This window comes from Vulpes lagopus, chromosome 8, assembly GCF_018345385.1.
Source record: "Vulpes lagopus strain Blue_001 chromosome 8, ASM1834538v1, whole genome shotgun sequence".
Taxonomy (NCBI): Eukaryota; Metazoa; Chordata; class Mammalia; order Carnivora; family Canidae; genus Vulpes; species Vulpes lagopus.
Genome location: NC_054831.1, coordinates 31594920 through 31667008, shown reverse-complemented (window position 1 = coordinate 31667008; position 72089 = coordinate 31594920). Strand labels below are relative to the sequence as shown.

The 72089-nt window shown below is 38.1% G+C and overlaps 2 protein-coding genes across 2 annotated transcripts; one reads left to right on the top strand and one right to left on the bottom strand.

Annotated features, from left to right (window-relative positions):
- Positions 1–40116: 40116 nt before the first annotated feature.
- Positions 40117–59817, bottom strand: CBR4 (carbonyl reductase 4). Its single transcript, XM_041766128.1, has 5 exons — positions 59491–59817; positions 57536–57656; positions 56458–56594; positions 54312–54446; positions 40117–40404 (listed from the first exon to the last, which is right to left on the bottom strand). The coding sequence occupies exons 1-5, from the start codon at positions 59630–59632 to the stop codon at positions 40226–40228; spliced, it is 714 nt and encodes a 237-aa protein (XP_041622062.1). The 5' UTR covers positions 59633–59817; the 3' UTR covers positions 40117–40225.
- On the top strand, positions 41394–41935 carry LOC121497079 (cytochrome c oxidase subunit 7C, mitochondrial-like). Its single transcript, XM_041766129.1, has one exon. It carries the CDS (start codon positions 41609–41611, stop codon positions 41798–41800), a length of 192 nt encoding a protein of 63 aa, XP_041622063.1. The 5' UTR covers positions 41394–41608; the 3' UTR covers positions 41801–41935.
- Positions 59818–72089: the final 12272 nt, after the last annotated feature.

The window sequence follows — 72089 nt, the reverse complement described above, 5'->3', positions numbered from 1 at the left end:
GAGCTCTAAGGCTTTAAGCCTGGGGAAGGGCTTGTTGTTAGGAATATAAAGGCTAAGGGTTGTCCTAGGTGATAGGAAGCGCAACTACCCATTCTCTGAGCCACTTAAAAGAACTTTAATTTCTCAATCTCTCCACCTCAACCAAAAGTAGGACAATTATTTGTACAAGGAGGTGTAACTATGGCCAAAGATTTTGAGATCTTCAGAAAAAAAGTTTATGTGGGCTAATACTTCAATTACTGAATATGGCAAAGTGAACCACTAAAGTTAATATGTAAGTGAAATTATGAAAACAGAACTCCACATAGGTTGTCTATAAAAACAGAATTTATGGGGAAAGGGGAATCAAAACACTCAAAGGAATCACACAAATAAATTATAAGTCAGAACAAACTCTCCTCCTTGATTGAAATGGATATAAGTTGTTGACTCTGTGGCTGACTGCCCATTCTTCCCTTTGATGTGCAAAATAAAAAAACATTTCAGGAGGAATATGTTCTATGGATGCCATAAAACCTCTCCTCCCATGAAATTCTTACTATACCCAGAAAACACCTGTTATCCCTTCCTAAACCATAAGGATTTTAGCTTTTGTAAGAAAGATGTTAAATCACTCGTGTAAAGGTAATTAGAAAAGATCATTTTAAAGTAAAAGCCCGAAGAAAAATAGAGAATTTGGTAATGCAGCCTTGCAGGGGGCGGGGGGGGGGGGGGGGAATAGAAGGAGTATAAAACCTTGGAGATACAGGAGGGAAGAAATTGGAAAACAGTTGCCACCAGGTGTCAGTACTCTGCTCTTGAGGACTCTTACATCAGGTATCATTCTAGGAGAGCTAGCTAAGGCCATTTATAATTCTGCACACGAGAAGGGGGCTTGAGAAAACCCAGCTTGGCCTTTGGTAAAGGGCCCAATGGAGGCTGGCCATACACGCTACACAGAACAAAGTTTTAAAAGGTCACTTATAACCTTTTTTTATCGTAAGTATCACGGAATGCTTGGAGTCAACAACTTCAAGTCATAACACCAGAGGGAAGGTGAACATGCAAATGGCAGACTTAAACCATGCCTCTGAGAATGCAACACTATTAAAATTTTGATACTCTCTTTTGAAAAGCAGTCTTCATTTTTTTAGTAAATATAAAAGTATTTATAGAACCTTCATGGGTTTGTTCACTTTTAGTTTTGGTCTCTCAACCTTATTTTTTCCATATTTTAAGTTCCTCAACCGTAAGAGATAGTTTAATTATGAATATGGAATATATGTACCTTTTTCACAAATTGTTGATTATTCAAAAGAAAATGGACATTGAAGAATTTAATAGGAAAAAATGTTAGAGATCATTCTTTTGGTACTTATAAAGAATTGGACAAGGTGTTATTTAACGCCACTGTGCTTCTAAAGTGCAATGGAATTTGTATGTATTCATTTACATTCCTATGTGGTGTAGCTCTCAAATGTTTGCTTACTGATTCTCATTAAGTAGAGCCTGTCAAGCATATAAAACCAGAAATATCCATTATAAATACGTGTGCTTTTCAGAGCATGCAACACGTCAGACTTTACCTATAGCATGTGATACTGTTTATTCATACTGATCTGTTCTCTATATTAAAATTTTATCTAAGATCCCTGGGTGGCTCAGTGGTTTGGCGCCTGCCTTCGGCCCAGGGAGTGGTCCTGGAGTCCCAGGATCGAGTCCCACACTGGGCTCCCTGTATGAAGCCTGCTTCTCCCTCTGCCTGTGTCTCTCCTAATTCTCTCCCAGCTCACTAGATTCTAAGAGCTGCTATTTGTTGTATTCTCAAAGAATTTCTGTAAAGCTAATATTTTTCTTCAGAAAAGACAGTGGTATTTGCATGTGGTTGTTTATTGTACTTGATGAGAACAGACTAATAAGGTATATGTTCTCTACCAATGAAACTATCTTTAAGAGGCTCAGGAACTTTGTCTTAGTTTGCTGAGGTGTAGTAGTTACTGCTTCAGTTGAGGCAGACTTATATTAACTGTTCAGGCTATCCAGGATGCTAGATAGCAAGCACCAGAATCCTTCATCATCCTTTCCCATGCAGAAGATTATCCGATGAAGGAGGTAAACTCTCCCCACAAATGTCCATTCACCTCATGAAAATAATGTACTATCACAAAATGTGGTTAAGTTATAGAGAAACATTCATTTAAGTGGAACTGCTGGGACTTTCAATTCCAGATGGTACCTTAAACACACATTTTTACCTCCTCTGTGTCGTTAACAAAAACAAAACCCTTCAAGCGTTTGTTTGTTCAGGCATAAATCCAAAGGGACAAAGAGACAGGAGAGGAGAATAATGCAAGAACATTGTGACAGCAGAAAACAGATGGATCTTGGGCACTAACTTAGAGCAAACTCAAAACTAATTTCTGGCCAGAATGAGAAAACTGAACAACCCAATTTCCATGACAGATGCCCAAAAAGACCCTAGAATTAGGAGTATATGGTACTTTTGGAAGTCAAGATGATGGCACAGCTTAAAACAGCAAGACTGTTGAAAATATGTTTTAGAAGCAACTGGACTCTCTGATCCTCTCCTATACTTTGTACAGAAGACCAGATGGTAAAACACAAGTTTTCTAGACTGATCTGAGAGACAATCAATCAGGGACCCATAGGAATAGAATACTAATAACTGAGGAATCAAGTGAAGGCTTACAGCTTTCTTCCCCTCTTTCAGTTCCAGAATGCTGACAGCCAGTAGTCCAGACTGTAGACTCTTCCTGGAGAAATCTACCAGCTCAAGAGAAAACCAGCTAAATTACCGTGTGGAGAGAGAGAGAGAGAAAGAGAGAGAAAGGCAGAGACACAGGCAGAGGGAGAAGCAGGCTCCATGCAGGGAGCCTGATGTGGGACTCGATTCCAGGTCTCCAGGATCAGGCCCTGGGCTGAAGTTGGTGGTAAACCACTGAGCCACCTGGGCTGGCCTCAATATGATTTTAATTAGGATTTCCCTACTCAGCAACTTTTCAGGTACCTTTTTTTATTATTATTACTTTTTATTGGAGTTCAATTTGCCAACATGTAACACCCAGTGCTCATCCCATCAAGTGCTCTCCTCAGTGCCTGTCACCCAGTCACCCCATCTCCCTGCCCACCTCCCCTTCCATTACCCCTTTGTTCGTTTTTCCTAGAGTTATGAGTTTTCATTTCTGTCACCCTCTCTGATATTTCTCACTCATTTTCCGTCCTTTCCCCTTTAATCCCTTTCACTACTTTTTATATTCCCTGAATGAATGAAACCGTATAATGTTTGTCCTTCTCTGATTGACTTACTTCACTCAGCATAATACCCTCCAGTTCTATCCACGTTGAAGCAAATGGTGGGTATTCGTCGTTTCTAATGGCTGAGTAATATTCCATTGTATACACATACCACATCTTCTTTATCCATTCATCTTTCAATGGACACCGAGGCTCCTTCCACAGTTTGGCTATTGTGGACATTGCTGCTATAAACATTGGGGTGCAGGTGTCCCAGTGCTTTACTACATCTGTATCTTTGGGGTAAATCCCCAGCTGTGCAATTGCTGGGTCATAGGTAACTCTATTTTTAACTCTTTGAGGAACCTCCACACAGTTTTCCAGAGTGGCTGTACCAGTTCACATTCCCACCAACAGTGCAAGAGGGTTCCCCTTTCTCCACATCCTCTCCAACATTTGTTGTTTCCTGTCTTGTTAATTTTCCCCATTCTCACTGGTGTGAGGTGGTATCTCACTGTGGTTTTGATTTGTATTTCCCTGATGGCAAGTGATGCGGAGCATTTTCTCATGTACATGTTGGCCATGTCTATGACTTGTCTGGTGAGATTTCTGTTCATGTCTTTTGCCCATTTCATGATTGGATTGTTTGTTTCTTTTCTGTTGAGTTTAAGAAGTTCTTTATAGATCTTGGGTACTAGCCCTTTATTTGATAGGTCATTTGCAAGTATCTTCTCCCATTCTGTAGGTTGTCTTTTAGTTTTGTTGACTGTTTCTTTTGCTGTGCAGTTTTATCTTGATTAAGGCCCAATAGTTCATCTTTGCTTTTGTTTCCCTTGCCTTCATACAGGGATCTTGCAAGAAGTTGCTGTGGCCAAGTTCAAAAAGGATGTTGTCCATGTTGTCCTCTAGGATTTTGATGGATTCTTGTCTCACATTTAGATCTTTCACCCATTTTCAGTTTATCTTTGTGTATGGTGTAAGAGAATGGTCTAGTTTCATTCTTCTGCATGTGGCTGTACAATTTTCCCAGCACCATTTATTGAAGAGACTGTCCTTTTTCCAGTGGATAGTCTTTCCTGCTTTGTTGAATATTAGTTGACCATAGAGTTGAGGGCGCATTTCTGGGTTCTCTATTCTGTTCCACTGATCTATGTGTCTGTTTTTGTGCCAGTACCACACTGTCTTGATGACCACAGCTTTGTAGTACAACTTCAAATCCGGCATTGTGATGTCCGCACTCTGGTTTTCTTTTTCAATATTCCCCTGGCTATTCAGGGTCTTTTCTGATTTCACACAAATCTTAAGATTATTTGTTCCAACTTTTCAAGTACTTATGATCACTCATATATCTTCTTTTGTGAAGTATCTAATCAAATCTTTTGGCCATTTTCTACTTGGTTGACTTTTTGGTTTTAACAGCTTATTATGTATTCCAAATACAAGTCTTTTTTCATACATGTGTATTGCAAATAGTTTCTCCTAGTCTGTGACTTGCCTTTTATTTTCCTAGTATTGTCTTCCAAAGAGCAAATATTCTTTATTTTGATAAAAACCAATTTACCATTTTTTCCATATGATTTTTGCCTTTTGTGTCCTCAGTAATCTCTGCCTACCTCAAGGTCACAGGTTTTATTTCTGTATTTTCTTCTAGAAGTTTTGTAATTTTTGTTTTTATATATACATCTTATGATTACAAATTAACTTTTATGTATGGTGTGAAGTCAGGGTCAAGGTTCATTTTTCTATATGACTGACTATACAGTTGTTACACTACGATTTGCTTAAAGACTTTCTTCATTCAATAGTCTAGGCACCTTTATCAAAAACCAACTGACCATTATTGAGTGGATTCACTCCTGGGTTCTCTTCAGTTCCACTGATCTATATTATATATCCATCCTTTCAACAATACTGCACTTATTACTGTTGCATCATAATTTGTCTTGAAATCAGGTAGTAATTTCTCCAAGTTTGTTCATCTAATATAAAACAGTAACCTTTTAATCCTGGTGAGGGAAGACAATAAAAGAAATTTAAAAACCCCATTTTACTTTTCTTTTGTAGGTTGCTCTACAAGAGATGTTTATAAGTGAGTCGATGATTTCTCAGGAAGCTATTGAAAGGTTTAAGCAAAAGAGTACATGAGCTGGCTCTTGTACTAATGAAGGAGAGAATTTACGGTGGTTTCTTAACTATAAATGATTTCACTTTGTTTCAGTATTAGAGAAATTTATATGCTCCTTTCTGATTCAGGTCAGTGGGTTACCAACCCCAGATCTAAGCTGGCAACTAGTTGGAAAACCTAAACGCCCCGACAATGCTCACAAGATGCTCGTGCGTGAGAATGGGGTGCACTCTCTGATCATAGAGCCGGTCACATCACGAGACACCGGCATCTACACATGTATAGCCACCAACCGAGCAGGACAAAACTCATTCAGCCTGGAGCTTGTGGTTGCTGGTAAGCAAGTCTGGAATTTTTTTCTTTCAGAATAAACATCAGATTCAAAAATGTAAATTAACCCTGCATTATTAACCAATATGGAAAAGAAGTCAAAGTACTGAAAAAGTAGATTGTTTCATCAAAACAGTCCATTAGGACAGAAGGCTTAGCAAATCAGAAACATTAATTTTTTTCAGTGTAGCCATAATTATTTCTCTTTCCTTTCTCCCATTAGCCTGGCCAAGACAGAAGAGGAGGTTAGCAGCTGATCGGGGTTGTTCTACTTCTTGTGTGTGCTGGCCTCAGTGTTACATAGAGAAAGAGCAGTGGTGTCATGGATTATAGAACCAAATTTGATATATAAGAATTTGCTCATGGGGGATCCCTGGGTGGCACAGCGGTTTGGTGCCTGCCTTTGGCCCAGGGCGCGATCCTGGAGACCTGGGATCGAATCCCACATCGGGCTCCCGGTGCATGGAGCCTGCTTCTCCCTCTGCCTATGTCTCTGCCTCTCTCTCTCTCTCTCTCTCTGTGTGACTATCATAAATAAATAAAAATATTTAAAAAAAATAAGAATTTGCTCATGAATAAAGTTCTCTGCCCACTTTTTAAAATTTTAAACATTATCATCTACCCCCAGTGTCATAGTCAAATTCAGATTTGCTTTTTAATGTATTATACTGTTAGGTAAATTTCATACAAGTACATGTTATACAAAGTCTTACCCTTACCCTTTATAATATCCTTAGGAGTTGAGCATAAGTAAGAGTCTGTTATCTGTTCTCTTTTTAAAAAGAATGTTTATTTCTCATACCTCTATTTGCGAAGTGCTTCATATACATTATCTCAGCTGGTCCTCACAAAAGCCCTAAAAGATAACTGGAGCAAATTTTCTTCACTTTACAGATGTGGAAGTTCGAGAGAGTAAGTGACTTTCCCAGGGTCCTGTTTGGTAAACTGAGGGCCAGATCACATAGTCTGTTCACCTCTAGTGGTCTTCCCCAAACTATGAGCCACTGAGCTCTTCCAAGAGATACAGTAGCCATGAGAATAAAGCCCAGGAGGTCCTGGCTAAAACCCTGGATAATGATTCTAATAAAAGCACCGGGAACCTTTTTCACACAAAAATGTCCTAAATACCTGGGCTGTCATGTTGTATGTTACATCAAGTATTCAATATTTGACTCATCTAGGCTGTGTACATTTCCATATAAATTCTAAAATCAGCTTATCAATATGTTTTTAAAAAAAACCTGTTGGAATTTTTACTGAGATTATTCTAACTCCATCTATAGGTCAATTTAAGAAGACTAACATCTTACCTATACTAAGTCTTTTAATCTAAGAGCACAGTAAAATTCTCCATTTAGATCTTTATTTTCTCTCAGTAATCAATATTCTGGAGTCTTCAATTTAGAGATCTATACTTTTGTTAATTTTTTTAAAAAATATTTGAATACTTTGATACTACTATAAATGGAATTTTTCCCCCCTATTTTCCTATTGTTTGCTGCAATACCATGACTTTTCCTTTCTCTTTTGTATTTGGTCAGAAAAGGGAATTTCTACAATGGAAACATTATTTTGTTAACACATTATATTCATATAATAACATATATTATATGAAAGTTAAATCACTTTGCTTTTAATGCAGTAATTGCCTCTCCAATGTCTACTATTCTGCCAAGTACATAAACAAGAACATGCTTGATCAAACTGCCTGATCAAACAAGCATGGATATTTTTGTGACAATGACATCAGAGCGATCACAGCACAATACTCTGACCAAAAATGCCATGGAATTCATTCCACTTGCTTTGGTTCCATGATTAGCCAACTGTAGCATTAGAATTTAGGCTACATGGTTAAACAAGCATCTGAGAATATTTAAGCATACATATGTTCTCTCAAACACTTTCCTTTAACCTCAACTTCATTGTGGCCCTTTTCAACAGTTTTTTAATTGTTTTCCTTCATGGTTTTTAAAGCAGGTGATTTGGAAATTTTATCTCTCTCTCAAAAAAGCCCTCATTGTTATTAATAGTTATGAAGTGTTTGTTAATGTATGATCACCTTTTCTTCCAAGAAATCAGTAACCTTTAATATTGAAGATTCCATATCTAATCTGATCATCACCCATATAATTCAATTTTGTCAAAATCAATCTGTCATCATGCCAGACACAGGACAAAACAAATAATGAGAAAAAATAAAGAAGACCCTCAATCTAAACATACAACCCAATGGAGACAAGTAAAAAGACTAAATTAATACAATAACAAGGTATTTTTCTCCCTACAAACAAGAAGGCCTTCTCTTTTTTGTCACCTTTTTGTTGTAAGCCGTGCTAAAAATGTCACAGAACAGTACTTAAAACTTAAAACTCTTCATATCAAAGCAATCCAGCCATTATGGAAACCACATAGAGACCACTTACCAGCTGTAACTCTTCAACTTGGGTATAGATATCAATATAAGAAATAATCCTAATGGGGGAAGAGTGGGGACAAGGAAAACTTCTTGCAGGATATAGAGAGTAGCCTTGAAGAATATGATTTTTAATAAGCAGGAAAAACTCTGTGAAGAGATGACAAGAAGCCTTCAAGGGGCTCCACAGCTGATGCAACATATTGATTTAATAAGTCAATATTTACTATGGATCTGGGTTGATCACTGTGTTAAACACCAGAGTTACAGTGAACCAGACATGTTTATATCTCATTGGTTAGAATTTTGTCACATGGCCACACTTAGCTGCAAGGTAGTTTGGGAAGTGTGGTTTTTTTTTTTTTTTAATAGAAGGCCGTGTGTCAAACTATAAATAAAAAGTTCTATTACTATGAAAGAAGGGGACAATGGATTTTGGAGAACAATCAATAAATGCTGCTAGAATAATAGATCTTCCAAGACAGAAATAAGCGAAAAGATATTTTCCAGAATAGTAGTAGGGTAAGGGAAAGTCTTAGTTTGAAAACTGCAGCACACTAAAAAGCATTCAGTCCAGATTGTAGCAGGTGGGTAGGAACAAGGCAGGGAAGCACTAGGAAAGTACCTAAACAAACAACTAATAGATCATGCTATAGAGAGGAGTTTTAGAGTTCTGTTAAAAAGTGTAGGAGAGGGGTGCCTGGGTGGCTCAGTCAGTTAAGCATCTTCCTTGGGCTCAAGTCATGATCCCAGGGTCCTGGGATCAAGCTTAGTCAGCAAGGAGCCTGCTTCTCCCTCTGCCTCTGACACTACCCCTGCTTGTGTTCTCTGTTTCTCTGTCAAATAAATATATAAAATCTTTAAATTTTTTTTAAGTTTAGAGAATAGAATCTTGATGTGGTATATCTCAAACTAAACAAATATAAAACAAAGCAATTTTTATTTTATTTTTTTAAAAGATTTTATTTATTCATGAAAGACACACAGAGAGAGAGAGAGAGAGAGAGAGAGAGAGAGAGAAGCAGAGACACAGGCAGAGGGAGAAGCAGGCTCCATGCAGGGAGCCTAACGTGGGACTCGATCCCACGTCTCCAGGATCACGTCCTGGGCTGAAGGCAGCGCTAAGCCACTGAGCCACCTGCGCTGCCCAAAACAAAGCGATTTTTAAAAAGGTTTTACTTATTTATTCATGAGAGACACAGAGAGAGAGGCAGAGATATAGGCAGAGGGAGAAGCAGGCTCCTTGTAGGGAGCCTGATGTGGGACTTGATCCCATGATCATGTCCTGAGCCAAAGGCAGAGGCTCAACCACTGAGTCACCCAGGTGTCCCAAAACAAAGCAATTACTAACTCCAGAAAATCTCCAAAAATGAGAATGGGAAAAGACATAATTATAGAATACTCAATACCTCAACTTTGTAGCAGATAATCTTCAAACATGGCCCTCAACACTATCTGGCAATTATACTACCTTCCTATAGACACCTCACTTTCTCACTTTCCATGACAAATTCAAACCTCTTCTACTTTTCTCAAACCCCCATGCCCCTCTTGAAGTTGACTCTAGAGAGTGTCTCACCTTCTCTACAGAGAAAATAAAATCATCATCTGAGGGTGATAATCATGAATTTCGCATAAAGCCAATTTTCCTTTTACATGACTTCCTAACACAGCCTTTAGTTCTTCTGCTGTAAGCAGAGAAAGCCAAGAGCTGTTCATGTAAATTTATGATTTTCCAGACAGATGTAATAAAAATACAAAGGGGCAAGGGAATGTAGGGCATTGTCCAAGAGTATTATTAACTAACATGATGTCATTAATACAGTGAATCATGATGTTTTGCTGAATTTCCAGATAATCCACGTCCCTTTGGACTACACTGTAACAGAGGGAAGTGGAGTCGATACGGCCCTAGGGCAGTACCATAAATGTATATTTTGTCCATTCTAAGTATGTGTGGATTGCTTCTGATCCCCTTCCCGATAGTTAAAGGTGGCATTCATTCTCCATTATCAATAGCTGCATATGAAATGCCACCAGCTGTGTTGCTCTACTCTAGTAAAGACATCTGATACAGCAACTGTGGGCAGGAAATCACTTGGTTAAATGTGCAAGAGTTCACCATCACCTACCATCAGTCCTATGCAGGGAAAATCTTACTAATTAAATGGAAGTATGACAGGAATCACCATCGTCAACCATTAAGTCTTTGAGACTAACATTAGTCTCTACCATTTAGCCAGGATATGTTATTGCTTCTGATTTGCTTTTTTGTGCAGAAGTCCTAGTAGTTCTCACCTGTCCTTTCCTACCACAAGGGCTCTTACTCCATAGGTTTAATATGATATAGTGCTGCCAATTACTAAATATATCCATGCTGATTACACATTCAGGAACAGGGAAAATGGCCACACAGTGAGACTAAACATATAGTGAGCCCAGCTGTGAGACAGACTCGAGCCAGGACTCCATTTATCACCTGGCCTCCATATGCCCCCATATTCACATGAGAATCATTATGGGGTCTCAGATACCCTGGTAGTAATATTAGCTTGACCCAGTTCCCAATAATTCTTTAAAGACCTGGATAGATCCCTTTCTCCAGTGGACTGTTAAAATGTCACTGCTACCCAAAGCAATCTACAAATTCAATGCAATCCCTATTAAAATTTCAATGGCATTTTCCCCAGAAACAGAACAATCCTAAACTTAGTATAGAATCAAAAAGACCCCAAATAGCCAAAGAAATCTTGAAAAAGAACAAACCTAGAAACATCATACTTCCTGACTCCAAAGGTATAGTAATCAAAATACTATGGTATCAGTGCAAAAAAAAAGACACAATGTTCAATGGAACGTAATCAAGAATCCAGAAATAAAAACACACAAATATAGTCAATTAATTTATGATAAAGGAGCCAATTAATACAATGGAGAAAGGACAGTATCTTTAATAAATGGTGTTAAGAAAATCAGACAGCCACATGCAAAAAACATGAAACTGGATGACTATCTTACGCCATACTCAAAAATTAACTCAGGATTAGAGACCTGAATGTAAGATCTAAAACCATAAAACTGCTAGAAAAAAAACAAAGGTGGTATATAAGCTCCTTGACATTTGTCTTCTATGGTTTTTTTTATTTGACATCAAAATCAAAGGCAATAAAAGCAAAACTAAACAAGTAGGACTACATCAAACTAAAAAGCTTCCTCATGGGCGAAGGAAACCATCAACATAATGATAAGCCAATGTACCAAATAGGAGGAAATATTTGCAAATCATATATCTGATAATGGGTTAATATGAAAAACTTCTATTAAAGAAACCCATGCAACCTAATTGTTAGCAAAACCAAACAATCTGATTAAAAAATGGGCAGAGGATCTGAACAGAGACATCTTTCCAAAGAAGATATACAGATGTCCAACATATAATGAAAAGGTGCTCAATATGACTAATCATCAGGGAAATGCAAACCAAAACTAAAGGGGATACCATCTCACACCTGTCCAAATGGCTATTATAAAAAAAAGAAAAGAAATAGCAAGTGTTGGCAAAGATACAGAGGGAAAAAAACCTTGTGCACTGTTGATGGGAATATAAATTTGTATAGCCACTATAGTAAACAGGAAGAGGTTCCTCAAAAAAATTTAAAATAGCACTACAACATGATCCACCAATTCCACCTCTGGGTATTTATCTGAACAAAATGGAAACACTAATCTCCCTAGTGGACATAAACTAGGGAACATAAATTCCCAGGCTCTTATAGCTTTCTGAGCTTGCAGGCAAAGAATTTTCTGGCAGTATTAAGAGAGCCTGTCAACAAAGAGAAAAAGGTGGTGGCTACTGGGGATGAAGGCATACCAGGACCAATATGCACAAATATGGTAAAGAATTCCAAAATGATATGCATGGAGATCTGATAGCTTCTGCTACATATATGTCTCCTGGTGTACCTGTGCAAGCATTCCTCTTGGATAAACAACAGGGTTACAGGACTGTGTGTGCTCAACTTTGCTAGTAATGTCTACCTATTTTCCAAACTGTGTACCAATTACCACTCATTTCAGCAATGTTCTATTTAAGAGAGCCTAGCCATCACTTAGAACTTTGTGAGAAAGCCAGTATATCGCAGGCCCCACTCCAGATCTGCTAAATCGGAACATATTTTTCAAAGATCTTTAAGTGATTCAAATTAAAGTTTGAAAAGTCCTACTCTCTATCACTTAGTATTATCCAACTCGTTAATTTTTGCCATTCAAATGTCAAATGAAGTCTCACTGTGATCATGATTTGTATATCCTTAGTTTGAACATATTTCAACATAGGTTGACATATGTCTTTCCTCTTCCATAAAATACCTGTTTTGTACCTTTTGCGCCTTTTCCTACTGAGTTATTTTTATTGACTTATTATTCATTTCAAATTCTGTTCTGGAATTGATCTCTGTATTTAGCATGAAGTAAAGATCCAATTTCAATATCGTTCCCTCCTTGCTTTTGGATTCCGTGCCCATCAATTCACAAAAATAATTCTAAATAACGAATCATTTCCATATTACTAATCCATCTTTTTGCCCTTTACTTAACACCTTCAGCAGCACTGATATTCAGGACTCCCTCCTTTACGAAAATTTTCTTTCAGTGGCTTTCTACAGTCCTCTCCTCATTTCCTACCACTCTGACTAGTCCTTCTCAATACCCTCTTGCAGGCTCCTCTATCTTTAACTGGTGAATAAATGCCAATGTTCTTCAAGTCTCCACCCTATGTTCACACTTCGAACAGTGCCTGGCACATATTAAATAATAGCCAAGCATTTGGAAATATCATCATCATATTCTCACACTAAACTCTCTACAGGCGCAATCTCTTCCATTCCTTAATGCTCAAGGCTTTAATTATCATGTATACAAAGATGATTTTACAGTATATCTATTGTCTAGACTTCCCCTTGGAGTTCCTGATCTATGCGTATTTGATGTCTTCTCTTAGATATCTCCAAGACACCTCAATTCAGCATGTTTAAAATTAAACTCATGATCTTCCTTCCCTACCTCCACAAAACTTGGTCTTATTCAGTATTTTCTGCAGACACCACCAGCACTCATCCAGGCTTGTAAATCAGAAATGTATCTGTTTCCTATATTCAATCCATTGCCACATACCACTTTTATTTTCTAAATTTCAACTCTGACCGTTTACCTTCATTTCTATTCCCACTACCCTTAGATTCAACCTTCTATTATTTCTCACATGGACTACCTCAAATGTAGGTCATCCTGCACTATTTTCTTTTTCAACCTTTTCTCCACACTAAAGCCAGCATGATCTTTTCAAAATGCATCACATTTCCCTCCTATTTAAAATCTTTCAATGGCTCTTAGGATAAAGTGCAAAACATTTAACATGGGCTACAAAGTTCTGTACAGACCAGACCTATGGCCTCTTCCCATACCATCCGCTCCTCTTCATTCTGCATTCGAGGTGTCATGACCTTTCAATCCCTGATCCACCATGCTCCCTCTCACCAAAAAGATTTTTACACATGGCGTTCCTTCTGGATGGAAGGATAGTTTTAGTTCAACTATCCCTGCCTCAGAGAAGCCATTCCTAAACTTCCAGAATAGGTCAAATTCCCCAGCAAGATGATTCACCAGTAACCAGGGATTTTTACTCTTATAGTGCTCACCTCAGTTGCAGTTTTAACTTTGTGTGACTGTTCAAAGGTGTGCTTGCCACCCCCCACCCCCGCCAACCCGACTAGTTTATGAGCTCCAGGAAACCAGGATTCATTTCTTTGTGTTTTACTCACCACTGTACCTTCTATGACTAGCAGGATCTGGCACATGGTAGGAATGAATAAATACTTATGAAGTAACGAACACTCTGAATCACTGAAAAGTTTTCTTTCTGAAGTATCTCCACATTTTCTTCACTCTATTGTACACATAACATCATTTCCAGAAACAGGGTTCCTGACATATATTTAAAATTTGAGGGGGGGAAAAAAAGCTGGGCCAAGATGGCAATGTAGGAAGACCCTGAACTCACCTCCTGCACAGGCACAACAAACCCATGTTTATATACTGAGTGATTCCTCCTAAAGAATTGCGGGCTGACCAAACAACTTCTGCATAGCAAAAGATAGAAATCACACAAAGAATGGCAAGAGGAGGCACAGTAGTAAAGTAATAAATAAATTAATAACCCCCTCTCCAACAATGCGAACTCCAGTTTAGTACTGAGGAACTGTGAACAGACTCATCTGTCCTGGGACACAGAAAAGAAAGCCACCATTTAAAAGGGCAACTAGAATATAAAGGAAGGAACTAGCCCTAGTACCCAGCCTAATGGCCAGGTTGCTGATGAAACTCTCTCCTGGTTGGAGGGGCTGGTAGGTGTCCCAGTTTACATTCTCCCTCCAGACTAGAGCAAGGTCCAGATGTCAGAGCTGGCCTGCTTCCTCAGTAAGCCCTAGGCACAAAGCCCATACCAGCCCAAGATAACCTGGGGCACAGAAAAAAAAAAGCTGTGGTTTAAAAGGGGAGCTAGAATATAAAAGAATGTCCCTGGAACCTTGCCAAATGGCAGGGGAACTCCTGCAACTCTCTCCAGGTCAGAAGGCCTGGCAAGCACTACAGTTTATATTCCCCTTCCACCTCGATAACATGGACGTGAATAGGAGTCCAAGCACCCGCCAGCCTCCAACCTCAGCAAGCCCTTGGCTCCTAGCCCCCACCAACTGAAGCCATCCCACTAAGGTGGTTTCAGCACTGTGTACATCAGGACACTACTGGCCAGCACACACCACAGCTCCAACCATCTCATCAAGAAGACACAGGCCAAAGTGCCTTGGAACAGTCTAGGCCCATACCACTTAGCTCCAGGCAACTTGCACAGGCAACCCTGGCACTCAGCAGTACCGGACATCCTGCCTCCAACTGTCCCAGGGGCATCTTGACCCAAGACCACTTCAGCTACAGTTGTCCTACCAGGGCACCCCTGCACAGAGCACCTCAGGACCTCTACCTGGCCATGCCCCTCCTCGCATCCAGGCATCTTGCCAAAGCGTCCCTATGCAGAGTCCCCCAGAACTCCCCAGCCCAATTCAGCTCCAGCTGCCCCACCGGGGTGCTGCATAAACAAAGTGGCCTGAGACCATACACCTTGCCTTGGCTCCAGGCACTCTGCCAGGTGCCCCTGCACTGAACCCCCAAGACAGCCACTTCAGCTTCAGCTATCCTATCATAGCACCATCTATGAAGTGAACCCCAGGACTCCCCCACTTCTATTAACTTCAGCTTCAGCTATCCTGCCAGGGCAACCTCTATATGGATAGTCCCAGAATCCCCTGGTTTGTACCCACTTCAACATAAGGTGTCCTGCTAGAGCATCCTCTTTACAGAGAGCCCTGGGACTACCCTGGTCCATGCCAACTTCAGCTCCAGCCACCTCATCAGAACAGACCTAGTCCGTGGCAGTCACAACTCCAGTCAATCAATTTAAGTCACCAGGCATACACAGTCTACAGGAAGGATGATAAACACAAGACCATTCCTTCCTGTTCTGCTCGATTAACAGAAACAAACACAGAGTCAAGCAATACAAGGAGGCAGAGGAATATGCTCCAGATGACAGATAAGACAAAATAAAAATAATAAAAAAAAAAAAAACAGAGTTAAGAAATACGCCTCGTAAGGGTTTACATTTTTCAAATTTAAATTCAATTTGTTAACATATAACATAACACCCAGGGCTCATACCATCAACTGCCTTTCTCAATGCCCATCCCTAGTTACCCCATCCCCCAACCCACTTCCCCTTCCATAACCCTTTGTTTGTTTCCCAGAGTTAGGAGTCTCTCATGGTTTGTCTTCCTAATTTTTCCCCACTCAGTTTCCCTTCTTTATAATCCCTTTCACTATTTCTTAATTCCACATAAGAGTGAAACCATATGATGATTGTCCTTCTCTGATTGACTTATTTCACTCAGCACAATACCCTCCAGTTCCATCCACGTCAAAGCAAATGGTGGTTATTTGTCTTTTCTGATGGCTGAGTAATATTCCATTGCATATATAGACCACATCTTCTTTATCCATTCATCTGTAGAAGGACCTCATGGCTCTTTCCACAGTTTGCCTATTGTGGACATTGCTGCTATAAACATTGGGGTGCAGGTGTCCCAGGACTTTATTACATCTGTATCTTTGGGGTAAATCCCCAGTAGTGCAATTGCTGGGTCATAGGGTATCTCTATTTTTAACTTCTTGAGGAACCTCCACACTGTTTTCCAGAGTGGCTGCACCAGTTTGCATTCCCACCAACAGTGGAAGAGGGTTCCCCTTTATCCACATCCTCTCCAACATTTGTTGTTTCCTATCTTAATCTCACCATTCTCACTGGGGTGAGGTGGTATCTCATTGCAGTTTTGATTTGTATTTCCCTGATGGCAAGTGATGAGGAGCATTTTCTCATGTGCTTGTTGGCCATGTCTATGTCTTCTTTGGACAAATGTCTGTTTATGTCTTCTGTGCATTTCAAGATTGGATTTTTTTTTCTTGGGTGTTGAGTTTAACAAGTTCTTTATAGATCTTGGATACTAGCCCTTTATCTGATATATCATTTGCAAATATCTTCTCCCATTCTGTACGCTGTCTTTTAGTTTTGTTGACTGCTTCTTTTGCTGTGTAGAAGCTTTTTATCTTGATCATGTCCCAATAGTTCATTTTTGGTTTTGTTTCCCTTGCCTTCATAACTGTATCTTGCAAAAAGTTGCTGTGGCTAATGTCAAAGAGGTTGCTGCCTGTGTTCTCCTCTAGGATTTTGATGGATTCTTGCCTCACATTTAGGTTTTAATCCATTTTTAGCCTATTTTTGTGTATTGTGTGAGGAAATGGTTGTTTCATTCTTCTACATGTTGGCTGTCCAATTTTCCCAACACAATTTGTTGAACAGACTGTCCTTCTTCCAGTGGGCATTTTTTTCTGCTTTGTCAAATATTAGTTGACCATAGTTAAGAGCTCATTTCTGGGTTCTCTATTCTGTTCCATTGACCTATGTTTCTGTTTTTGTGCCAGTACCATACGGTCTTGATGATCACAGCTTTGTAACACAGCTTGAAATTCGGCATTGTGATGCCCCTGGCATTGGTTTTCTTTTTCAATATTTCTCTGGCTATTTGGGGTCTTTTCTGATTCCATACAAATCTTAAGATTATTTGTTTCAACTCAGTGAAGAAAAGCCATGTTATTTTGATAGAGATTGCACTGACCATGTAAATTTGCCCTGGGTTCGATAGACATTTTCACAATATTTATTCTTCCAATTCATGAGAATGGAATGCTTTTCCATCTCTTTATGTCTTCCTCAATTTCTTTCAGAAGTATTCCATAGTTTTTATGGTATAGATCCTTTACCTCTTTGGCTAGGTTTATTCCTAGTTATCTTATGCTTTTGGGTGCAACTGTAAATGGGATTGATTCCTTAATCTCTTTCTTCAGTTACATTTTCAGGGTATACAAATGCCACTGAATTCTGTGCACTGATTTGTATCCAGCCACACTGCTGAATTGCTGTATGAGTTCTAGAAATCTTGGGGTGGAGTCTTTTGGATTTTCTATATATAGAAAAAATATAGTATCACATCATCTGTGAAGAGGGCAAGTTGGACTTCTTCTTTGCTAATTTGAATGCCTTTTATTTCTTTTTGTTGTCTGATTGTTGAGGCTAGGACTTCTAGTACTATGTTGAGTAACAGTGGTGAGAGTTGACACCCATGCCGTGTTCCTGATCTCAGGGGAAAGGCTCTGTTTTTTCCCATTGAGAATGATATTCACTGTGGGCTTTTCATAAATGGCTTTTAAGGTATTGAGGAATGTTCCCTCTATCCCTACACTTTGAAGAGTTTTAATCAGTAATGGATGTTGTATTTTGTCAAATGCTTTCTCTGCATCTATTGAGAGGCTCATATGGCTCTTGTTTTTCCTTTTAATGATGTGATCTATCACATCAACTGTTTGACAACTGTTGAATCACTCTTGCATCCCAGGGATAAATCCCACTTGGTCATGGTGAATAATCCTCTTAATGTACTGTTGGATTCTATTGGCTAGTATCTTGGTGAGAATTTTTGCATTCGTGTTCATCAGGGATATTGGTCTATAATTCTTTTTGGTGGGGTCTTCATCTGGTTTTGGAATCAAGGTAATGCTGGTCTCATAAAATGAGTTTGGAAGTATTCTCTACCTTTCTATCCTTCAAAACACCTTTAATAGAATAGGTATTATTTCTTCTTTAAATGTTTGGTAGAATTCCCCTGGGAAGCCATCTGGTCCTGGGTTTCCATGTCTTGGGAGGTTTTTGATGATGGCTTCAATATCCTTGCTGGTAACTGGCCTGTTCGGGTTTTCTATTTCTTCCTGTTTCAGTTTTGGTAATTTATGGTTTTCCAGAAATGCATCCATTTCTTCTAGATTGCCTAATTTGTTGGCATATAGTTGCTCATAATATATTTTTTAAATCATTTGTATTTCTTTGGTATTGGTTGTGATCTCTCCTCTTCTGTTCATGATTTTATTACTGAGTCTTTTTTCTTTTTAATAAGACTGGCTAGCAGTTTACCTATCTTATTAATTCTTTCAAAGAACAAGCTCCTGGTCTTGGTGATCTGTTCTACAGTTCTTCTGGCCTCTATTTCATTGAGTTCCACTCGAATCTTTATTATCTCTCTTCTTCTGCTTGGTTTAGGCTTTGTTTGCTGCTCTTTCTCCAGTTCCTTTAGGTATGAGATTAGCTTGTGTATTTGAGTTTTTTTCCAATTTTTTGAGAGGCTTGTATTGTGATATATTTCCCTCTGAGGACCACTTTTGCTGTATCCCAAATATTTTGAACAGTTTTATTTTCATTTTCATTAGTTTCCATGAATCTTTTTAATTTTTCTCTAATTTCCTCATGGATCCATTCATCTTTTAGTAGGATGCTCTTTAACCTCCCTGTGTTTGGGTTTCTTCCAAATTTTCTCTTGTGATTGAGTTCTAGTTTCAAAGCACTGTGGTCTAAAAATATGCAAGGGACAATCCCAATCTTTTGGTATTGTTTGAGACCTGATTTGTGACCCAGTATGTGGTCTATTCTGGAGAAACTTCCATGTACAATTGAGAAGAATGTGTATTCAGCTGCATTTGGATGGAATGTTCTGTATATATCTGTAAAATCTATTTGGTCCAGTGTATCTTTCAAGGTTCGTTTCTTGGGTGATATTCTGCTTAGAATATCTGTCATTGGCTGAGAGTGCCATGTTGAAGTCTGCTACTGTAAGTGTATCATTATTTAAGTATCTCTTTACTTTGGTTAATAATTGATTGATTGATTGATATACTTGGCGGATCCCATATTAGGGGCATAAATATTCATGATTGTTAGGTCTTCTTGTGGGATAGATCCTTTAAGTATAGTGTCCCTCCTCTTCATCTCTTACTATAGTCTTTTGTATAAACTGTAATTTATCTAATATGAAGATTGCTACACCAGCTTTCTTTTGAGGACCATTTGAATGGTAAATGGTTCTCCACCCCTTCATTTTCAGGCTGGAGGTGTCCTTAGGTCTAAAATGAGTCTCTTGTAGACAGCATATAGATGGGTTTTGCTTTTTTATTCATTGTGATACCCTGCGTCTTTTGATGGGATCATTTAGCCCATTGACATTCAGAGTAACTATTGAAAGATATGAATTTAGTGTCATCATATTACCTATACAGTCCCTGTTTTTGTGGATTGTTTCTTCAGGCTCCCTCTTTCTTTTACAGGGTCCCCCTTAATATTTCTTGCAAAGCCGGTTTGGTGGTCACATATTCTTTCAATTTCTGTCCATCCTGGAAGCTCTTTATCTCTCCTTCTATTCTGAATGACAGCCTTGCTGGATAAAGTATTCTTGACTGCATGTTCTTCTCATTTAGTACCCTGAATATATCATGCCAGCCCTTTCTGGCCTGCCAGATCTCTGTGGAGAAGTCTGCTATTAATCTGATATTTCTCCCCATGTAAGTTAAGAATCTCTTGCCTCAAGCTGCTTTAAGAATATTCTCTTTATCTTTGAAATTTGCAAGTTTCAGTATTAAATGTCGAGGTGTTGAATGGTTTTTGTTGATTTTTTGGGGGGAGGGTCCTCTCTATCTCTTGGATCTGAATGCCTATTTCCTTCCTCAGATTAGGGAAGTTCTCAGCTATGATTTGTTCAAATATACTTTTTTTTAAAAAATTAATTTTTATTGGTGTTCAATTTACCAACATACAGAAAAACACCCAGTGCTCATCCCGTCAAGAGTCCACCTCAGTGCCCGTCACCCATTCCCCTCCAACACCCGCCCTCCTCCCCTTCCACCACCCCTAGTTCGTTTCCCCGAGTTAGGAGTCTTTATGTTCTGTCTCCCTTCCTGATATTTCCCAACATTTCTTTTCCCTTCCTTTATATTCCCTTTCACTATTATTCATATTCCCCAAATGAATGAGAACATACACTGTTTGTCCTTCTCCGATTGACTTATTTCACTCAGCATAATACCCTCCAGTTCCATCCACGTTGAAGCAAATGGTGGGTATTTGTCGTTTCTAATTGCTGAGTAATATTCCATTGTATACATAAACCACATCTTCTTTATCCATTCATCTTTCGATGGACACCGAGGCTCCTTCCACAGTTTGGCTATTGTGGCCATTGCTGATAGAAACATCGGGGTGCAAGTGTCCCGATGTTTCATTGCATCTGAATCTTTGCGGTAAATCCCCAGCAGTGCAATTGCTGGGTCGTAGGGCAGGTCTATTTTTAACTCTTTGAGGAACCTCCACACAGTTTTCAGAGTGGCTGCACCAGTTCACATTCCCACCAACAGTGTAAGAGGGTTCCCTTTTCTCTGCATCCTCTCCAACATTTGTGGTTTCCTGCCTTGTTAATTTTCCCCATTCTCACTGGTGGGAGGTGGTATCTCATTGTGGTTTTGATTTGTATTTCCCTGATGGAAAGTGATGCAGAGCATTTTCTCATGTGCATGTTGGCCATGTCCATGTCTTCCTCTGTGAGATTTCTCTTCATGTCTTTTGCCCATTTCATGATTGGATTGTTTGTTTCTTTGGTGTTGAGTTTAATAAGTTCTTTATAGATTTTGGAAACTAGCCCTTTATCTGATATGTCATTTGCAAATATCTTCTCCCATTCTGTAGGTTGTCTTTTAGTTTTGTTGACTGTATCCTTTGCTGTGCAAAAGCTTCTTATCTTGATGAAGTCCCAATAGTTCATTTTTGCTTTTGTTTCTTTTGCCTTTGTGGATGTATCTTGCAAGAAGTTACTGTGGCCGAGTTCAAAGAGGGTGTTGCCTGTGTTCTCTTCTATGATTTTGATGGACTCTTGTCTCACATTTAGATCTCTCATCCATTTTGAGTTTATCTTTGTGTATGGTGAAAGAGAGTGGTCCAGTTTCATTCTTCTGCATGTGGATGTCCAATTTTCCCAGCACCATTTATTGAAGAGACTGTCTTTCTTCCAATGGATAGTCTTTCCTCCTTTATCGAATATTAGATGACCATACATTTCAGGATCCACTTCTGGGTTTTCTATTCTGTTCCATTGATCTATGTTTCTGTTTTTGTGCCAGTACGACAGTGTCTTGATGACCACAGCTTTGTAGTACAACCTGAAATCTGGCATTGTGATGCCCCCAGCTATGGTTTTCTTTTTTAAAATTCCCCTGGCTATTCGGGGTCTTTTCTGATTCCACACAAATCTTAAAATAATTTGTTCTAACTCTCTGAAGAAGTCCATGGTATTTTGATAGGGATTGCATTAAACGTGTAAATTGCCCTGGGTAACATTGACATTTTTACAATATTAATTCTGCGAATCCATGAGCATGGAATATTTTTCCATCTCTTTGTGTCTTCCTCAATTTCTTTCAGAAGTGTTCTATAGTTTTTAGGATATAGATCTTTTACCTCTTTGGTTAGGTTTATTCCTAGGTATCTTATGCTTTTGGGTGTAATTGTCAATGGGATTGACTCCTTAATTTCTCTTTCTTCAGTCTCATTGTTAGTGTATAGAAATGCCATTGATTTCTGGTCATTGATTTTGTATCCTGCCACACTACCAAATTGCTGTATGAGTTCTAGCAATCTTGGGGTGGAGGCTTTTGGGTTTTCTATGTAGAGTATCATGTCATCGGCGAAGAGGGAGAGTTTGACTTCTTCTTTGCCAATTTGAATGCCCTTAATGTCTTTTTGTTGTCTGATTGCTGAGGCGAGGACTTCCAGAACTATGTTGAACAGCAGTGGTGAGAGTGGACATCCCTGTCTTGTTCCTGATCTTAGGGGAAAGGCTCCCAGTGCTTCCCCATTGAGAATGATATTTGCTGTGGGCTTTTCGTAAATGGCCTTTAAGATGTCGAGGAAAGTTCCCTCTATCCCAACACTCTGAAGGGTTTTGATCAGGAATGGATGCTGTATTTTGTCAAATGCTTTCTCTGCATCTAATGAGAGTATCATATGGTTCTTGGTTTTTCTCTTGCTGATATGATGAATCACATTGATGGTTTTACGAGTGTTGAACCAGCCTTGTGTCCCAGGGATAAATCCTACTTGGTCATGGTGAATAATTTTCTTAATGTGTTGTTGGATCCTATTGGCTAGTATCTTGTTGAGAATTTTTGCATCCATGTTCATCAGGGATATTGGTCTGTAATTCTCTTTTTTGGTGGGGTCTTTGTCTGGTTTCGGAATTAAGGTGATGCTGGCCTCATAGAACGAATTTGGAAGTACTCCATCTCTTTCTATCTTTCCAAACAGCTTTAGTAGAATAGGTATGATTTCTTCTTTAAACGTTTGATAGAATTCCCCTGGGAAGCCATCTGGCCCTGGACTCTTGTGTCCTGGGAGGTTTTTGATGACTGCTTCAATTTCCTCCCTGGTTATTGGCCTGTTCAGGTTTTCTATTTCTTCCTGCTCCAGTTTTGGTAGTTTGTGGCTTTCCAGGAATGCGTCCATTTCTTCTAGATTTCCTAATTTATTGGCGTACAGCTGTTCATAATATGTTTTTAAAATTGTATTTCCTTGGTGTTGGTAGTGATCTCCTTTCTCATTCATGATTTTATTAATTTGAGTCTTCTCTCTCTTCTTTTTAATAAGGTTGGCTAATGGTTTATCTATCTTATTAATTCTTTCAAAGAACCAACTCCTGGTTCTGTTGATCTGTTCCACAGTTCTTTTGGTCTCGAAATCATTGAGTTCTGCTCGAATTTTGATTAACTGTCTTCTTCTGCTGGGGGTGGGGTCTATTTGTTGCTTTTTCTCTAGTTCCTTTATGTGTAAGGTGAGCTTTTGAATTTGAGATCTTTCCAGTTTTTGAATGGATGCTTGTATTGCGATGTATTTCCCCCTCAGAACTGCTTTTGCTGCATCCCAAAGATTTTGAACGGTTGTATCTTCATTCTCATTAGTTTCCACGAATCTTTTTAATTCTTCCTTAATTTCCTGGTTGACCTTTTCATCTTTTAGCAGGATGGTCCTTAACCTCCACGTGTTTGTGGTCCTTCCAAACTTCTTGTTGTGATTAAGTTCTAATTTCAAGGCATTATGGTCTGAGAACATACAGGGGACTATCCCGATCTTTTGGTATCGGTTCAGACCCGATTTGTGACCCAGTATGTGGTCTATTCTGGAGAAAGTTCCATGTGCACTTGAGAAGAATGTGTACTCAGTTGAGTTTGGATGTAAAGTTCTGTAGATATCTGTGAAATCCATCTGGTCCAGTGTATCATTTAAAGCTCTCATTTCTTTGGATATGTTGTGCTTAGAAGACCTATCGAGGGTAGAAAGAGCTAGATTGAAGTCACCAAGTATAAGTGTATTATTATCAAAGTATTTCTTCAGTTTGGTTATTAATTGGTTTAAATATTTGGCAGGTCCCACATTCGGGGCATATATATTGAGGATTGTTAAGTCCTCTTGTTGGATAGATCCTTTGAGCATGAGATAGTGTCCCTCTTCATCTCTCACTATAGTCTTCGGGGTAAATTTTAATTTATCTGATATAAGGATGGCAACCCCTGCTTTCTTTTGAGGACCATTTGAATGGTAAATGGTTCTCCAACCTTTTATTTTCAGGTTGTAGGTGTCCTTCTGTCTAAAATGAGTCTCTTGTAGACAGCAAATAGATGGGTCCTGCTTTTTTATCCAGTCTGAAACCCTGCGCCTTTTGATGGGGTCATTAAGCCCGTTCACGTTCAGAGTTACTATTGATAGATATGAGTTTAGGGTCATCATATCTATTCAGTCCTTGTTTTTGTGGATTGTTCCACTGAACTTCTTCTTAAAGGGGAATTTTAAGAGTCCCCCTTAAAATTTCTTGCAGAGCTGGTTTGGAGGTTACATATTCTTTCAGTTCCTGCCTGTCTTGGAAGCTCTTTATCTCTCCTTCCATTTTGAACGAAAGCCTTGCTGGATATAGTATTCTTGGTTGCATGTTCTTTTCATTTAGGACCCTGAATATATCCTGCCAGCCCTTTCTGGCCTGCCAGGTCTCTGTGGAGAGGTCTGCTGTTACCCTAATATTCCTCCCCATAAAAGTCAGGGACTTTTTTTTTCTTGCTGCTTTAAGGATCTTCTCCTTATCTTTGGAATTTGCAAGCTTCACTATTAAATGTCCAGGTGTTGAACGGTTTTTATTGATTTTAGGGGGGGATCTCTCTATTTCCTGGATCTGAATGCCTGTTTCCCTTCCCAGATTCGGAAAGTTTTCAGCTAGGATTTGTTCAAATACATATTCTGGCCCTCTGTCCCTTTCGGCGCCCTCAGGAACCCCAATTAAAAGTAGGTTTTTCTTCCTCAGGCTGTCATTTATTTCCCTTAATCTATCCTCATGATCTTTTAATTGCTTGTCTCTTTTTTCCTCAGTTTCCCTCTTTGCCACCAACTTGCCTTCTATGACACTCACTCGTTCTTCCACCTCGTTAAGCCTCGTCGTTAGGGCTTCTAGCTTGGATTGCATCTCATTTAATTGATTTTTAATTTCTGCCTGATTGGATCTAAATTCTGCAGTCATGAAGTCTCTTGAGTCCTTTATGCTTTTTTCTAGAGCCACCAGTTGCTTTATAATAGTGCTTCTGAATTGGCTTTCTGACATTGAATTGTAATCCATGTTTTGTAACTCTGTGGGAGAGAGGGCTGTTTCTGATTCTTTTTTTTGAGGTGAGGTTTTCCTTCTAGTCATTTTGCTCTGTGCAGAGTGGCCAAAAACAAGTTGTATTGGGAAAAGGAGAAAAAGAGAGAGAAGGAAAGAAAAGAGAAAAAGAAAAAAGAGAAAGAAGAAAAAAAAGGGGAAAAAGAGAAGAAAAAGAAAAAGAAAGAAAGGAGAAAAAAGAAAAAAGGGGGGGTGGGGCTGGGGAAGCAATCAGAAATCAAGAAGAAAGAAAAAAAAAAGCACAAAACAAAACAAAACAAAAAAAACCCCCAAAAAACAAAAACAAACAAACAAACAAAAAAAAAACACGGGTGAGTATCTTCTGATTCTGTATACTTTAAGTCCCTTGACTTCCCTTGGAACTGGTCCGTGTCGCTGGTCTTCTGGGGGAGGGGCCTGCTGTGCTGATTCTCAGGTGTTAGCACTTGGGGGAGCTGCTCTGCCCTTGCCTGATGCAGGGCTCGGTGGGGGTTGTTCGCCCCGTGAGGCCCCGGGAGGAAGCCACAGTGGCGGGGCGGCAGCTCTGGGACCCTGGAGTCAGCTCCTGCAGTAGCTCTGGGGCTCTCCGTCTGCAGGGCCTGGAGGCTCCGGGCGGGGCCGCTGATCTGCTCAGCTCCTGGCAGGAGCATCCTCGCTGTCCTGGGCCCTCCCGGCCTCTGCCTGTCCCGGGGGGAGGTCGGATCCTGGGCTGTGTCCCGGCGCCCTGTGCTCCGGGGCCTGCGCTGTTCGATCAGCGCTTGCGCACCACAGCCCCCTCCGCGGAGCCGCAGCCCGAGCCCCTCCGAGCTGTTCCCGGTGCTGCGCCGCCCACTCCGCGCGGAGCTTCTTCCTCCGCCCGAGCCGCCACCGCTGAGCTGTTCCCGGAGCCCCGCAGCCCCCTCTGCGGAGCCGCCGCCCGAGCCCCTCCGAGCTGCTCCGGGTCCCGCCGAGCACTGCAGCCCTTAGGGAGCTCGGCGCACTCTCCCGGGGCGCAGTTCCTCTGTTACTGTCCCTCCCAGGGAGCCCGAGGGCATCCCCGCCTGTCTGGGGATCCTGCTCCAATTCCCCGGGAGGCCTTTCCGCAGGGAAGGTTGGTGCAGCTCCTGCTCCTCCCGGATGGGGCTCTCCTGTCCTGGGGACTCTCGTCCCGGCCTCAGCCCGGCTCCTCGCGGGGCCCCTCCCCCTTGGAGGCCTTTTGTGTCTTTATTTCTTTTTCCCCGTCTTCCTACCTTGATAGAAGCCGAACTCTTCTCCCTGTAGCGTTCCAGCTGGTCTCTCTTTAAATCTCAGGCCGAATTCGTAGATTTTCAGGATGATTGGATGGTTTTCTAGGTAATTTGTTGAGGACAGGTGACTTGGAGACCCTACTCTTCCGCCATCTTGCCCCTCCCCCGTGTTCAAATATACTTTGTGGTCCTCTCTCTCACTCAGCCTTTTCTAGAATCCCCATTAGACGTATATTCTTCCTTCTCAAGCTACCATTTATTTCCCTAATCCTTTTCTTGTGGACTTTTGCTTTTCTTTATTCCTCAGCTTCCTTCCTTTCCACCAACTTGTCTTCTATGTCACTCACTCTTTCTTCCACCTCATTAACCCTAGCAGTTAGAGCATCCAGTTTGGATTGCATCTCAGCTAAACTATTTTTAATTTCGGCCTGATTGGATCTCAATTCTGTAGTAAATAAGTCTCTAGAGTCCTTTATACTTTTTTCCAGAGCCACCAGTAACTTTATAATTGTACTTCTGAATTTAATTTCTGACATTGTATTTAAATCCACATTCTGTAACTCTGTGGCAGAGAGTGTTGCTTCTGGTTCTTTCTTTTGGAGTGAATTCTTCCTTCTAGTCATTTTGTCCAGTGCACAGTGGCTGTATGAGTGAGCTGAGTCATAAATATCAACCTCTACCTAAGTAAAATACACCCTAGATGATTCCGAAGAGGTCAAAGCCCAGAAAATAAAGGAAAAAGAAGAACCTTGATAGAAAGGAAAACTTTTCTCTCTGTAACATTCCAGCTGTTCTCTCTTTACATCTCAGGTTGAATTCGTAGGTGTTCAGTATGTTTTGAAAGTTATCTAGGTAAATTTGTGGGACCAGATGAGTTGAGGACCTCTACTCTTCTGCCATCTGCCACAATAGACACCTAATAAGGATTTTAAAGAAATGATCATAAAGATCTTCACCAGACTAGAAGAGTGGGTGAACTCACTTATAACATCAACAAAGACATAGAATATATTTTTTACAATCAGAGTTGAAGAATAATAACTAAAATGAAAAATATACTGGAAGGAATCAACAATAGATTAGAAGATACAAAAGAACAGATTGGCTATCTGGAAGACTGAGTAATGTAAAGCACCCAAGCTAAACAGTGAAAAAATGAAAAAAGAAGAAGAAAATAGAATAAGCGACCTCTTGGACAACATCAAGCAAACAAAAACAACATTACACTATAAGGATCCCAGAATAAGGAGAGAGAAACAAAGGGTCAGAAAAATTATTTGAAGAAATAACTGAAAACTTCTGTGACCTGGGGAAGGAAACACACATCCAGATTCAGTAAGCACACAGTTCCAAACAATCTGAACGCAAGGAGGTCCACACCATGACACATGATTAAAGCATCAAAGATTAAAGAGAGAATTTTAAAAGCAGCAGAAGCACACAGTTATGAGCAACTGAAACCCAGTAAGGCTTTCAGCTGATTTTTCAGCAAAAACTCTGCAGGCCAGAAGGGAGTGGCATGATATACACAAAGTGATGAAAGGAAAAAACTTACAATCAAGGATATTCTACCTGGCAAGGTTACCATTCAGAATTGAAGAGGAGATAAATAATAAAAAATAACATAAAAATGTTTCCCAAACTAACCCAGCTTTATAAGAAACATTAAAGGCACTTCAAGTGAAAAAGAGGTCATAATCAAAAGTAAGAAAATTGTGAAAATATGATGACACATACATAAATGTGGAGGGGGGACATAAAAAAATTTCTTTTAGAATGTGTTTCAACTTAAGTCACCATCAACTTAATACAGGTTACTATATATTTAGGATGTTGTATATAAACCTCACGGTCAACACACACTATCCAAAATCTATAATAGATAAATAAAGATAAAGAAAGTGTAACACTTAAAGAAAATAAAAAATCACAAGGAAAGTGGTAAAGAAAAGAATGAACAGAGAAGAACTACAAAGACAATAAGAAAACAATTAAACTGCAGTAAGTACATACCTATCAATAATTACTTTAAATGTAAATGGTCTAAATACTCCAATCAAAAGAAAAGAATGAACAGAGAAGAACTACAAAGACAATAAGAAAACAAACTGCAGTAAGTACATACTTATCAATAATTACTTTAAATGTAAATGGTCTAAATACTCCAATCAAAAGACTCCAATCAAAAGACATAGGCAAAATGGATATAAAAAAAAAAAAGACCCACATATATGCTGCCTACAAGAGACTCACTTCAGGTCTAATGACACATATAGACTGAAGATGAGAGGATGGAAAAAATATTGCATGCAGAAGAAAGAAAAAAAACCAGAGTAGCAATACTTGTATCAGACAAAACAGAATTTAAAACAAAGACTGTAACAAGAGACAAAGAATGTCTCTATAAAGGGACCAATCCAATAAGAGGATATTATAATTGAGTTGCATATAAGGACCCTAAGCTCGCCTCATCCCACGAATACAACTAGATGACTATCAAATCATCCAAAATACTCTAGAAATTGATTTAAAGACTAGCAGAACAAATTCCACAACTAAAGAGGTGAGAAGAGGTGATGTGGCCAACTAAAAAGGTGAGAAGAGGTGATGTGGCCATCAAAGAAGGTAGGAGTGCAGAGATGCCTATTGGGAGAGAAATAGATAGTGACCAGAGAGATAGGGAGGGAAAAAATAAAAAATCATGGAGGAGGGTGAGAGATGAACTAACACAGGGGAGTGCAAAGGGAAAACAAATCCCCAAAGCAAATCACTTAGAAAGCAAGAGGGCATCGCTGACTTTCCTAACCCAGAAACAGGCACAGAAACTTACACAAAATGAGAGGAAAGAGGAATTTCTCCAAATTTAAGAAAAGAACAAGGCCATGACCAGATATATAAGCAAAATAGATATAAATAACATGCCTGATGGAGAATTTAAAGCAGTAATCATAAGGATACTCACTGGACTTGAGAAGAGTAGAGAACATCACTGAGACCATTAACACAGAGATAATGAATAGCATAGAGATAAAGGGCTCAATAACTGAAATGAGAAACACACTTGGTGGAATGAATAGCAGGCTGGAAGAAGCAAAGGAATGAACTAATGACCTAGAAGACAGAGAAATGGAAAGTAATCAAGCTGAGCAAAAAAGAAAAAATAATTACACAAAACAAGACTAGGCTTAGGGAATTCGGTGACTTCATAAAACATAACATTAGTGTTATAGGAGCCTCAGAATGGGAAAAAAGAGGGAAGAGATTTATATGAAGAAATAATAGCTGAAAAGGAATAGCTGGAGAAGGAAACAGATATCCAGATCCAGGAGGTACAGAAAACCCACAACAAATCAACAAAAGTATATCTACATCAAGATATATTGTAATTAAAATGGCAAAATATAGTGATAAGGGGAAAATATTAAAAGCAGCAAGAGAGAAGAAGATAGATACATACAATGGAAATCCCAAAATGTTATCAGGGGCTTTTCAACAGATATTTTCCAAGCCAGAAAGGAGTAGCATGATATATTCAAAGGGCTGAATGGGAAAAACCTGCAGCCAGGAATACTCTATCCAAAAAGGCTGATATCCAAAATAGAGATAGAGTTTCCTGGAAACACAATAACCAAAAGAATTCATGAGCACTAAAACAGCCCTGCAAGAAATATTAAGGGGGACCTTATAGGTGAAAAGGAAAGACCAAAAATCACAGTACAAAGGTAGGAAATACAAAAGCAGTAAAAATGAATAAAATATCAATCAAGGAACTCACAAAATAAAAATATGTAAAATATGACACCATACACCTAAAATATGGGGAGAAGAGGAATTAAGAATGTTCAAATTTAAATGACCATCAATTTAATATAAATTGTGATATGCAGAAGACATCATATACAAAACTAATGACCACAAAACAGAAAACATTAATAAATATGTAAAGGATAAAGAAAAAGAAATCCAAATATATCACTAAAGAAAACCAGAAAATCATGAAAGACAGAAAGGCAAGAAAGCATCAGAGAAGATCTTTAGAAATAACCATGAAACAAGTAATAAAAAAGCAATAAATATACACTATCAATAATTACTACGAATGTAAATGGATTAAGCTTTCCAACCAAAAGACATGGGCTGACAGAATGGATGCAAAAAACAATACCCACCTACATGCTGACTACAAGAGACCTAAAGATAACTGCATATAGAAAGTGAGGGGATGGAGAAACATCTATCATGCCAGTGGATGTCAAAGGAAAGTTAAAGTGGTAATACATATATGAGATAAAACGAACATTAAAACAAAGACTGTAACAGGAAACAAAGGACACTATATAATAACAAAAGGAACAATCTAAGAAGAAGATATAACAACTATAAATATTTGTGCACCCAGGTGTGAGCATCCAAATAAATAAAACAGTTAATAACAAACATAGAGGAACTAATGGATAACAATAAAGTAGTAAGGAACTTTAACAACCCACTTACATTGATGGACAGATCATCTAAACAGAAAATCAACAAGGAAAAAATGACTTAGAAGAACAGACTGGAACAGATGGACTTAACAGACATATACAGAGCATTCCTTCCTAAAACAGCAGAAAACAAATGCTTTTCAAGTGCACATGGAACTTTTTTCAGAACAGATCACATATTAGGCCACAAAACAAGCCTCAACAAATTCAAGAAAATTGAAGTCATACCATGCATTTTTTTTTTCTGACCACAATCCAATGAAATTGGGAGTTAACCACAAGAAAAAAAATCTAAAAGAATGCAAATACATCGAGGCTAAATGACATACTACTAAACAATGAAGGGGTGAAGCAGGAAATAAAATAAGAAATTAAAAAGTACATGGAAACAAATAAAAATGAAAACACAAAGGTTAAAAACCTTTGGGATGCAGCAGAAGCAATCCTAAAAAGGAAGTTTACAGGCCTACCTCAAGAGTGAGAAAATTCTCGAACAACCTAACCTTACACCTAAAGGAGCTAGAAAAAGAAACAAAATCTAAAACCAGCAAAATGAAAATAAATAAATAAATAAATAAAACCAGCAAAAAGAAGAAAATAATTAAGAGCAGAAATAAATGATACAGAAACAAACCGAAAAAAAAAAAAAGGTCAATGAAACCAGGAGTTGGTTTTTGAAAAAAAAAAAAAAAAATCATAAAATTGATAAACTTGTAGCCAGAATTATCAAGGAAAAAAGGACCAAAATAAATAAAATCACAAATTAGAGAAGAGAAATAACAAACACCATAGTAATACCATTAAAAGAAAATGTTATGAAAAATTATGTGCCTAGAAGAACTGGATAAATTCCTAGAAACGTAGAACCTACCAAAACTGAAACAGGAAGAAATAGAAAATTTGAACAGACTGAATTACTGGCAAAGAAACCGAATCAATAATTAAAAAAAAAAAAAAAAAAAAAAGCCTCCCAACAAAGAAAAGTCCAGTAGCAGATGGCTTCACAGGCAAATTCTAACAAAAATTTAAATAAATAAGAGTTAATACCTATGCCATTCTTTGTGAACTATTCCAAAAAATAGAAAAGGAAGGAAAACGTCCAAATTCATTCTATGAAGCCAGCATTACCCTAATACCAAAACCAGATAAAGACACCACAAAAAAAGAGAACTACAGGCTAATATCTCTGATGAACACAGATTTAAAAGCCCTCAACAAAATACTAGCAAACCGAATCCAACAATACATTAAAAAAATCATTCACCAAGATCAAGTGGGATTTATTCCTGGGTTGCAACAGTGGTTCAATATTTACAAATCAATCAATCTGATACATCACATGAATAAGAGAAAGGATAAGAACCATATGATCATTTCCATGTATGCAGAAAAAGCATTTCACAAAGTGTAAAATCCATATATAATAAAAACCCTCAACAAAGTAGGTTTAAAGGGAACATACCTCAATGTAATAAAGGCCATAAAAGAAAAACCCATAAATAATCTTCAATGGGGAAAAAGTGAAAGCCTTTCCCCCAAGATCAGGAACAAGACAGAGACATCCACTCTCACCACTGTTATTTAACATAGTACTTAAAGTCCTAGCCTCCACAATCAGACAACAAAAAGAAATAAAAGGCATCCAAATTGTTAAGAAGTAAAATTTTCACTCTTTGCAGATGACATGAGGCTGGACAAAGAAAACCCTAAAGACTACCAAAAAACTGCAAGAACTGATAAGTTTAAAACTGGCAAGATATAAAATCAATGCACAGAAGTCAGTTGCACTTCTATAACAATGAAGCAGAAGAAAGAAAAATCAAGTAATCAATCCCATTTACAATTACACCAAAAACCATAAGATACCTAGGAATAAGCCTAACCAGAGATAAAGGATCTGTACTCTGAAAACTACAGAATACTTATAAGAGAAATTGAGGAAGACACAAAGAAATGGAAAAAGATTCCACACTCATGGATTGGAAGAACAAATACTGTCAAAATGGCTATGCTACCCAAAACAATCTACACATTCAATGTGATCCCTATCAAAATACCACCAGCAGGGACACCTGGTGGCTTAGCAGCTGAGCCTCTGCTTTCAGCTCAGGGCATGATCCCAGTCCCGGGATTGAGTCCCACATTGGGTTCCTTGCGTGGAGCCTGCTTCTCTCTGCCTATGTCTCTGCCTCTCTCTCTGTCTCTCATGAATAAATAAATAAAATCTTTAAAAAAAAAATACCACCAGCATTTTTCAAAGAGCTGGAACAAACAATTCCAAAATTTGTATGGAACCAGAAAAGACCCCAAATAGCCAAAGGAATGTTGAAAAAGAAAACCAAAGCTAGAGGCATCACAATTCCAGACTTCAAGCTTTATTACAAAGCTGTGATCATCAAGACAGTATGGTACTGGCACCAAAACAGACACATGAATCAAGGAGACAGAACAGAGAACCCAGAAATGGACCCTCAACTCTATGGTTAACTAATATTTGATAAAGCAGGAAAGAATATCCACTGGAAGAAGTAAAGTCTGTTCAATAAAGGTGTTGGCAAAATTGGACAGCCACATGTAGAAGAGTAAAACTGGATCATTTCCTCACACCATACACAAAAATAGACTAAAAATGGATGAAAGACCTAAATGTGAGACAGGAATCCATCAAAATCCTAGAGGAGAACACAGGCAGCAACCTCTTTGACTTGGCTGCAGCAACTTCTTGATAGACATGTCTCCAAAGGCAAGGGAAATAAAAACAAAAATAAATTACTGGGACTTCATCAGGATAAAAAGCTTTTGCACAACAAAGGAAATAGTCAACAAAACCAAAATGCAACTGGCAGAATGGGAGAAGATATTTGCAAATGTCTTATCAGATAAAGGACTAGTATGCAAAAATCTATAAAGAATTTATCAAACTCAACACCCAAAGAACATATAGTCCAATCAAGAAATGGGCAAAAGACAGGAATAGACATTTGTCCAAAGAAGACATACAAATGGCCAACAGACACATGAAAAAATCCTCAACATCACCCAGCATCAAAAAAATACAAGTCAAAACCACAATGAGATACTACCTCACATCAGTCAGAACAGCTAAAATGAACAACTCAAAAACAGATGTTGGTGAGTATGCGGAGAAAGGGGTGTATATCCTCCTACACTGCTGGTGGGAATGCAAGTTGATCCAACCACTCTGGAAAACAGTATGGAGATTCCTAAAAAAGTTAAAAATAGAACTACCCTATGACCCAACAATTACACTACTACATATTTATTCAAAGGATACAAACATAGTGATTCAAAGGGGCACCTGCACCCCAATGTTTATAGCAGCAATGTCCACAACAGTCAAACTATGGAAAGAGCCCAGATGTTGATAAAGAAAACATGGTGTATATAGACAATGGAACATTACTTGGCCATCAAAAGGATGAAATCTTGCCATTTGCAATGACCTGGATGGAACTAGAGGAAATCATGGTAAGTGGAAGAAGTCAGAAAAAGACAAATACCATATAATTTCACTCTTGTGGAATGTAAGAAACAAAATAGATGAACATAGGGGATGGAAAAGAAAAATAAAATAAGATAAAAAACAGAGAGGGAGAAAAACCATAAGAAACACTTAACTCTAGGAAACAAACTGAAGGTGGCTGAAGGGGCAGTAGGGAAGAGGTGATGGGGTAACTGAGTGATGGGCATTAAGGAAGGCACTTGATGCAATGAGCACTGGGTATCATATGCAACTGATCCATCAATAAATTCAACTCTTGAAATGAATAAAACAGTATATGTTAACTAAAACGAGTTTAAATAAAACATTAAAAAATAAAAATAAAACTACTGGGATTACATCAAAATAAAAAGCTTCTGCACATTGAAGGAAACAACCAATAAAACTAAAGGCAACCTACAGAATGGGAGAAGATATTTGCAAATGACATAGCCAATAAAGTGTTAATATGTGAACTATATCAAGAACTTTTACAATTCAACACCAAAAAAAAATCAATAATCCAATTTTTAAAATGGGCAGAAGACATGAACAGATATTTCTCCAAAGAAGATATATATATGGCCAATAGGCACATGAAAAGATGTTCATCACTTATGATCAGGGAAATGCAAATCAAACTACAATGAGATAACACCTCACACCTGTCAGAATAGCTAAAATCAACAACACAAGAAACAAGTGTTGGTGAGGATGTGGAGAAAAAAAAGAATCCTCCTGCACTGTTATTGGGAATCCAAATTGGTGCAGCCACTCTGGAATACAGTATGGAGATTCCTCAAGAAGTTAAAAAAGGAACTACCCTAAGATCCAGCAATTGTACTTAAAGATTTATTATTTGAGAGAAAGAGAAAGAGAAAGACAGCATGTGAGTGGGAAGTGGAGAGGAACAAAGGGGGAGAATCCTCAAGCAGATTCCCAGCTGAGCACGGAACTCAATGTGGGGCTCAACTACTTTCTTATATCATACATATATTTAAAATGAATTAAAAGCCTACATGGGAGACCTGAAACTGAACCACCCAGGGATCCCCTCAAAAAAAAATTTTAATCGAAACTGTAAAATTTGGGATCCCTGGGTGGCGCAGCGGTTTGGGATCGAATCCCACGTCGGGCTCCCTGTGCATGGAGCCTGCTTCTCCCTCTGCCTGTGTCTCTGCCTCTCTCTCTCTCTCTCACTGTGTGCCTATCATAAATAAAAAAATAAATAAATAAAATAAAATAAAATTAAAAAAAAAAGAAACTGTAAAATTTCTAAAAGAAAACATAGGTAGTAATATCTTAAACAGCAGTCTTAGAAATATTCTTCTAGATAAGTCTCCTCAGGCAAGGAAAACAAAAACAAAAATAAACTACTAGGACTACATCAAACTAAAAAGCTTTTGGCACAGGAAAAAAAAATCAACAAAACCAAAGGCAACCTACTAAGTGGGAGAAGATATTTGCAAATGATATATCCAATAAGGGATTCATATTCAATATATATAAAGAACTTACACAACTCAACACCAAAAAAACTCAAATAGTCCCATCAAAAAATGGGCAGAGGACCTGAATCAACATTTTTCCAAAGACAGAGAGATGGCCAACAGATATATGAAAAGATGCCCAACATCACTAATCATCAGAAAAATGCAAATCAAAGCCACAATGAGATAGCACCTTACACCCATGAGAATGGCTAAAATCAAAATGACAAGAAAAAGCAACAGTTGACAAGGATGCAGAGAAAAAGGAACACTGTACACTGTTGGTGGGAATGTAAATTGCTGCAGCCACTGTGGGAAACAGTATGGCAGTTCCTCAAAAAACTAAAAATTGAAACACCATATTACCCAGTAATTCTATTACTGAGTATTTACCCAGAGAAAATGAAAAATTAAGTGAAAAAGATATATGCATGCCTATGTTTATTGCAGCATTATCTGCAATAGCCAAAATATGGAAGCAATCCAAGTGTCCATCAATAGAGGAATGGATAAATAAGATGTGGAGTATATAAATATGCAATGGAATATTACTCAGCCATAAAAGAGAATGAGATCTTGTCATTGATGACAACATGGATGGACCTAGGGGGTATTATGCTAAGTGAAATAAATCAGAGAAACACAAATAACATAGGATTTCACTTATATGTGGAGTCAAATACACAAAAAGCAAAAACATACCCCTAAATACAGAGGTCAAACTGATGGAAGGAGGTAGGCAAGATATGAAGGGGAGTGGGAGATAGTCTTCCAGTTACCAAATGAATAAATCACAGGAATAAAAGGCATACAGAATATAGTCAATGATATTCTAATAATGAGGTATGGTAACAGATGGTAACTACACTTGCACTGAGCATAGCATAACACATAAAGTAATGGGAGTTACTTTTCTCCCCAATACTTTTCAGTATTACCTGCAGAACTTTTTTTTCCAAAAAAAATTTTTTTTAAAGACTATTTATTTATTCATGAGAGACAGAGAGAGAAAGAGAGAGAGAGACAGAGGCAGAAACACAGGCAGAGGGAGAAGCAGGCTCCATGGAGGGAGACCAACGTGGGACTTGATCCCGGGACTCCAGGATCAGGCCCTGGGCCGAAGGCAGGTGATAAACCACTGAGCCACCCAGGGGTCCCCTCAAAAAAAATTTTTTAATTGAAGTATAGTCAACATGCAGTATTAAATTAGTTTTAGTAATATTACTCCCATTTTGATTATTAGCCCAAGAATTCTAAGTTAAATTTCTGGTAATCACTCAAACTAAGGTATACTGCCTAAGAGAAAACAGTTGATTGGCTTAGGATTGCAAATTCAGTTTTAAATTGAAAGTAAGCATCAAAATCAGAGATAAATGACCAAAAAAGATAAACTACAAAAAAGGTAAATCACAGGGATTTGACCAAAAAATAATATTCCAGGACAGATATATTAGAATAGATACATCTCAATGACTATCATTAATTATAGCACAAAGTAATGGACTGATGATCTTGAATCAAAAAATTATTGTGGTTGGAGTATATCCAATGTACTCAGAACCGAGGAGGCAATGTAGGGGTATCAAAAGAAGTACCAGATAATTACCAGGTATTCAATCAATATTTGAGTTACTTAAATTAGCTAAATGAATGGAAACACAGTACAGTCTCTACCCTCAGGAACTTACAATGTAGTAGAAAGATAAAACGAATACAAAAGAAACTTAATTATTAAATAACTTGAACACAGTTCTCAATGCAGGGAGTTAGGGGCACTGATCACCTGCACAGTCTAAAATCCACAGATAACTTTGATGCCCAAGAACTTACCATGAATAGCCTATTGTTGACCAGAAGCCTTATCAATAACATACACAGTCAGTGAACACATTTTTGGCAAGTTGTATGTATTACATTCTGTATTCTCACAATAAGCTAGAGAAAACATCATGAAAATCATAAAATACATTTACAGTATTGTACTATAAAATATCCACATCTAAGTGGACCCACAAAGCTCAAATCCATACTGTTCAAAGGTCAATTGTATGTCAAGTTAAGAAATCACTGAAGTTCTTGAATAGCTAAAGATACACAACTGCCAACTGATTGAAGATAAATTTAAAATAATTTTTAAGGCATCAGGAAGCTTGCTGTAGAATTTAAATCTGACTTTATTACTTTTATTTTTATTACCTTTATCACATGGCATTTATTTAGTATATCCTATTCACACCTTTGCACTGACTTGACATATAAAATTAAATCTGTGTACATAATGTTCAGCTCCAATAAAACTGTAAAAAAGACTATTTAAAATACAGTAAATATATATAACACATATTTTGAAATGATAATAAAAATCAACCTGAATTCAGTGACATTTAAAATATCACATTATTCCCCACAGAAGTGTTCAATGCAAAATAAATGCTGCCTGATAGTCTACATTCAGTTTGTGTCTTTATCTCTATTTTCAAGCAAATACTTTCTTTCTTTTTTTTTTTTCAAAGATTTTATTTATTTATTCATGAGAGACACAGAAAGAAAGAGGCAGAAACATAGAGGGAGAAGCAGGTTCCATGCAGGGAGCCCAATGCGGGACTCAATCCCAGGACTCCAGAATCACACCCTGAACTGAAGGCAGACGCTCAACCACTAAGCCACCCAGGCATCCCATAAATACTTTAAAATTAGTGCTCTGCTCCTTATAAATCTCCTTTTTTTTTTTTTTATAACATCTGATTGTTTTTTTTAATTTCCATATGCAATGTAATGTTTAAGCATGCTGCTTGGGATGCTCGTTCTAAAAAACCTGTTGGCCAGTATTCAGAATATCCTTTTGGTTTTAAATACTGGTCAGGAGAAACAAATGATGTAAAAATACATGAATAGTTTTCTATTACAGAAATGAAAACCTGATATGCATCCAGAAGTGCAAGAGGTGAAGAGATTTAACCCTTTCCCCAGATGATAGGGCAATATATGATATATTGCTTCAGATATTTGAGAAGGCTGTGATGTATTTTTATACCGACACAGAAAATTATAAATTATATTGATATATATATATATATATATATATATATATATATATATATATATAGTGATTATGGATACTAATAATATATATTATTAGGCAGAAATTCCAAGGGCGGGGAATGCTTCGGTCATTAAGAAACCGCCTGTGAGCGAGCCGGGTGAGCACAAGAATCAGGTGAAGCTGCGACTCCCTGTGGGGTGGGGTACAGTAGGTCAGGGCAGAGCAAGGAGATATATATATATATACACACACACAAACCAGTTCTGGTTTAGAATTTATGAGCAGAAAGCTCACAAGATACAGGTGACATTTTATTCATTGTTACTGCATATTTATTCATCGTTTATATTTCTAACATTTTGGGGTAAAAATCATATTATATTCATTCACACAAAATACTCTTAATTTTTAAGTAGTTTGCTATACTGTTTTACGGGTTAAACACACACACACACACAAAAAAAAAAACCCTGCTTCTATTTCCTAAGTTGATCAGATCTATGCAGCTCATTCCTATACCAGATGCTAAAACCTTAAGGTTAATCCTCATCATCTTTGAGAATTTCTATAGAATGCGTCAACTATACTGCACCTATATTTATAAATTATATTGCCCAGCTGCTTAATCAGGACTAATGCACTCAAAGAAACTAGATTCTAAATTCATGCCAGGTAAACTGATGTTTTTTCCAACCTGTATGTAAGTTGATCTTCTAAGGCATATGGAAAAGAAATACAATGTTTAACTGGCAGGACAGCTTAAGTACTGACAACTGACGAATGCCCTACAAATACTCCTCTATTTTGCCAACGGGCTGAAGATTAACTTCGACAGCATCCTGCCTGATACAATGAAGTCAATCATGACAATTAGATCATATGATGTGTGTGACTTTTGAGATAAAATATTTAAATTAAAATTGTGTCTGTTTCTATCACTTGCAAATGTCTATATACTAAAATCTCTACAGTCTATGAGGTACATACCATTTAGAAAACACAACTGGTCACACATTACTCTTTTCAAATATACTCATATAAAGATGGAAATCAATGTTTGTAGCATCAACAGGTTTAATTAGCAAATTAATAATTATGACTGTCAAATCAATAGCCAAAGTGTGCCCTTGATTGTAATCAATATTATAACTAACTAATCTGTAAATTACATCACGAGTTGTAATCCCCCATCCACTACTAGAACGTGCCCTGTAATATATGGTGATTCTAAAAGAAACACAACCGCATGTGCCACATCAATAGGTTCTCCAAACCTCCCAAGAGGGATATTTTTCTTTAAATGTTCTTCCTTCAAGTCTTTCGTCATATCTGTGTGAATAAATCCTAAAAGAGAAATGTTTATTTAGTTGAAAAGCATAGATACTATGATATCTGCTCAATTTTAAATAAAAACAAACTTGCTCCTGAAAATCTGAGATTTTTAACAAACTTGTTTAGGAAATACAGAGTTCTGCTAGCAACCAAGTCTACATTTTTATTCAATTTAACTCAATGAACACTTACTGGACACAAAAACATCTGACTCCGAAAACTTGGCCCAACTCCTAGCACAATATAAGCAGGTAGATACAAACATGAATAAAAATTACATTCCTTAGGTAACCTGTAGTTTACAGAAGAAACATTCTCTTGTTCCCCTAAATATAATAAAAGGTCATCTGGTGAATACCCTTATACACAAAGTACCACAAAAAAGTAATAGTAATTTTCACTTGATTGGGGGTAGTGGGGTCATAGGGTTAGAGGGAAGAAAGGTGGTCATGTGAACTGATTTGGGAGTTCTGACAAAAATTAGTTTCATTTGCTATAGCTAAGATAGCTTATGGTCAGAAAGACCAGTATTTCCAATACTCATATAAGAAAAAAATCTTATGGAATAATCTTATTCTGATGCAAGCATATACTAAAAATTCAAAATTTAACATGGCATTGGTAAATGAAGCTTGAAGAGAACATTTTCTAACATATATGATTCTGTAGTATAAAGTACCACATAATATGCTAAACAATCAATTCTAAGTGACTTATATTATAGATATATGCCAGAACTACACATTTTTAAAGAAAATCTAGTGAGATTAGTCTGAGGCAAATACATATTACCAATAAAATACCCAACTTACACAATCAGTATACTTGTACACTACCCATTTAAACTTTTATAAGGAAAGCAAATAATTACTGTTCATGAAATTAACAATAAAAAATATTTAAAAATAAAAAAATATTTTTAAAATTTTAAGGTCATGAAAAATACACAGACTAAAAGTCAGACACGTGAAGTGAAAGTTAAATGTCAACCTCAAGAATAGTTTTTTTAAAAAAAGCTTTCATATTGGCTTGTGTTAAAATGAAATCATTTGTAATTCAAACTGTAAATCAACCTAAATACAATGCCATTTAAAGTATTAGGATAGCCCTTCGGCCCCAGCGCGCCGAGGAGCAAGGTTGCGGAGGGGAGCGAGCGTGGTGCTGCCGTTCCCGCAGTCTCGGGGTCCGCGGCTCTTGCAGGACCTTCAGTGGCGCTATGTTGGGACAGAGCATCTGGAGGTTCACGACCTCTGTGGTCCGTAGGAGCCACTATGAGGAGGGCCCCGGGAAGAATTTGCCATTTTCAGTGGAAAACAAGTGGAGGCTACTACTTATGATGACTTTGTATTTTGGATATGGATTTGCTGCACCTTTTTTTATAGTAAGACACCAACTGCTTAAAAAATAAGGATGTTTTAATTGATCCACTAAACAGATGTGAAAAGGAACATTTTAAGAGGTGCAGTCTCTGAAAAAAGGATCAAACTCTTGAATTCAACATACTCAACATGTTTGTAAATAAACTTATGGCATGAATCTTTAAAAAAAAAAAAGTATTAGGATAAATGTGAACTAAACACTGTATTAAGAATTAACATTAAGAAAAAAAAAGAATTAACATTAAGGTCACTAGTTTACCTTTTTTTTTAAGATTTTACTTTATTTATTTATTCATGAGAGATGCAGAGAGAGAGGCAGAGACACAGACAGAGGGAGAAGCAGACTCCCTACAAGGAACCTGATGCGGAACTTGATCCCAGGACCTAAGGATCATGACCTGAGCCAAAGGTAGGCGCTCAACCAAGGAGCCACCCAGGTGTCCAGGTCACTGGTTTATTATGTAATACTCTTAGTATTTATTTCTCTTTGCCTTAGGTTTCATTTATAAATATCTAAACAGTTTCTTAAAAGTCTTATGAGAAGTAATCATGAGCTTGAAATAGTGACAGCTTTCTTAGGGAAAAGGTAGTAACAAGCTGAATGTCTTTCAAAAAAGGAACTATTTAAAGAAATCATGGTATAGCCACACAGTAAAACAATATGCAGCTATTAAAAACAATGCTATGAAGGACACTTACATGAGGAAAATAGTATTTGCATATTAAAAAGGAGCTTATAAATGCATTATAATCCCTTTAAAAAGTAAACAAAAAATATATACTAATGACTAAAACAACCACCAAAATATTAACAATGATTATCACTAAATTCTAGAATCACAAGTGATGATTTTTACTTTCTTCTCTGTACTTGTCTGTACTTTCCAAATACTTTACAATATATGTATATTATTTTGGTATTCAAATAAAAAGTTACTGAAAAAGATGCACAGTACTAACTTCAGATTGTCTGTAACGAGGACCTGAAATAACAAAATGATGTTACATTATTTGTGTTTCCCCGTGAGATTACATTGTGAAATATGACCTCTTTGCCATTAAATCTTACATTTATTTAAAAAGTCCACAACATATACTTCAATTCCTTTCATCTTTAAGAACAATGAAATGGCCAGAAGAAATGCAAGAATAAAGTAGCTGACACAGATAATAACACTAGATAACCAGCCTTTGCAGAATTTCAAGTGAACTGTAAATGAAACCTCACCTACAGTGAAGAGTCAGAATAATCAATAGGCAATCCAATCACCTTAAAAAGCACTATCATGGGACTTCCTGATATCCAAAGTTTTATGTCTTTGACACTCTTATTTGCAAAAATACCTCAGAGTGTATTAGGAAAAGAAAAAAACTCATCTCACATGCTTAAAAAGCTGAATGAATTAAAATTATGAATGTAACATTTTAAGTTGACACTATCTTCTCAAAGAGTTCATGATATACTTACTTTATTCTAAGGTTGATTTGAATTCTGGCAAAATTGGCATAAAATATTTCCCCACTCTCAAGATCCTCAGCAAAAAATCAATAATGTGTTTCAATCTTAAAAAAAAAAAAAAGAAAGAAAAAACTTGAGGCACCTGGACGGCTCAGTCAGTTGAGTGTCTGACTCTTGATTTCGGTTCAAGTCATAATCTTGGGATCTTGGGATCAAGCTCAACTCAGGGTTTTCACTCAGTGGGGAGTCTGCTTGAGATTCTCTTTCCCACTGCCCCTCCCCCAGCCCACTCTCTCTCAAGTAAATAAATCTTCAAGAAAAAAAAAGCAATTCAAAAAAACTACAGTAAAAATGTTTTGCAAGAAAGACCTTGTAATGATGAGTTAGCAAATTCAAATTCCAGACTCAACTTCCAGTGAGTTTTTTCTGATTCTGCTTTTTCTCAAAAGTAGCATTTTGTAGTGAAAAAAGACGACTGGATTAGGACACATTAAACTAGATTCTGGTTCCCTGCTCTACTAAATACTATCAAAGCTATGACCTAAGCAAAGTCATGTACCTATCTAAAACTGTAGGACTGTTTCTGTATTATAAAATGAGTGAAGTAGATTGAAAATGATGGATCCCTGAGATGTCCTTCAGCTCTACAAAACTACGATTCTAAGATGAAAAGTATGGCTCACTAAATGACAAATTCCTTGAAGATTAGAAAAGTGAGCTTCCCTAAAAGTACCCTCAGTTCCTACACTGATAGTTGGGTAGATAATTAGAATAGCTCCAATTCAGGAAGCACAGATGCTAATCTAGGTTTTCATTCATTCTGTACAGAAAGAAACAGATCTGCCTAGCTTCTAGGTAGATGTCAGTCCTTACATGTTTGTCCTTTTGAAGACAAAGAATAAGGCCACACAATCTGTGAGAGGCCATCTGAAGGCATTCCCATCTTGGAAAAAAAGGCAGATCTGAACAAAGCATGAGGTAGAGAAAGTCAAACCTTAGACAAGAAGAGAGATTTAGACATTGAGACAAGTTTAAGCACACTTCTAGGGAGATGGAAAGAAGTCTTATGCTATAGAGATATTGGCCAAGAAGACAGTCTTCCAAAAAACAACCAAGTAAGCCAGATACACAGAACAGATAAAGGATAATATCTTGAGGCTTTTTGATAAGGTCTTGTTCAACATTACAGCCTGGATTCAGTCCTGAATCTGTGTCCATGTTAGGTCAATTTTGAGGATAGAGAGGTATCATCTGAATCCACAATGGTTGCAAGAAGTCCAGAACTGGAATCGTGATGTGTTCAGACACCCACCTCATATGAAGATTCTCCCTCCACTGCTCAAGCTTAGAAGATAAGGATGTTATTTCACAAGGAGAAGTTAGACAGATTCTCCCCAGGTCTGTGAATGTATAGTTATAATGATTATCCTAATAGAACAGCAGCTAGCCAATCCTGAACTCTAGACAAAAAGACTAAAATAAAATAAATATCAGAGGCCAAGTTGAAAAGAAGAGATTAATTCACCAATACTGGATTCTCCTCGTTGATTATGTTTGATGTGGAGACTGAGAACATGTCCAAAGACGCAAGAGCTTTTCTCTCATCATTATCAGCACTTTCTTTTTTAACTAATAGGCTTATTTTTAAAGCAGTTTTAGTTTTAAAGAAAAACTGAGCAGAAAGTAGAGGGAGTTCCCATATACTCTCGTGTCACATTACCCCTATTTTCCCCAATTAATACCTTGCCTTAGGGTGGTACATTTAATAGTCCAATATTGATATATAATTTTTTATATTGACACATTTTTAAGTAAAGTCCATAGTTAACATTAGCATTCACCCTTTGGCTGGTATAGTTCTCTGCTTTGACAAACAAATAACATAATGTATCCATCATTACAATATCATACAGAATAATTTAACTGCCCTAAAAATTGTTCTGCAGCTTTAAAAAACTAATGTAAATCTTTCCCAAATTTATCAGAAATGAGGTAAAAAATGTGAAGCTAATCTCTAATGACTCCAGGCTCTAGATTCAAAAGAAAGAATTCTAAAGAAAGAATTAAAATAACCCGAGTCACTTTTCCTTAAAAGAGAACAGGCCTTTGCCAAAAACTAGACCAAGATTGTAAACAAAACAAATTCGTATGTCTTAGTATTATGTTTGTCAAAGTGTATACAGAAGCAGTGTGAAAAATCAATTCGATACCAAATAGCACATAAGAGCACATAGAGTAATGCCTGTTTTGAGTAGCTGCCAAGCTTATGAAAACGTTTGTCAATAAGATTTTCTCCAAGTAGTAAACATAAAAGCCCTTCAACTTAAAAAGTGAAGGGAGAGGTGGACACTTAAAGTATCCTACAAAAATAAATGCAATGCTATACTATTTGTCAAAATTTAAAATTCATATCCCCTTTGAGTCCTAGCAGTTTCATTCCCACAATTACACTCATATATTCCTACACATACAAAATAAACTACATACAAGTATTGCCACTGCATTATAAGTTGTAATGGCAAAAGATCAGAAGCAACCTAACTGCCCATCAAGAAGCAACAGGTTAAATCAATTATGGTATACCCAGAAGACAGACATTACTTGTCTTTTAATTCAGCCATTAAAAGTAACGCAGCAGTCACATAAGACCACATATCAAGGGGGTGCCTGCGTGGCTCAGTTAAGCATCCGCCTTCGGCTCAGGTCATGATCCCAGTATGATGGGGTGCCCCACATGTGGCTCCCTGCTCAGTGGAGAGTCTGCTTCTCTCTCTCCCCCCTCTGCTTGCGTGCTTTCTATTGCTCAAATAAATAAAAATCTAAAAAAAAAAAAAAAAAAGACCACATATTGTATGATTTTGTTTTTATGAACTGTCCAGAATAGGGAAATCCAGAGACAAGGTAGATTAGTGGTTACAAGAAGCTGGGGAGATTGGAGGAAAATGCGGAGTGAATGCTAAAAGCTACAGGTGTCTTTTAATATGAGGAAAATGTCTAAAATATATTGTGGTGATGATAGAACAATTCTGTAACTATACTAAAAACCACTGAATTGTATACTCTAAATGGATGAATTGTATGATATGTGAGTTGTATTTCCATAAAGCTGTTATTTTAAAACATAAAGCAGTTCTATACAGAATAATATGGAATCAACTCTAAGATATATTGTATTATGAATAAAGCAAGGTACAGAACACTGAATAGTATGATACAACTGGTGTTTTCTTTTTACGTATATATTTATATATTGTATATTCATATAACTACACACATACTTATATATTGTATGTATACACACATTTTATTGGCTTGTATATGAATTACTGAAGATACTAGTTAACAGTAATTGCTTTTGAGGAAAGAAACTAGATGATCAGGAGAGAGAAGACTCACTTTTCAATCTATGCCTTTTTGTACTTCTGAATTTTGTATCATGTTTTATTATCTATTGAAAACACATTTTTAAAGTAATGTATCCATTATAGTGTCAAATCATCGAATATTGTTTCTCATATTCAATTTTTTTTTTTTTTTTTTTTTTTTTTTTATTTTTTTTTTTTTTTTTTTTTTTTTTTATTTATGATAGTCACAGAGAGAGAGAGAGAGAGGCAGAGACACAGGCTGAGGAAGAAGCAGGCTCCATGCACCGGGAGCCCGACGTGGGATTCGATCCCGGGTCTCCAGGATCGCGCCCTGGGCCAAAGGCAGGCGCCAAACCGCTGCGCCACCCAGGGATCCCTATATTCAATGTTTTCTAATAGTAAGATTTATCCATGATGAGAAAATTTTATTTTAGATTTGAATAACAAAGCTTAGTAACTAATTGATCTTTAAAAAGTCAATAACATTAGACCGCAAATAATAGCCTAATTTATTATTTTCCCTGTTTCTTGCTTTTCCTGTTAAGATTTGCCTCTGGAAACTCCATTTGAAGGTGACCAGTTAAACTAACATAAGAAGAAACATTTGTTAATGTTGTTGTCAGTTCTATTAAAAGATCTGGTGATGAATCTGGTTGAAACTACTACCTAAAATAAATAAATAATCCATAAAATCAATTTAATTCCTCTACTTCAACCTGCACTTTGCTCTGACCAATTAAACATATTCATACTATGAATCCTGCTAAATATATATGGCCATCATAAAAAAGGCCACCCTATGAAGTGGTCACATTTTTAGCAATAGGTTTTTTTTTAAGTAAAAATTGTACTAGAAAGTAAGACTCTCCCACCTGGCCGTCCCCCCCACCCCGAGCTCTAGGGGCCTAGCCCCACCCGTCAGTGCTGGTGTCAGGGCACTCACCACCAAGCATGGGGGCCGTACCCCTCACCGTGCCCACCATCTCTTGTAGCCCCTACCTGCACCCTCAATGCTGCACGGGCCCGCCCCATGGGGCTCGGCGACTAATGTGTTTTGTCCCCAGTTAATCACCATTCTACAGCCTGGCTCTGCAAGGGGCTGGGGCTGCCCTGCCGCCCGCCATCTGCTGCCCTAAGCTTCCTGACTCCATTCGTCCAACACTTGTTGGAAAAGGCTATATAGGAAAGGCTATATAAAACACTCATAAAACTTCCCTTTGTATACAAATTGGATTCCCCATTACTTAGCCTGTTGCCTTGACAACTAATTCACTCTGACAAAATTAAGCATTCCTTCTATGGTGTTTCCATAGCATCATACATGTTCATCTACTGTACATTCATCATATAGCACTATAATTGTTTATATGTCTTTCTCACTGTACTTAGCTCCTTGTAGCAGAAATATCTTTTTCTTTTTTTATAATTTTGGAACCCTTGCACATAGGAGACACTCCAGGAAATCTGCTGAGTTATTATGAGTTAGAAACACTTGTGTTATCCTTTTATCATTCAGCTTTTAAATCATGATAAACTGGAATTAACTCTTCATCACCCACACTACTGCAATCCCTAACAGAGGGAAGCAAATACATGCAACCCCAAATCACAAATAATCTATTCTGTATATGGCTAAACTAGGCTAATACTAAAATCAATCAGGTTGCATAAACATACATAAACAGAAAGCAGTGTCAAAATGACAGTACAAATTTTGGATTATCTTTTTTTTTTTTATAAAGATTTTATTTATTCATTCATGAGAGACACGGGGTGGGGGGGAGAGGGGGAGAGGGAGAGAGAGAGAGAGAGAGAGAGAGAGAGAGAGAGAGAGAAAGGCAGAGACACAGGCAGAGAGAGAAGGAGGCTCCATGCGGGGAGCCCGATGTGGGACTCGATCCTGGGACTCCAGGATCACGCCCTGGGCTGAAGGCAGGGGCTAAAGCGCTGAGCCACTCAGGGATCCCCTATCTTTTTCCTTTTTTTTCTAAAATGGTTATATCTAAACCAGAGTCATTTATCAAATGTTCATGGATTTGGAATACTTGAATTTAGCTAGTCTCTGTGACTAAACAATGAACTGAGATGAAGGCACATAACAGAGTACAAGGGTTATCAGGACATTTTGACATTTCCCTAAGCCTTGCTAGTTTGGGATCACTGCCAAATAAAACACAATCCCAGCACACAAGCTGGAACCATTAGTGACTTGAAATGGAATCGTGGCAAAGGTCTACTCCAGTCTACTCTCTTACAAACAACCAATGAACCAAAATGTCTTTTCTGTATATGGTAATCAATTCTTTAATACCTACAATAAGCTAGGTCAAAGATTCCATGGCTAACTGGCAGAGATATATGAAAACAATCATTTTATTTAAAAGTCGAATAAATACCTACACCAAATTTTTTTTTTTAAGATTTCATTTACTTATTCATGAGAAACAGAGAGAGGCAGAAGCAGGCTCTCTCTGGGGAGCCCTATGAGGGACTTGATCCCAGAACCCCAGGACCACGCTCTGAGCTGAAGGCAGACGCTCAACCACTGAAGCTACCCAGGCACCCCCTTACAACAAATTTTTATAAGACCAAAGAGTGGTACTACAGGTTGAAGTTTTAGCACTTTATTACCCTCTTTAACTAATCTAGGTAATCTGTGTATGGTTTTGGATTTTTTCTAATATCCATTTGGTTCAAGGACAGTTTATACTTTTTCTAATGCCATGGTTCTTATGTCCTTGATAAATTAAACTTTTGTTTACATTATCTGTATTCTGCTGAACTGATGATTCACAAAGAACTCTAATTTCCAGATAAATGATTTTTTATTTTATTTATTTTATTTTTATTTTTTTGATAAATGATTTTTCAAAAAAGATTTCATTTATTTATTTGACACAGAGAAACAGAGCACAAGCAGGGAGAAACGTTGGAGGGAGAGGAAGAGGCAGACTCCCCACTGAGCCAGGAGCCCAATGTGTGGTTCCATCCATGGCTGAGATCATGACCAGAGCCAAAAGCAGAGGCTTAACTGACTGAGCTACCCAGGCGGCCCTAGATAAATGATTTTTGATGTTATTGTGGGACTTCTTGAGATTTTTGAAATACTAAACTATGTTTTCTTAAAACTAGAATCTACTTTGTTACATGGTTTCCTTATAAATTTGTGGAATCCCAGATACTCAAGGTAGCATTCATAATTTTCATTTTGTACTTCTAACTGGATTAGTACTAATTTTATACATGTTTAACTGGTCTGGACACTTTGGAATGCCACTTGGGCAAGGTTTCTGACGAATCTTAAAGTCATCATAATTAATACTTGCACATTCACCATTTCTAGCCCTATTTTGGCAGAAAAAAAATATGTACAATTATGAACATTTTGCATTTCATGCTTAGGAGAATGTAGTATGTTTTTATGTAGGTATTTTAAAGAAATTTCAACTGCTTCTATAATCCTGTGAACTAAACACATCTTCTGATAGATACCTATATGCTGCATTGTTTCAGTCACTTCTGGGAGGCCCTGTAATGTTAGTAGATCAGAAAAGAGACTGGCATCTAAAATATAGCCTCTTTCTTGCCTAGGTGGCTCCCTTGGCAAAGCACCCAACTCTTGATTTTGGCTCATGGTTTCAGGGTTGTAGAACTAAGAAGCCCTGCATCGGTCTTCACACTCAGCAGGGAGTCTGCTTCTGTCCCCCTCCCTCTGCATATGTTTGTGATCTCTTTATAAATAAATCTTGTTTAAAAATTAAAAAATAAAATAAATAGTTGCTCAGGAAACTGAGCAACTTAACCTTTTCAAGATGAGCTTTGGCAAAAGTTTTCACTTATAAAGATTCTGCATTCTTATTTTGGTCAAAGTGGAGGTTGGTTTTATAACTTTGTCTTGAAGATTGTTATCAATACACTCACATTTCATCAGTCTTTCCCTTCGTCTTGAAGATTACTTAGCACACTGTGAAAATTTAAGTTGAAGGAGGAAATTTCAAAATGAGACTTAAGTGATTGTAGAATGCCTGGTGTTCATGTGTACAGGTGACTACTGAATGGAATAGAACTTTTAAAAATTTAAGGTAATCAATTTGAAGACCAGCAAACCAGCTGTAAGTTGTATATTTTAATTTATTTTAAAAGCTTAGCATAAGTTATAAGAATTGGAAAATTTCTTTAGCCTTTAGAAAGCTACATTTAAAAAAAAAAAAAAAAAAGAAAGCTACATTTTAATTCCAATCATTGTTTTAATATTTTCCAATTATCTGTAACAGACAGATCAAGTTAATTGGCTTTGCATCCCATTTAATCCATCAGTATTTTCAAGCTATGAGGAATGTCCAAAGTAAGCACAAGAAAAGGAACAGGTGCATAATAATAATGTTCTACTTGTCTTAAGAAATCTCTGATTTTTGTGCAATTAGCCCAAATCAAACTTGCTTTGTCTTACAAGTGAATTGCATCTTTATTGGCTTGAATTTTCTTACATCTTTAACAAGAATATAAGTGTTCCTGATAGATTTTCTCCAGGAGGCTAGCTCTACTGTAAGCTTCCCCATGTGACTTCTACTATTTTGAAAATTTTTAAACAGCCACATCTATTAAACAGTCATCTTCATTGTTGGCCACTCCAACATATGCCTGGTTTGAGAAACCTTAGTTCCTCTAAGCAGTGCCTCATGCATACATAATAGTACTTTTTGGTGCCAGAGTATTCAGTCTCATTTCTGTTACCATGTCCTACCACTTTCTTCCTCCCGTGCCATCACACAATGAGCCTCAGCACCTCCATTTATTCATTAAAGAGACAATTACAGATAAAAATCACTGTTAAAATCTTGCTACTTCATAAACTGACTTCTAAAAAGATGTTTCTTTCTCCTGAGCCTGTGTAAATATCTTTTTATCCTTCAAACTTTTCTTTGTATTGAAATTCTTTTTTTTTGTATTGAAATTCTAACATGAATCCTGGATTGCTCTCTAGGGTACAATGAGGTACAGTGAAAGGCATGTTGTCTATTTTGAAAACAAACATCATGTGACCCCTAGTAATTCTTTTTCTGTCAGAATACCAACTTTCTGGAGAAATCAGTATGTCAATTATTGGTTGCTTGGTGAAATGTGTAAATGACATCACATATGCAGCCCTCTTTGATTATTTCCTCTTGTTTATACTATTATTAAAAGCATGTTGTATAATAGATTTACTCAAATATTTTAAATATAGAGAAATATTGTTTCTGTAAGATACACAAGAAATACATTTAGGCAATATACACATTACTTGGAAAGCTCTGCTTCGGGATGCCTGGTGGCTCAGTGGTTGAGCATCTGCCTTCAGCTCAGGGCATGATCCCAGAAACCCAGGATAGAGTCCCACATCGGGCTCCCTGCATGGAGCCTGCTTCTCCCTCTGCCTGTGTCTCTGCCTCTCTCTCTGCCTCTCTCTCTCCCTCTCTCTCTGTCTCTCTCATGAATAAATAAATAAAATCTTAAAGAAAAAAAAAAAAGAAAGCTCTGCTTGGATAGTGACAAAATCTAAATTAATTAGCAAATGTATCCCAGTGAGCAATAAATCAAAGAACATTCCAAGAAGAGAGAAGGATACTTAAAATGGAAATAGTTCTCCAAAACTATACAATTTGGAGTTCAACAAGTGGATATGTTACCAACACCCACTCCCCAACCTAACCTGAAATTCTTACATTCAATTCTTAAGAGGTCTTAATTTATAACTAATTTATAACTAATTTTTAAATGAGAAATTTCTCTTGTGTTTTCAGTCTGAGAGTAATCATTTACTAGAAAATGCAATGTGGGGTGCCTGGGTGGCTTAACTTGATTTCAGCAAAGATCATAATCTCAGGATCATGAGATCAAGAATCATGTCAGGCTCCACACCCAATGTGGAGCCTGCTTAAGATTCTCTCTCTCCCTCTCTTAAAAAAAGAAAAAAAAATGCAATGTGGTTTATGCAAACAAAACAGCCTGGCATTACTCTTGGTCTCTTCCTTGAGGGTAGTACAGAGACTGGCAGTGTGGGCAGGTGTAGCCATTTTAGTCCTGTCAAGACACAGTCATGCCCTCACACATTATACTACTACTCAAGAATTCAGTAACAGTGAAGATTTCATGTTCCTATTCTGATACTCAAATATGCCTGGTGATGGCAATGTACTTACAAACACAGGAACAATCTCTGCTATTGTTGTACAAAGCCATAAGGATACATAAACTATATTCTAAAAGAAAGTAAAACTGTCACTATTTGCAAATGACATCATATACATACATACATATACATATAAAGAGTCCACCAAAAATATACTAGAATAAATGAATTTAGTAAACTTGCAGGATACAAAACCAATACAGAAATCTGTTGGATTTCTATACACTAATTATGAACTAGAAGAAAAAAATTTAAAAAAAATCTCATTTACAATTACACCAAAAGGATAAAATACTTAGGAATAAACTTAACCAAGGAGGTGAAACCTAATACTCTGAACCCTATAAGACACTGATGAAGAAACTGAAGATGATACATATAAATGGAAAGATATTCCACGCTTATGGATTAGAAGAATTGTTAAATTGTCCATACTACCCACAGTAATCCCTATTAAAATACCAATAGTAATTTTTCACAAAACTAGAAGAATCCTAAAATTTATATGGAATCACAAAAGACCCCAAATAGCCAAACTTACTCTTTCTTTCTTTCTTTCTTTCTTTCTTTCTTTCTTTCTCTCTCTCTCTCTCTCTTTCTTTCTTATGCAATCACTGCACCCAATGTGGAGCTTGAACTCACGACCCCATGATTAAGAGTCACACGTTCTACCAACTGAGCCAGTCAGGTGCCCCCACCCAAAATAATCTTGAGAAAGAAGAACAAAGCTGGAGGTATCAAGATCCCAGATTTCACACTATATTATAAAACTACAGCAATCAAAGCAGTATGGTACTGGCACAAAAACACATAGATCAATGGAACAGAATGGAGGCCCAGAAATAAACTCTCTTTTTATATGGACAATTAATCTATGACAAAGGTGACAAGAATTTACAAAAAAGAAAATACAGTCTCATCAATAAATGGTGTTAAGAAAACTGAACAGCAAAAGAAGGAAACTGGCTATGTAAATAGCTAAGAAATGGAAACAACCTAAATGAGCATTCATGATAGATGAATGGATAAAGAAGATGTGATACATATATATACACGGTGGAATATTACTCAACCATGAAAAGAAGAAAAACTTAGCCATTGGCAACATGGATGGACCTAGAGGGTATTATGCTAAGCGAATAAGAGAGAGAAAAGGACAAATGACATGATTTCACTTGGACGTGGAATCTTAAAAACAAAATGACTCAACAAAAACAGAAACAGACTCATAAATAACAGAGAACTGATGGTTGCCAGAGGGGAGAGGGATGGAGGGACGGGCAAAATATGTAAAGAGGATTAAGAGGTACAAGCTTCCAATTATAAAATAAATATGTCATATGGATAGAAAGTACAGCATAGGGAATATAGTCAGTAATACTGTAAAAACTTTGTATAGTACACAGATGGTAGCTAACCTATCATGGTGAACATTTCATAATATACATAATTTTTGAATCACTATATTGTACATCTGAAACTAACATAATATTGTATGTCAACTATACTTCAATTTTTAAAAAAAGAAAAACGTTTTCACTGACCTGGTGCAACTACATTCACTCTAATTTTCTTTCTTGCTACTTCTTTAGCAAGAGCAAGTGAAAATCCAACTAGTCCTCCTTTACTTGCACTGTACACAGACTGGCCAGAATTGCCTTTTAAACCAATAATACTTCCTAGAAAAAATAAAACAAAAGCAAATTTAAACCAATTAATGAGTTATTTGAATATTTAAATAATTTACAGTTAACAAAGCACAAACCATTTTGCCTTGTCCTTTGCTAAAATTAGGAGTTCTAAATACTGTCATTTGAGTAATAAGACTTAGGGCTGGAGTCTGCTTCAGATACAAAAAGAAAACAAGTTCTGAAAGAAGCTCATGTAAAACCTCAAATGTCAGGCAGGGGCTTGAGAGCTGATCCATTAAGTAAAAGAAACCCACTCTCATCTCTGAGTAGGTCAGATATGGTTCTATAAAGTGTCCAGTAGGAAAGATTAAAACCTGGCTGACTGATTTTATGGGTTCTACAATGCCGACATGAGAAGGTATTCATTTCTACCTAAAAATATAGTTCATGTGAAGATAAATCTCACTAAATTTGAACTACCATCAATCTAAGTTAGCAAAGGTTCAACTGGCAGCCCTGGTGGCTCAGTGGTTTGGCGCCGCCTTCAGCCAGGGCCTGATCCTGGGGACCCAGGATCAAGTCCCACGTCGGGCTCCCTGCATGGACTACTGTCCATCTAGTCAGGAAGTGTTAACCTCTGAAATAATCAGTGAACTTTCTAAGAGTTTAAAGTAGTCCTTTCTGTAAAAAGATTCTCTGACTTGCAATTATGTACCTTTAGCACAATTTTAAAAGCTCTGCATGTATACGAAGGACTGAAGTGGGCTTTTAAAATATATCTAAAAAGGGAATAGTTTAGTGTTAAACAAATAAACCCACATTATCAGGTGATATAAATGGGCCAGTAAACCAGCTTCTGAGAATGCAAAAACATCACCTGGCTGTGTTGGAAGGTAAAGGTCGACTAATCTTTCACTTTTTAATCATTTACTAATCTTAATTCTAAGAAACTGATTTCCTACATTTTTAAGGGTTAACGTCAAAAATGTCCTAATTCTTATTAGCACAGTATTCTTTTCTCATTTTCCAAAGAGAAAAACCATACATTTTGGCTTGGAAAGCCATTTCCTAAATTAAAACAACAGGGCCATTTACTTAAATGGAGCGGCATTCCCCGTTTATGGCCTTTTAAGGTATTACTGATTAAAATTAAAAGGCAGGGGATCCCTGGGTGGCGCAGCAGTTTAGCGCCTGCCTTTGGCCCAGGGCGCAATCCTGGAGACCCCGGATGGAATCCCACGTCAGGCTCCCGGTGCATGGAGCCTGCTTCTCCCTCTGCCTATGTCTCTGCCTCTCTCTCTCTCTCTCTCTCTGTGTGACTATCATAAATAAAAATTTTAAAAAAAATTAAATTAAAAGGCAGACAATATGCTGCTGCTATTTTCAAATTGCCAAACTGAAAGGAAATTTTAAGTCATTTTGCGTTTTAAAGTCTACAAGCACACACTACACGGTTTATCTGCCCCATGGGTCAGATGAACTGAAGACTAGGAGTTACTTACATTCATTTGAAAAAAATCATCCCCTTCAGAAAACTTCCTCCTAAACCTGTGTACTATATTTATAGTAACACATGCAACTGCTACAGAGATCATTTTTTAGCCCCCGCTATCTAAAGTTTTTCAATTCCTTATCCATATTTTAAAAATTAGGTATCACATGGAAAATCAGGATGTCTAATTTCTCTTAAATGGCTGGGAAAACAGAGACCAGATCTGTGCATAGCAACAATCAACTGCATCTAAACAGTGGCTGCCCTGGCCTTTCCACATGGCCTCTGGACACTGAAACTGGGCATCTTTTGTCATGTATCATATGGCTTGTACTGTCATTTTTCTAATACTGGTGATGTCATTCATTTAACATCTGCTTGACCACTAGAGAGATGTAAATTTGCAATTCCTGTTTTACCCATTAACTGTTTAATTAAATCCTGTTTCCACAGATAGTAAAAAGACCCATTTCATCCAAGTTTCACACGTGACTAAGCTCCAAATTAATCAATTAAATATTTTTATGGCACTATGAGATAAGTCTAATGTCACAGGTGAAGACTCACCTACATTAACAATAGACCCTCTCTGCTGCTGAATCATAGTCTTCAAGGCAGCTTTACAAGTCAACATGGAACCCAAGAGGTTAGTATGAAGCTGAGATATCATATCTTCAGTTTTTGTTCTTAGTAAAAGGCTGTCCCTACAAAAAAAAAAAAAAAAAAAAAAAGAAAGAAAAAAAAAACAGTAACACGTAAATTAAAAATGAGATAAAACAAATTTTAAAGATAAGAATACATGATATTTTAACTGAAAGTAGAGTATTAGAAATATATTTGGGCTAGAATACCTACAGACTCCCACTTTAAACTGATTTTAAGGGGCACTAAAATAACTCATAAATCAGAACAGATAAACTTAGAAGACAGGTTGAATGGCAAATATTCCTAATCACTAAAAGTAATACCATGTAGCCAAAATATCTTAAACGAACTGAGCAACTGCCATTATAGTAAGCCCTGTTTAGCAATAAAATACATTATGCTAAATATTGTCCTAAATTCGTCTTTTAAAAAGAAAAAAATACCTAACAATAAAATACCTCTAATACAAGTTCATGAACTTACACAAGGGTGACAGAAGCCAGAATGGTGGTTATCTATAAGAAAGTATTAACTCGGAAGAAACTGCTAGAGTGCTGAAAAAGTTCTATAGTTCAATATGGGTGTGATTACAATGTTAAAATTCATCGAAATGCATCCTTATTGTGTATCTCAATTTATATTTTATAAGAAAAGAATGTATAGATTGACAAAGTTTTAAAATATATACACATATATATTTTTTAAAGATTTTATTTATTTATTCATGAGAAACACAGAGAGAGAGAAAAGCAGAGACACAGGCAGAGGCTGGCTCCATGCAGGGAGCCCCAGGCAGGACTTGATCCCGGGACCCCAGGATCACGCCCTGAGCCAAAGGCAGATGCTCAACCACTCAGCCACCCAGGTGTCCCTTCATATTTTTTAAAATACATATTTTCTTCCAATTAGAAGTAGAGCAAGTTAATATATTTACTCATACCAATCAAAGACATGCTAGAAAAAAAAATGTATGAGAAGTGTACTTAAATTTGTGACCAACCTGTTAATTCCAGCAGCATTTACCAAGAAATTAACTCGACCTAAATTTTTCTCCATTTCTTCAAATGTATTTTGAACATCGCGTTCTTTGGCAACATCACAGCTAAATGCCAAATGATCTCCTATACAACAAAGTTAAATTAGCATTATTTATAAATTATAAGTTCAACTTAAAAATTATTCAATATACATTTGTTAAGCATCTACTATGAACTAAGTCTGTAATTACCAGAACCTAGAGATTAAAAAATGATTATGTCATGAATTTCTGCTCTCAAGGAGTTCAGTCCAATAAAACTCCGGTGGGGGGATGGATGGAGAACAAGGAGAAGTAATACTACAGAACTAAATCTTAAAACTTTTTTTTAGTCAAAAAATGGTAGGGCCTTTTTTTTGTGTTCACAAGGCTCTGTAAGATTAATCTAATAATATTTCTGGCTTTGATGGTGACCCCATGCTACTCAATTCAATAGTGTTCTGTGTAATATAGTTCTTTTTTGAAATTTATGTCTAATTCTGGTCCTAAGAATAAACCCTAGGGTTTCTTTCACTTTTTTTTTTTTTTTTACTATGGCATCTATGTTACAATAACTATTATTCAAGACCGACCATTACATGGCAGGAAGCTACAAAAAGAAAAAGAAATGCCAAAACTAAAAAACACACAAAAAATAACTTTTACTAAAAACTGTTACTTCCCTTTTTTAAAATGCCCACTTTTTAGAGATGCTTAAACTTCAGAAGAATACACTTCAACGAAAGCATTCTCTTTAATAACACATCATTTTAATACTCTAAAACGTATATTTTTTTGGAAAACTAAACAACTGCTTATTTTCTGGCTGACTTTACCTAGTATGTTAACACTAAAATTACACTTTCACACTCCTCTGTGACCCACTGCTGGCATTCATCTGAAACTTGGGCCACAATAACCCCTGGAAGCTCAACCAACAGTTTTAACCTATTCTAGCAAACACTAATGGCTTGGGATGATCCCATAAGGAAAACCCACTTTCTCACTCCTTTGTCACCATAACAGAGGCAGTGAATATGAGCAGCAAGAAGCATTCACTGAAATTCTCCTGGCTCCGTAACTTTATTATCCCCCTCTCTAAACAGAGTCTAGTATTTTCACAACCCATGTGCACAACTAGGGTGAACAAATACTAATGTTAAAGGATGCAGCCTCCAGGTGCCTCCCCAGGCCTCTGCTCTTCCCAGTGCTTTCCTGAGAGTGGATGAAGCGCACCAGAGCCTTCTAGTAACTCCATTACCGCATCTTGGCATCTTTCCTACATCCTGTTTCTCCCCACTATCCAGAGACTTAAATTTGCAAAATAGTGCAAAAAACAATGACTAATCCATTACTAACAAACCAAAATAATTGGATTTTAAATGAATCTGAAAAATCTCAAAAAAAAAAAAAAAAAAAAGAACCTGAAAAATCTCAATTCACCATTTGTGAGAGCCACCAGAACGATTTAATGACCTACTGAGCGCTTATGGATGTGGGAGAGCCAGAACAAGAACGGACGGAGTCCGTCTATGACACGGCTCTGCGCCCTCGCCCGCGTCCACAGCCTCGGCAGGACCGGCAGGACCGGCAGGACCGCAGGGGCCTCCGCGCCCAACTCCTCTGGGCCCAGGTCTCCTCCCTCCAGACAGGCAGGTGAGCAGGAGCCTCAGGGAGGTGGGGGCTCAGTTCACGGGCCTCCCAGGAAACCCCAACGTGCACCCCTCGGCGGCCGGCCGCGCGGACACGCTCTGCGGGGAACCGGCCCGTGCGGTTCTCTGCCCGAACCCGCGTCCACACTCGCGACCGGGTGCTCCTGGGCGCGGGAAGCCGAACTCCTGAACCTCAGAGCCAGGAAGGCCAGACCTTCCCGTTTCACAAACGAGGAAACCGGAGGCGCTCGGGCTGCAGCCACACGGCTGGACAGCTCGGTTACCTACCGCCGAGCTCTCCGGCGGCGGCCCTGGCCCCTTCCAGATTTCTGGCGATGACGGCCAGCCGGTAGCCCTTCTGGGCCATCACCTGGGCCACTGCCCTCCCAATGCCCCTGGAGCCTCCGAAAACTGCACACACGCGGTCCATGGCGGACTGCGGAATCGCGAACTCGGAGGAATGAGGGCAGGAGTAGCGACCCCTTTCCAGATGTTCTCTGCCTTTTAAACCATGGAGGCTCCAAGAGAAAGAAAAAAAAAAACAAAAACCCAAAACGCCGAGGGAAAAAAAAAAAAAAAAAGCACCGCTTTAGACCTCCTGCCGCTGGACTTCGGCAACCCGGTAGGCGGGGAAGAGGCGCGGAGAGGATGACGTCTACGCATGACGTCAGCGCGCACAGGCTACCAGGCCCAGCGCCCTCCGGGAGACACTGCCTGAAAGAGCCCCGGCGGTCGAGGACTGGCCTGCGCTGCATGCTGGGACTTGTAGTCTTTACTCGGGAGTGGAAAAGGCGTGGGCGCACTGTTTGGTGAGAAATGTATTCAAAGTAACGAAGGCGGGTTGGAGTGACCTCGTAGCCCTTGGGACGTGAGAGCCAGTATTAGAGTTCAGATGACCTGCCATTCCAGTTTGCCTGGAAGTAATGAGGTTAAGACGCTGGACTTAACGTTTTAAAATCAGGAGAGCCCTGTCAACGGAGATAAATTGATTATGGTAGTTAAAACCCAGAATATACATTATTCAGGGTTCCATTGTCTGCCTTTCATCCAAGATTTGGTTTTGGCTAGAGACTAAATGCCCTGCCTATTGAGGAGTGGTCCCCAACTATTAGACTCACGCAAAACCTATCCTACCTGCTCCTCCCCCAAAGTTACAACAGAACTAGACCTCACCCCATGTGGACATTACCTTTCATCTCAAAGGGTGTTGCAAATGCAGTGCCCTGTCAAGAACAGGATATATAGGGCACCTGGGTGGCTCAGTGGTTGAGCGGCTGCCTTCTGCTCGGGGAGTGATCCGGCATCATGGAATCAAGGCCCACAAAGGGCTCCCTGCGAAGAAACTGCTTCTCCTTTTGCCTGTGTCTCTGCCTCTCTGTGTGTCTCTCATGAATAAATAAATAAAATCTTAAAAAAAAAAAAAAACACCATATGGTAGGAACTCAAGAAATCTTAGTTGAGTAATTGAATAGTCTTTCAGGATCGATGAAACAAGCATGGCTGCTGCAAATAAAAACAGGTTCCTACAATTCTAAAGAGGACGTGCTGAGTGTTCTGAAAGTTAATTAGCTAAAAGTTGGGCATTTGTTAACAAGAATACTGTTAAAAGAAAGCATCTCTTGATAGAGTGTCATTGCATTAGACAATTCAGAAAAGTAGTTTCTTGGGCCTGGCTACTAAAAAAACACACAGCCTGGCTACTAAAAAAACAACACACACAGGACTAATATACACAAAACACTAGCATGTAGTCTGAAATCCTAAAGTGAAAAATTATATTAATACAACAGCTCAGAGGAAAGGGAGGGAGGTCAATGAAAAAACTCCAGGAGTGCATGGAAAAGTTGGATTTGAGGACTAGATACAGTATGAATGAAAGAAGAGGAAGGAAGGAAGGAAAAGAAGGAGAGAAGGAAAATGTAAGCAAATTGGATGTTGTTTTTTAAATATTATTTTTATTTCACCTAGATCCAAAAGGGATTTGAAATGGCTTGCAAAGATATGCAAGTAAAATCTCACACTCTTTAGGATGGCTCCTATCAACAACAACAAAAAGGAGGAGGACAATAACAAGTGTTAATGAGGACATGGAAAAATTGGCGTTCTTCTGCACTATTGGTGGGAATGAAAACTGGTACAGTAGCTTTGGGAAACAGCATGGTGTTTCCTCCAAAGAATTAAAAACAGAATTACCATATAATCCAGCAATTCCATTTCTGGGTATATACTCAAAAGATTGAAGGCAGAAGCAGGGTGCCAAGCAATATTTGTATACCCCATTCATAGCAGCATTATTCACAATAGCTAAAACGTGAAACAACCCAAAGGACCTTCAATAGATGGTGGATAAGCAAGATGTGGCACCCACACACAAGGAAAGAAATTCTGAAATATGCTACAACATAGATAAACCTTGAAGATATTATGCTAAATGAAATAAGCACATTACCAAAAACAAATATTGTATAATTTCACTTATACAAGGTAGTTAGAATAGTCAGAATCTTAGACAAAAAGGCAAATGGTGATTGCCAGAAACTCAGGGGGAGGGGAGGTTTGAAGAATTATTGTCTAAAGGATATAATGTTTCAGTCTTATAATATGAAAAGTTCCTGAGGAATGGTGGCAATGGTTGCACAATATGGCTGTGCTTAGTACTACTGAGCTGTACAGTTAAAATAGTTAAGATAATAAAATTTATGTTGTATTTTACCACAATTTCTAAAATTAGGAGAAAAAACCTCAGTGATACAAATATTAACGTTGACAACAAGAACACTGAATGCAGCATAAGATTTCTTAATGGAGTTTTATGTCCCTAAAGTAACAGCAATATTGTCAAAATACTGTAATTTAAGAGTTCTTTAGACAGTTCTTCTCTGAAGAGTTATACTACAGACCTGATACCAGGTTGTTTACAATTTTTAGAAACTTTTATTTTTATTATATACAACATTTACATGGGTCTTGATATAAATCACAAGACAGGTACTTCAAAGAAGTATAGCTTTCATCCTTGCCCTGTTTCCTTCCTACCTCTATAAATTGACATTTTTTTAAAAAGATTTTATTTATTCATTTGAGAGAGAAAACATGCATGGTGGGTGGGGATGCAGAGAGAGAGAGAAAAGCAGGCTCCCCTGCTGCGCAAGGAGCCATGGTGCTCAATTCTAGGATCCTGAGATCATGACCTGAGTCCAAGGCAGACACTTAACCCACCAAGCCACCCAGGCATCCCTAAAAATTGACATTTTTTTGGTTAACTTTTTATTTATCCTTCTTTCTTTTCAGAAACATTAGAAAATGCATATATCTTTTCTATTTCACTCTCTTATACAAAAAGTTACATACTATAAATATTGTTCCACATTTTGGTTTTGTTTTGTTTTTTCAGCATAATAGTATATATATTGGAGATCATTCCATAGCTGTATATTGAGATCCTCCTTGTTCCTTTTCACAGCTGCATAGTCCACCATTATGGGGATTATGGGATTATGAGATATATATATCTATATACACACATATATATAATAAGGCTTATTCTTATAGTACTTATTATTGTAAGCAGAGGATGCAACATCAAAGCAGACTTTTAAGAAAGTGAATATAATTGGAAGTAAACGACATAAACACTCAGATATAAGAATGAATCTTTATATATCTGAAACAATGAGGAAATAAACTTGATTATCAGAAAATTGGGATGGTGCTGGATTATAGCAGGACTTAAAGTCAGATGAAGGCATTAAATAAGGAGTTACTTTAACCAGAAGTCACAAGATAAAAGCTGCACTTAAAAACAAATAGTCTAGCAATGATATCAAGATGGGTTGTCTGATTTGTCTAAGCTCTTCTCCCACTACACACTCATAATATGCAATCGTGGAAAGAAAAAGCTCTTTCAGATAAATTACCAATATGTGGGTCAAACTCAAACACCAGCTGTACCCTGGCATCCAGCGTCATAGAGCAATCCACAGAGATTCAATATTCGTGGATAGTTCTGTCAATTTCATACAAAAAGGCTTATATTTTTTTCTATACATTGTTATTTTAGCAAAAATCATGTTTCTAGACCTATTCCATCAATGACAAAGATCATTAACACACAATGGGAGTTGACATTCAGAGTTCTCAAATCTTCCAATTTTTCTCACTGTGTATATGTGCTTAATGGAGCTTTTCTTTTGCCATTTACTTCAGCTTAAACCCCAAAGCTATTATTTACTTTTCTCACCTCTTGATGTGATACCACTACTATCCTGGGTGAGAAAACACTTATCACAACATATCAGCCATTAGCCAGGTTGGTTACTGGCAGAGAAAGTCTCTCCCTAACCCCTTGATAGTGAACTGAGAGTCTGTAAATTAACCTGGGTCTCCTTTCCCAAGAAAGACACTGAAGAAAGCCGTCAGGACAGTCTGCCATTAGTCTTTTCTTCTCACTACACCTGTCACTTTTGCAATAATATGTTGACCACATTTTACACTTTTCTTTCACTTAAACTTCCATTAGAATATATTTTCTCTTGACTCCAATTATTGGAAGCACCTGAGAAAATTCCTGTGTGTAAGGACTGTTAGACAAATTTTAAATATACATACTTGGCATTCTTTTTTGTTTGTTTATTTGTTACAAGAGGAATACCACTTAATTACAAAAATAATGTCTAAAAAACAATATTTTTGAAAGTAATTAGAAGTATTGTTCACATTCAATGGAAGAATTGTTTGGTATGTGCAATATATCTCAACAAAGCTGTATTTAAAAAGTTAATTGAGGGGCACCTGGGTGTCTCAGTCAATTAACTGTCCAACTCCTGGTTTTGACTCAGGTCATGATCTTGTGGCCATGAGATGGAGTCCCACATCAGGCTCTGGGTTTAGAGCAGATCTGCTTCAGATTCTTTCTCACTCTCCCTCTGCTCCCCGCCCCCGCCCCAGTCCTGCATGTGCTCTCAAATAAGTAAATAAAAATAAAATCTTTTTTTTTTAATAAAAATAAAATCTTTAAAAAAAAAGTTGAGATCTCAGTGTCCTACTATAGTGGATCTTTGAGCAATACATAGGTTAGGGACACTGACCTTCATGCAGTCAAAAATCCACATAGAACTTTTGATTTCCCCAAGACTTAACTACAAATAGCCTACTTTGGGCCAGAAAACACTAACCAATAACATAAACAGACAATTAACATATATTTTGTATGTTGTATGTATTACACACTATATTCTTACAATAAAGTAAACTAGAGAAAAGAAAATGTTATTTAAAAAATCATAAAGAAAATATATTTACAAGCTGTGGTCATCAAGACAGTGTGGTACTGGCACAAAAACAGACACATAGAACAATGGAACAGAATAGAGAACCCAGAAGTGGACCCTCAACTTTATGGTCAACTAATATTCGACAAAAGAGGAAAGACTATCCACTGGAAAAAAGACAGTCTCTTCAATAAATGGTGCTGGGAAAATTGGACAGCCACATGCAGAAGAATAAAACTGGACCATTCTCTTACACCATACACAAAGATAAACTCAAAATGGATGAGAGATCTAAATGTGAGATAAGATTCCATCAAAATCCTAGAGGAGAACACAGGCAACACCCTTTTGAACTTGGCCACAGTAACTTCTTGCAAAATACATCCATGAAAGCAAGAAAAACAAAAGCAAAAATGAACTATTGGGACTTCATCAAGATAAGAAGCTTTTGCACAGCAAAGGATACAGTCAACAAAACTAAAAGACAACCTACAGAATGGGAGAAGATATTTGCAAATGACCTATCAGATAAAGTACTAGTATCCAAGATCTATAAAGAACTTATTAAACTCAGCACCCAAGAAACAAACAATCCAATCATGAAATGGGCAAAAGACATGAACAGAAATCTCACAGAAGAAGACAACATGTAGACATGTAGACATGGCCAACAAGCACATAAAAAAATGCTCCACATCACTGGCCATCAGGGAAATACAAATCAAAACCACAATGAGATACCACCTCACACCAGTGAGAATGGGGAATTAACAAGGCAGGAAACCACAAATGTTGGAGGGGATGTGGAGAAAGGGGAACCCTCTTGCACTGTTGGTGGGAATGTGAACTGGTACAGCCACTCTGGAAAACTGTGTGGAGGTTCCTCAAAGAGTTAAAAATAGATCTGCCCTACACCCAGCAATTGCACAGCTGGGGATTTACCCCAAAGATACAGATGCAGTGAAACGCCGGGACACCTGCATCCCGATGTCTATAGCAGCAATGTCCACAATAGCCAAACTGTGGAAGGAGCCTCGGTGTCCATCGAAAGATGAATGGATAAAGAAGATGTGGTTTATGTATACAATGGAATATTACTCAGCCATTAGAAACGACAAATACCGAACATTTGCTTTGACGTGGATGGAACTGGAGGGTATTATGCTGAGTGAAAGAAGTCAGTCAGAGAAGGACAAACATTATATGGTCTCATTCATTAGGGGAATATAAAAAAATAGTGAAAGGGAATAAAGGGGAAAGGAGAAAAAATGAGTGGGAAATATCAGAAAGGGAGACAGAACATGAGAGACTCCTAACTCTGGGAAACGAACAAAGGGTGGTGGAAAGGGAGGTGGGCGGGGGGTGGGGGTGACTGGGTGACGGGCACTGAGGGGGGCATTTGATGGGATGAGCACTGGGTGTTATGCTATATGTTGGCAAATTGAACTCCAATTAAAAAAAAAATATATATATATATATATATATATATATATTCACAGTGCTCTACTGTATTTAGTGAAAAATATCTACATGTAAATGGACCCATGTAGTTCAAACCTGTGTTGTTCAGTAGGCAACTACATAGGAGGTTTGAAACTGCAGCTAATTATAAGTGAATTGTAACTTTCACAGGTATTTTTATTACAAGTCAAGATTTATAATACTCAAGATTCCTAATTTAAAGAAAAGTTATTTATAATTCATAGTTATGATTTAATATTTGCAGGAATCCTCTTTATACAACACACTGTACACAGTGCCTCCAATTTAGTGGGTTCATAGATGTGCTGTCACCTTTCCCTGCAGAAGTCTTCAGGCAGTGATCAGTAACTTGCACCACCAAGACTGCATGTGGCCAATCTGGCTTCTCCACACAGCCCTTATCTCAAGAAGAAAGATAAGAAAGCTCCTTCAGTGTGGCTCCAACAGATGAACTTTTGTGATTTAAAAGCAGGGTTGGTTTTCCTGACATTCTTCTATCCAATCTATTTACATAATCTAAGTTGTAAGGAATGTACTCTTCATCATTTACAAAAGCCTATTTCATCTTGAATAGAAAAAAAGTGTGTTCTGTGAGCACTTTTATTTTGTTGAATTGGCATTCATTACAAAAAGACTGCCAGGGAGTCAAGGCTGCCCATAATGCACTTGATTAAGGCACAAACTTAAAGTTTATTCCTCCCTTCTTTCCCACAGTCCCATCCAATCAGTCACAAAGTCCTGCTGCTTCTCCTTCCCAAGTATCACTCCATCCTCTCAGCAAACCCCATTGCCCCACTAGGAAAGCTCATCTACCAGCCTCAAGGACCTCTGACTTTGATCTGCTCTCAACACCACCACCAGAGGGCTCCTTCTAAAATACAAATCTGATCCTCTCATTCCTGGAATAAACCCTGCAGTCTCTCCCCATGGAGCACAGGATAGAACAAAGTCCTCTCAGATCCAGTAACCTTTCCAATATCCTCTCCTGACCACCCTCCTCACCCCTCACCCACCAAACTTCTTCCCAATCACACATTCTCATCTATACAAGGTACTTGCAATTCCCTGAAATATGTTCCTTCCCACTTTCGTGCTTTTCCAAAAGCTGTCTTCACAATCTCTAATGCTCTCACTTTTCCCAGTAAAATCACATTATCATTTGAGATCTGGCTCAAGCATCTCTTCCAACAGAAACCTTTCCTGATCCATAGCAGGACAAGCTGATGCCCTCTTTTATTCCTTTCCTTACTTTTTATGTGTCTTTAAGTCTGTTTGATGGGGAGATTTTGACTTTGGAATTCAGGGAATTTTAGGAAGACAGTGAACAGACTCCCAGGAATCTGTGAACACAGCAAGATAAATACAAAGTCCATTTTAAATGTGTAGTTTCTGGGCAGAGGGACAACTGTTTTCATCAGGTTCTCAAGGGGAACTTTCACCTATAATGGTTAAGGATTTTCTGTACCACATTGTGAACTCTTGGCATGCAGACGCTATCACATTAATTTCTGTTTCCCTGTGTGTAGCACAGATTTGAGCGTTTGTGAACGCTCAATACATTAGCCAATGGATGAATAAATGAGTGAATGAAATAACTCATTTAAAAAGAATTTATTGCTATGGGCAAAATCAGTGTTAGATATAGTCATGATTAAAATAGACCTGGTTCCTGCTTTCATTGGGGAAATAATCTGGCAAGGAAGACAGACATTAAACAATTAATCATGCAATTACTATTTAATTGCAATGGTGGGAAGACCTATAAAGGAGAAGTACAGGCTGCTAAGAGAGGGCGTAACTGGGGGGCTTTGATCCCATGTGGGGATCCAAGGTCAGAGAAGGCTTCTTTGAGGATGTAATGTTTATAAATTAAAGGAATAACTAAGAAATATTACAAAGAATGGTAAGTAGAGTTACTATCCACTTGTATATTACAAGGTTAACTAGAAGGTAGCATAATTCACACATCAATTAATTAAAAAATTCACTTTTCATGATGAAAGAGATTGTTAGTCAAAGTAGGGTTAGTATTACTGCTGGATGAGATCACTGAGCTTGGACATTTCATGAGGAAGTACCATGGAAGGGTATAATGCCTGCAATTTAATGAAACTGGTTTTTTTTTTTTTTTTTATCTGCCAAAATTTTTCTAATGGTACAAGGCCAGTTCTAGATCCTTAGAGTTAAGCCCTTGATATAGTATGTCTGCCAAGGCCCACATAAAAGGAGAACTCAGTGTTCTCAAAATTAGTTCTGAGGCTGGCCTCAGGCCGTTGACCCTATCCTCCTATCATTCCATTTCCATCTCTTTGTTTCTTTGGTACATTTCTTGCTCTGCTCTTCTTGCTGGACAGTCTCACTTGGCTCTCAACTCACCTGCTGCATTTCCCAGACTTAAGTGAGCTTTTCCCATCCTGGCCCTGCCACTCCTCTGGCTGATAGATCTGTATCAGGGGCCTTGGCACAACTCTGGGACATCCCACCTCCTCCATGGACTCTGTCTGGCATTACTCACTGGAGTTGCACTCTGCACATTCTGACTCTTCCAAGTTCACCTGGGGAAACGTGAATCTCCACTGTGTGGTTTTAACATCTGAGACTGACCTGAAATGTACTGGCTTCTACATTTCCAGCCTGTACCTGCAAATGGGATTGCAGGGATCACTGCTTTCTGTTACTCATCTGTAGGCCAGAGAGACCCATCCCTCTGCTTTGATTTTGATCACAGAGTAATGCAGAATATAAAGCTTGGGCCTCTCAGATACACACACTCCAACTCTTAATTAAAATATGTTTCCAGGGGATCCCTGGGTGGCGCAGCGGTTTGGCGCCTGCCTTTGGCCCAGGGCGCGATCCTGGAGACCCGGGATCGAATCCCACGTCGGGCTCCCGGTGCATGGAGCCTGCTTCTCCCTCTGCCTGTGTCTCTGCCTCTCTCTCTATCTCTCTGTGACTATCATAAATAAATAAAAAAAACTAAAAAATATGTTTCCAATTGGGACTAACATGTGTTGTGGACTGAATTGTGTCTCCCCTGCTACCAAGATTCATAAGTTGAAGCTCTAACTCGCAATGGAATAGGCTTTTAAAGAGGCAATTAAGGTTAAATGGGGTCAGAAAAACTGCTACAACAAAATTTCACAGATCGGGTAGCTTATAAACAACAAAATTTATTTCTCACAGTTCTGGAGACTGGAAAGTCCAAGATCAAGGCAGTGGCAGATTCAGTGTCTGGTGAGAACCCTCCTCCTGTTTTGTAGGTGACCATGGTCTCCCCATAACCTCACATGGCAGTAGAGGCAAGGGAGCTCTCTGTAATCTCTTTTATAAGAGCACTAATCCCATCCATAAGAGCTCTGCCCTCAAAACGGAACTGCCTCTCAAAGGCCCCACCTCCTAATACCAGCACACTGGGAGTTAGGATTTCAACACATGAATCTTGGAGGCCACAAACATTCAGTCTATAGCAAAGATGAGACCCTATTCCGATAGCACTGGTTTCCTTTGGGAAGAGGAAGAGATACCAGAGAGTTCTCTTTTCCTTTTTCTCTCTCCCTCTATGTGTGCACAGAGAAAAGGCCATGTAAGGACATAGCAGGAAGGCAACTATCTGCAAGCCAGAAAGAGAGGCCTTACCAGAAACCGACACTGATGGCATCTTGATCTTAGACTTCTAGCCTCCAGTACTATGAGAAAATACAATTATGTTGTTTAAGCCACTAAGACTGTGGAATTTTGTTACTGGAGCCCCAGCAAACTAATGAAATATGACTGTTCACTTTCTTCTTTGCTATGACCATGCTGAGAGCAGTGATGGATGATACCATGCAGCCACTGCTGATCACATAAGTTGAGTTGGGAAGAGAAATATTACTAAGAGAACTACTCCAGAACAGAAGAATGAACGCCATGAATCTCAAATGCTTTACTTGCCCATTGCTCACAGACATCCAGACTCCGAAAATCTCTCTCCTACACTTTTGCCAAAGCCCACTTTCGGCAAGGACTTTGAAATTCATTTCCTCTAAGTGGTAAATAATACAACAGCATGAAGTGTTAAGTCACTTAGGAACGTGTGAATTTAATGGAGACCCAAGTGTTAAACTAAAGGGATGATAATCTAATAGTGAAGTATCATCTAGCATCTACCTACCCAACAATATAAATCTGCTGTGAGCCCAGGAATATCCTCAGTACCAGACACAAAGCTCTGGGGATAAGGGAATAAAGAAGGTAATTACCTGAATTGTGAAGCTCACATGTATTGAGAAAAATGATACATAAGTAGGCTGTAATGCAGTGTGATGAAGGCTGTAATATAAATGTGGACAGAGTACTGTCGGGAGCTTAGAGCTTCAGATCTGGGCTGGGTAATGGGTGTGTGTGTGTGTGTACATCTCTTTATATGTATGTATGCATAGGTATATACATATAAGCTATATTTTATTATAGGTTTGTTTATATTATAGGCATGTGTACATTATCATATTTGTATATATGTACATACATGTGTATATGTATGTGTAAAACTAAAGCCTCACTAAAATAACAGCTAATGCTCATTGGATACTTAAATATTTAAATGCCAAGTACACTGTTTACATGTGTTTCATCCTCACAACAAACTGTGATATAGAAAAATGTTATCCTTGTGTTTGCAAACAAACAAGGAAACCAAAGCATAGAGGGCTTAAATTGTCCAAGATCACACAACTAATAAGCAGCAGAACTGAGATTTCTACCCAAGCAATATGGCTATAGGCACTGTGCTACAGTGTCTCCATGTGATCCTCCAGGAGCCCTGGAAATCTGCTACATCCACATAATGCCAAATCTGGACAGTCTTTAGGTAGTCGGAATTGTATTCAAGATTTTTCTGCTGTAGGAAAGAGAAAGCCACTAAAGTAATTCAAATACCCAGGGATTATTGTATGGGACATTCCATCAGAAGGAAGCAAGCAGGGCCCCGTTGGAACAGGAACTGATCACTGGGAAGCCTCAGAGACTGTATGTAGCAGCACTTCTCTCAGCCACCTCCCTGCTCTCTATGGTCACAAGATCTCCCTTCTTAGATCTCTCCCCTGTTCAAAATCTCTCAAGATTTCTCCCCTGTTCAAAATCTCCACTTCTTCCTACAGACCCACTTTCTCTATTTACACATAGAATTGAAATATCCACTCTAGCCCAATAGCACTTTTCAGTTCAAGGGGCCAACGTCTATCTCGTTTTGTTTAAGACAGGAAATTTGACTGGTCATGAGCCAGGTGATAGATTGAAAGTGGTGCTGTGTGAGTGGGATGCTCAGAGACTCAAGGTACAACCTTAGCCAAACTCCCCCTGCCATAGGGGCTCAGAGTGGGAGGCTGTTATTAAAGCAGACAGGATGGGCAGTATTCCCCCACGGGCCAGATAGACCCATACAAACATTATCCTCCTGGGTGATCTTTACTAAAATTAAGCACTTTTTAAAAATCCTCAACTTATTTATTTTTTTTAAGATTTTATTTATTTATTCATGAGAGATACAGAGAGAGAGGCAGAGGGAGAAGCAGGCTCCATGCAGGGAGCCTGACGCGGGACTCGATCCTGGGCCTCCAGGATCAGGCCCCAGGCTGAAGGCAGCGTTAAACCGCTGAGCCACCGGAGCTGCCCCCTCAACTTATTTAAACTAAAAACAAAAATAGGACACTGGGTGACTCAATTGGCTGACCATCTGCCTTTGGCTCAGGTTCTGATCTCCAGGTCCCCCGGCATCAAGCCCAATCTGGCTCCCTGCTCAGCGGGGAATCTGCTTCTCCCTCTCCCTTTTCCCCTACCTGCTACAACTTCACAAGTGCATGTGCACTTGCTCTCTCTCTTTCCCTCTCTCAAATAAAATAAATAAACTAGAAACAAAAACAAAATTAGTTCACCCGTTTCTCCTACCCCCCCATCCCTGGCAACCACAAATTTGTTCTCTGTATCTTGGTTTTTTTTTTTTTTTTTTTTTATTTATGATAGTCACAGAGAGAGAGAGAGAGAGGCAGAGACACAGACAGAGGGAGAAGCAGGCTCCATGCACCGGGAGCCCGACGTGGGATTCGATCCCGGGTCTCCAGGATCGCGCCCTGGGCCAAAGGCAGGCGCCAAACCGCT

Coding starts and splice junctions, on each gene's coding strand:
- LOC121497079 (XM_041766129.1), top strand. CDS start 41,609: ATGTTGGGACAGAGCATCTGGAGGTTCACGACCTCTGTGGTCCGTAGG.
- CBR4 (XM_041766128.1), bottom strand. CDS start 59,632: ATGGACCGCGTGTGTGCAGTTTTCGGAGGCTCCAGGGGCATTGGGAGG. Junction 57,657..59,490: donor CGCCGCCGGAGAGCTCGGCG/GTAGGTAACCGA, acceptor TTTGTTGTATAG/GAGATCATTTGGCATTTAGC. Junction 40,405..54,311: donor AGTGAATGTAGTTGCACCAG/GTCAGTGAAAAC, acceptor TTTCTCTTTTAG/GATTTATTCACACAGATATG.